Below are 60,948 nucleotides of genomic sequence, written 5' to 3' on the forward strand. Positions count from 1 at the left end.
GTCCTTCACAAACTTCTCCAACGTGAGTCTCCTCCACGGAGTGCAGACCTTCAGGAGCAAACTGCTCCAGCGTGAGTCCCCCACGGGGTCACAAGTCCTGTCAGCAAACCTGCTCTGGCGTGGGCTCCTCTCTCCACGGGTCCACAGGTCCTGCCAGGAGCTTGCTCCAGCGCGGGCTTCCCACAGGGCCACAGCCTCCTTCAGGTGCCTCCACCTGCTCTGGCGTGGGGTCCTCCACAGGCTGCAGGTGGAATCTCTACACCCCTTCATCCTTCCTCCATGGCCTGCAGGGGGACAGCCTGCTTCACCATGGTCTTCACCAAGGGCTGCAGGGGAATCTTGCTCCGGCACCTGGAGCACCTCCTCCCCCTCCTTCTGCACTGACCTCGGTGTCTGCAGATGTTCTTACATCTTCTCACTCCTCTCTCCAGCTGCAAAAGCGCTCTCTAACTGTTTTTCTTTTTCTTAAATATGTTATCACAGAGGCGCTGATTGGCTTGGCCTTGGCCAGCGGTGGGTCCGTCTTGGAGCTGGCTGGCATTGGCTCTGTCGGACACAGGGGAAGCTTCTAGCAGCTTCTCACAGGAGCCACCCCTGTAGCCCCCCGCCCCCCGCTATCAAAACCTTGCCACACAAACCCAACACAATGGTGAAGCAGGCTCTCCCCCTGCAGCCCGTGGAGGATGATGGTGGAGCAGATACCCACCTGCAGCCCATGGAGGACACCATGCTGGAGCAGGTGGATGCCTGAAGGAGGCTGTGACCCCATGGTAAGCCTGCGCTGGAGCAGGCTCCTGGCAGGACCTGTGGACCTGTGGAGAGAGGAGCCCACGCCAGAGCTGGTTTGCTGACAGGACTTGTGACCCCGTGGGGGACCCACACTGGAGCAGTCTGGTCCTGAAGGTCTGCACCCTGTGGGACAGACCCACGCTGGAGCAGTTTGCGGTAAGGACTCATGTTGGAGAAGTCAGTGGAGGACTGTCTCCCATGGGAGGGACCCCAGGCTGGAGCAGGGGCAGAGTGTGAGGAGTCCTCCCCCTGAGGAGGAAGGAGCTGCAGAGACAATGTGTGATGAACTGACCACAACCCCCATTCCCCGTCCCCTGTGCCACTGGGGGGAGCAGGGAGAGAAATCAGGAGTGAAGTTAAGCTCAGGAAGAAGGGAGGGGTAGAGGGAAGGTGTTCTTAAGATTTGGCTTTATTTCTCATTACCTGACTTGGATTTGATTGGTAATAAATTAAATTAATTTTCCTGACTTGAGTCTGTTTTGCCCATGACAGTAATTGGTGAGTGATCTCTCCCTGTCCTTATCTCGCCCCATGAACCTTTAGTTGTATTTTCTCTCCCCTGTGCAACTGAGGAGGGGAGAGATAGAGCGGCTTTGGGGGGCACCTGGCCTCCAGCCAGGGTCAACCCACTACAGCTGCAAATGTCTTGAACTATTGTATTATTATTGTTATTGTTACTATTATTTAACTACTTTGGTAATTATTGTTTCATTTCTACACAAAGATAATAAAACACTTGAAAAGCATTAGACAAATTGCTAAATTTGACATATGGTTAGAGTAGGTAAATCATCTGCTTAACGCCAGTGTGCAGCTTTGGTTTCTTTGAATGCTCTAGGTCCCTGAGTTGTTTGGGTTTTACTTTTATGATGGGTGAGCTTCATTAAAGTATGCAGTTCATTAAAGTATGCTTCTCCCAGTAAAATACATCCTCAGAGAGGAGACTCGCTAATGAACAGGTGTGGCATTCTGGCCCTTTATTTCTGTATGGCCAGGATTTTGCTGGCTGCAGACTCTTCTTGGTAAACTGATGTACTTCATTTTAGGCTGCCATTGCCAGTCTGGATTGCAATAGGATCACTTCCATAGAGGAGAATCGTATTGTATGTATGTGGAAAATACAGATCTACATGCAGAGTAAGGTATTCTTGAAAGCGAGAAGAAGTTCCCAAACAGCGTATAAAAGCAGCAGTGGAGAGCCTCATAATGGTGGAGCTTGAAAAGACATGGACGATGCAAAACGCGATGATGCCAGTGACCAAGCAAGCCCAGGAAGGCAGACCCTTCCTCAAACAAGCCACCGCAGAGGAGTTCCTGGGCAGATTGCCTGCTGCCCAAGAGAGGAGCCTGGTTGCTCCATTAACACTGTATTTACTGCAATGAGACTATCCACACATTCAAAAGAGACCAACCCAGAAGGATTAGCCTTATATTCAAGTCTAGCGTATATTCAAGACTGAGTTTAAAAGCAGCCTTGGAAAATTTCCTCCTTTAGGGACCTCTGGCCTCAGCTAAGTCACTGTCAGGTAGATTCTTAAGTTATGTAGGTGTCCGAAGATCGCGAAAAGCTCATAGGAGTTTTGGAAGTGTGCAAGCTTCCGAATCCCATTGAAGGTAGACTCCGAAACTACTTACCTTACTGAAAATCCTGTTACATTCCCAACTGCATCTTTAGCATTTATGTATCATTGGTTGTCTATCCCACTTGTGCTTCAGTTTCAGCATCTGTAAAGTGGAACTCACAACACTTTTATACTGTCTAAAGAAGTTTAATGAGAGCCAATGAAGAACGTTACAAGCAAATCATGTGGGTTTTTTATAACTGGTTAATTATTTTTTCTGGAAACAGGATTGTTCTTCATGAATAAATATGACTGCCGTCAGCATTTCTTAAAGATGCCTGAAATCTAGCGAGTGGCTGCATTTCTGCCTACTTCTCAAAATAAAAGGTTACACACCTTCTCCCATTAAGAAATGATTCAGAAAAAAAATCATGCGATAGGTGAATGGGCAATAAGGTAAACGCAGCTATGGTAATTTAGAGTATAGGCTGAAATCCTCTGTGGTTAGTCAATGTATTGAGTATTACTCATTATGTTAAATATTAAACCTGGCAGCTACTCATATCCATACACTCCAAACACAGATCCCAGGTATGAAGGCTTATTCTGACAAGTCTTCCTACATATTCATTATTCACGCTTTAGCCTTTCATTGTTCTTTTATTCATACATTCGTCATTATTTCAATTTTGGGTAAGCAAAAAAATTGCTTTAGAATAGATCATTAAAATAAAAATACTCATAAATCATTAATATTGTATCAAGTTTCGAAAGAAAAATCAGGAAATCATTGTTGTAAAATATTATTTATTCCATTGTCGGATTAAAAAAAACCCCTCTAATTTAGATAAAGCTTCCCCTTCCTGCTCTTGTCAAGGCTAACTCTGCTAAGTTACACGTCAATTTTGGAAATGGCTCCAGCAGTAAAACCATCGGCCTCTGGCAAGAGGAGAGCTCAAGCCTGCCGAGAGCTCCTCAGGAACCCGGCGCCGGCCCGGCTCTCTGACGTGAGCAAAGCTTCCCCCAGCTCCCACGGCGCAGCCGCCCTGCGACCTCACTGCAAGGTGGGGTGACGTAAAACAACCCCGCGTAGTTTTCCCAGGAAAGCGGGCCGGGGGGCCGGCAGTACTCACCGCCTCCGAACCCGAGGCGGAGAAGCCGTTAACCTGTTCAAACCAGATGGCACCGCCCAATAAAATCTGCTTGTACGTTCTCATTGGGTTGGTGACCGGCTTCCCCCGCACCACCACGCTGTCCCGGATAGTCAAAGACGACTGGGGACGCGATGGAGTCTTCCGTCAGAAAACGGGAACAGCCCAGGTCTGTGACGCCCGATGAGGCGATTGTAACTAATCACAAAGAGGTCCTCGGAAAGGCGGTACAGGCGGTTTTGCGGCCGCCGTGCGGTGCTGGAAGGCGGGGGGGGGGGGGGGGGGGGGCACACATCGCTCCCCGCGGGACCCCCCCCACCGGCACCCGGCGGGACCCCCCGCCCCTGCCCCGGCCGCGCCAAGCCACGCCCACCCAGAGGCCGACACGCGGCGCGTGGGGCGTGGCCTTATCTCCTCGCCCCGCCCCGCCCCACCCGTGGCCCCGAGGCGGGCAGCAGGAAACTCCCGCCGCTGCCTTACAAGGCCAGACGCCCCACTCTCTCCGCCCCGCGGCCCTGGAATGCGGTGAGCGCACCGCGCCGCACCAACTCTCCGCTCCGCCGGAGGGGTGTGGGACGGGACAGAGGGCAATCCCGGGACCTTGGCCTCATCCTCCGGAGGAGGGTAGAGACCCCTGAGAGGAAGCGCGAAACGGACAATCACCGTCGGGACGTCCCTTTGCACGGTTTGTGCCGCCTCGCCGCCGAAACGACGAGCCTCGTCGCCGTCCCCCCCGCCTCTCCGCGCGGATGGTCTCGCCCACGCCTTCCTTCCTTTGCGCCGGCACCCGCTCGCTCTCCGGAAGTGCCGTTGCCGCCGCAGCCGCTCCCAGCCGCTCTCGTACGAAGGCCCTCTCCCGCAGCCGCCAGGTGAGGCGGGGCCGCCCCCAGCGCTGAGGGTGGGGGGCGCTCAGCGACCGCCCGTGGGGCCTGGAGCCGGGGAGGGGGGGGGTAGGTGAGGGGTGCGGCGGGCCGGGGACAGCGCGCGGGGCGGGGCCGCCTGAGGGAGCCGGGTCGGCGCCGAGCCGGGGGTCGCTTGAGGCGCCGGGAGCCCCCCTCGGCCCTCGCCTCGGTGCTGCCAGGCCCGGTTGGAGCCGTGCGTGGCGCGGGCCCCGCGGCTCGCCCTCAGCGGGGCGCTGGCAGCAGCCCGTGCCCGTCGGCGGGGAGCCGCCCCGCGCGGCCGGGGCTGGAGGGGGACACACGGCCTGGGTGGCGGCCCGCCCTGCGAGCCGGGCGGTGGGCCGTTACCGCGGGCAGGGGCGGCAGCGCCCCTTGGCACCAGCACCCTGTCGGAAGGGATCAGCTGCCTTCCGGCCGCGTCGACCCCCGCCAGCCGTTTCCTCGCCATTGTTAGCGCAGGGGAAGGGCTAGTCTGAAGGCTCCTGCGGTTGGCAGAGGTTGAGGTAGCAGGAGAGGTCGTGAATCTATCGTTTTCTGCTCACGTTTTGAAATAACGATGGCACCAACAAACCTATTGCGGACAGTTCATAGTGGCTTACACTTTCTAACTTACAGACAGAGGCTTCGTTGAGTCACAGAAACTAGACTTTGAGGCAGGTTTGACAAGTGTTTAAGAAAAGTTATTAATGAGAAGTATATTAAGATGACTTTCAAGACTAGATGAGATTGCATAGGATTGTTTGGTTGTTTTTTTCTTTTGTGTAATCTGTTTTTTATTGAGCTTTGCTACAGATCTGCTGGAGTGCCTTGGTCTTAGCATCGCTTCCTGCTAACCACCCAGACTGTGAGGGATGAGTGATGGTACCTGATGCTGTAACTGATTACCTGGACAGAATTTGGGATTTAGCTTTGAGGTTGACTTTTAAATTTGATGATTTAAGAGAAGCTGACCATTATATCTCAGTTTAATAAAGTTCCCAAATAATTGACAGTGTTAAAATAAAATATTCAGTACTAAGTTTTATGTAGAGACTTTCTTGAGTGTGTTTTTTTTTTTGTGTTGTGGTTCACTTTGTTGTTGGGTTTTTTCTACTTTTGAGCGATAGACACACCATTACTATAAAACCACTGTTGAAACACGATGCTGTTGTGTGACGTGTAACTTTTGGTCACTGCCTCTGAACAGATCCAACTTGCACGGCTGTTAGCAAGTTGTAAACTTTCATATCTTATTGTCTGGCTCAGGCTCTTTAGTTGCTCGGTTTTGTCTCCTCCTAGGGCTTATCTTTCTCACAGAGGTAAGGAGCATAAGATGACTTTCTGTGCTTCTGTAGTTTGATATCCGTTGCTGTTGCTGGACTAAGCGAATGAATGTACATGTACAAGCAGCAGAGCAGCACAGTGCTATTTGCTAATTTTTTAATACCTGAAAATCTTCCTGAATAAAGGTTATGTTTTCAGAGATATCTTATGGTATGTCTTACAGGCAAGATCTCACACTAGAAGTTTCTTGAACAGTTTCCAAAAGAAGGCCCAAACCATTCAGTGCATCATAGTAGTAAACAACAGAGACTAAACCTGCCTGTCATGACTTTTACTATCTAATGTGAAATATTTCAACTTTTAACTACTGAAATGTTTCCAATTTCAGCTTATACTTGGCCTATTTCAATTATAAAAGCATGATTTTTTTTTTTAAAATAAATGATCTGGTGGATTTATCAGGTGAAATCCTATTTTCTCAAACATTAGTGGGTCCAGTGCTTGACTCAAATGAGGTTAGTTCTTACTCAGTACATCATTCACTGTTGTATACACAGAGATAACAGTAGATGTAAACACCTGGAACTTTTTCATCCTAAATTGATCTCTTTGGCTAACTGGATTGATGTCCTTGTTTTCTTGAACATGCTCCAATTTACCCCCCCTCTTTCTAATAGTTTCCCAGAGCTGAGTGCAGTGTTTCAGGCATAGCTGCACCCAACTTGTGCCGAAAGGCACAACAATCTTGAGACCTAACGTTTCTCCGTGTGCAGGCTGACCGGTCTCTTGAAGTGAGAGTTGTGCCTTCTGTATGCTGTATGGCTGCCTCCTGAGCCTGGTTGAGAGAGACTTAGAAAATAGTGATGCAAGCATTGACAAATTTTTTTCATCTTTTCTTGTATGATATTCTGATATGGCAATCTTCTGAGCAGAATTAAAAAGAAAGAGGCTCTTTTCCCACCATGTGTAGCTACAGGTGGCAGTAGTCTGCTTTTGTTACCTCCTCTTGATGAGGATTACATTGTACATGAGAGAATTGCAGGTAGTGGCTTGCTGGGAGCACTGCCTTACAGCACGTGCGAAGTAAATTTTTTAGTTTACTTTGAATAGGCCATATCCTGAAAACTCCGACTTATTTCAGAGAACAGTTATTAACAGATACTGTTTGACTCTATTTTGGGTAGTAGAACTTTTCATTGATAATTTGGAGTTTAACTTACGTGAGGGTTCTTACTCAGGTAAGAAAAGGCTGAAGTTATGCACAACCCTTGACTGCAGCTTGAAAGCAAACTACCTTTGTCAGCTGTCTTCATAAATATCTAGATGTCAGGAGTTCATATTTATTTGTTGAAGTGTTGTTGGAGGCCAAACATCTCAGATAGCTTGTGGTTGGTGAATGCAATGAAGAGAACTTCAGTGTTGTTGAATGATGCACACTTGCATTTCATAGGCTATTTTTAGTTAGGGACGTAATGGTTTGTTTTATACGTCAGGAGAATGTTGTGTATGCATGTAGGATTTAAAAGTGTGGAATTAGCAGGTGAAATCAGTAATGCTCTCTGTAGACAGACTGAGAAGGACATAACCATGGAATATCCTTTTATGATCCAGATGCTTGGTACAGCATGTCATGTATCTGATACAAAGCAAGGTAAAATGTCTTTCCTTTAATTCAAAAAACCTAATTGCTTTTTGCCTGAATATTGGATTTTGATTGACCATGTAAGGGAGTTACTTTGCCTAATTTTACTCCCCCCTTTTTTTAAGGATGTATCCAAGTTAGTGACTTTAGTCTTGCTTTTCAGGAGTGTAACAGAAAATACAGTAACTTTGAGCAAACTGTCTGAGAAACCGTTTGAACTGTGCTGTGACTCTGATTAGAATTGCAAAGCTGACCAGATAAATTTTAAGTTATAAAATTAATACTTAGTGTAAATTTCAAAGTGTCAGTGTTCTTGTGACTACAGGTGAAGCTTAAATTTGTCCTCTTTCAGGATGCTTACTGCAGGTGATTCCTGTAAAATTAAAAATCAAGGATGTAAGGAATCTGGTTTGCATAACATTTAGTTTGGGCATAATAAAGGATTATAGCAACATGGATTGCTTGCATTAGATAAAACTAAATCATAAAGATATAGAAAACTTTTAGAAACAGCATTGCTTTGACCCAATAGCAGTGTTGGTGTCTTTGTGCTTGTGTGTCAGTGAATGACTCAGCTGTTCACCTTTGTACTGTCAACCATAGTTGAACACTAAATGTATCTTCCCAGCTAAACAGAAACAGTTAACTCAAAAGCCTCACTTCTACTCTGATTATATTAGTGTTATAACGTGTAAACTACCACATCTAGGTCTTCATTTGACAGCTCAGAGGAAACAATGAAATTAGTATATTTGTGATACATGAAACTATATGAAGATTCTATGAGAACATATAAATATTTTAAAAGGTTGATAAATCCAAAGATTGTTCTTTTAAATTTTAGAACTATTATGTCATAAATTTAAAAAAAGAGTATGTTTTCATTTGCATATGTATTGTGTTCCTCTGAGCAAGAGAACAGCAATGTAGTGCTTTTCAAGCAAGTCGGTGTCCTTTTTCTAACACACGCAATCCTCTAGTTGACTTTGGTGAAAGAACTGTATGTAGTAGGAGTTCTTTGGTAGATCTCTCCCCAAGCACCATTCAACAATCTTCACAAAAGCGTGAGGTTCTTGTCAGGGTCATTCTGTGTCCTGAGACCTACTGCTCTTCTAACAGCAGCTGTTCTAACAAAATGCTATTCAGAGCCTAAAATACTCCCCCCCGCCCCCGCAATGTTAGTTTAGCATACTGCTTGATTTATTTAACTACTACATACTGTGCTAGATTAGCAGCCCTTTTCCTTCTATGTGGTAGGTCAACAGTGCCTCCTAAACTGCTAAGTATGTAGTCATCTTAATTGGTAGAAGGTGGAGATAGGGTACTGAATCAGCAATACAAGCACTGGATGAGATTTGTTTGAAGAACTATTATCTGCTTTGTTTTTTTAATGTAGCCTGCTATTAGCCTACAGTGCCAGTCCCTGAATCCGGACAGACATTATGCTTAATAGCAAGTGAAGTCCAAGTGAAAGAAAACAGAGCAGGTGATACTGAAATAAATGTGTACTTTGGGGTATTTGCTCATAACATGGAATGGGTAAAGGAACATCAAATTCCACCTCCGAGGACTTGTAATCTGATTTAATAAGGCTAAATTTTGGATATGTTTCTGTCTCCCTAGAACCAACAGCCAACATGTCTAGCAAAAGGGCAAAGACGAAGACCACCAAGAAGCGCCCTCAGCGTGCCACTTCCAATGTATTTGCAATGTTTGATCAGTCGCAAATTCAGGAATTCAAGGAGGCCTTCAACATGATTGACCAGAACAGGGATGGCTTCATTGACAAAGAGGACTTGCATGATATGCTCGCCTCCCTTGGTAATGTCACTTTTCTGTTTATGTTTGCCAAACAAATTTGTGCTGTTATAATTAAAATAATTGAGTTTGGGATGGCTTATGAGAGATGTCTTAGTTTGTATTACGCTATTCAGATTACTTGTTCTTTTAGTTTGAAAGCTAAACCAAATATGAATCCCTTTATTTGTAGGAAAGAATCCAACGGATGAATACCTAGATGCCATGATGAATGAGGCTCCAGGCCCCATAAACTTCACTATGTTCCTCACAATGTTTGGTGAGAAGTTAAATGGCACCGATCCGGAAGACGTAATCAGGAATGCTTTTGCTTGCTTTGATGAAGAAGCAACAGGTATGTGGGTACAATAACAGTGTACATGTATTACTTCTGCTTAATTTTCTAACAAATACTTGTATTTGTACAAGTGGTGATGAATTTAACTCCAAAAGTTCTGATTCCTGCAAACTAAAAATCATGCCATGTTATCTTCAGCAGCTGAAATTACCTTTTCAAACACTATAAAACTTAAAATCCCAAACTTCTGGCACCTGTATTGTTCGAGGCAGGAGAAAGGAAAAAAAGATGATGTTTGGGAACCAGGATCTTGCATTTTTCCTAACTTAAAATTCACCTTTAGGGCAACTTTTTGTAAGGGGAATCCTCATCATCAAAGCTGTTGTGCTTTTATGAAGAACTTATTTTCTGTGAGCAACTTGTATCTACCTTTCCTCTGTTAAGCTGTGCTTAAAGGAGAAGAAAATCAATACAAGAAAAACCTTGTGTGACTCAGAAGAGTGCTGATAGAATCACAAGTTATATAAGGCTGCTTGTTTACTAAACAATGCCAAAATTTTATTTTTTTCAACCAGTCTAGTAAATCTGAGTGTTATCACCAATCTGAGTGTTATCTTAATCTTTGAAATATTTCAAACTTCCCTGTGTTTCTTGCACTTGTTAAACATTGGTAGTCAAGTTCCATAATTTATTTTTTATTAGTGGTTTTCATTACGAATGTTCAAGACAAAGGGATCCCCTTTGTGTAAAATGTACAGTTCTTAGAAGGCTCTCAGTGCTACTGGGGAGTATAGCCCTGCTGTTGGGAAGAAGGTCCAATACGTATCACTGACAAATTTGTATGTTCTTGGAAACAACACAGGCAAATCGTAAAATGGCTTTTAGTTGAAGTATTGAGACTGTGCAAATTAACTAAGAGGCTTGACTTGATTGAATGTTTCTTATTATTTGGTAATTATGTTAATACACTCTAATGGCTTTGTTTTCATGTGGCAACAAAGACTGTAGGTCTCTTATTGAAACAAAGAATTCAAAGGAAGAAATTATCATCCATCTGTTAGCAGATAAATGTAAAAACTCCTTTTTCTTACCTCATCTTACATTGTGCTCTAGGGTTCATCCAGGAAGACTACCTCCGAGAGCTGCTGACGACAATGGGGGACAGGTTCACAGATGAAGAGGTAGATGAGCTGTACAGGGAGGCACCCATCGACAAAAAGGGGAATTTCAACTACATTGAATTCACGCGCATCCTGAAACATGGAGCAAAAGACAAGGATGACTGAGCAAGGCTCCTGATATCTGCAGATAATATCTACTTTACATTTATGTTTATTTTTGATGGTTTCTTCCTGATAGAACTTGTTGCATGCATTTAGCTTTACAGCTTTTGCCTTTCTCAATGTATTTATCTATTCCAGGCCATTTAGGCCTGTATAATCAGACTGGAAGGTGGGGGAAAATATTGTGAGGAAAAAGATACTACGGGGTCAAAGATCCCTGAACTTGATAGTCCAGGAAAATTATCTCACTGTTTCTGGTTTAGCTGGATTTTTACATTTTTGTAATAAATGCCATTTTGAAATAAAGATTGCTATATAGCTAAAATACCTCAAATTTGTGTGGTGGTTCTTGAGGATAGTTTGGCTTTAGCTTTGTGAGTATGTTAACTTGACAAAGAATACTCAGTATGCATACTTTTTTATTTATTTTATTCCTGGGTGGTTTCTTCCACTTCTGGGCTTAATTAAAATTAGGTTTTGGCCATTCTTTTCCCAATTTTGGATTTTATCTGCTGACTGGATTTTATCTGCTGACTGGAACTTTAGCCTAATTTTTCTCTTTCTCATATCCAGACTACGTTCTTTGCTATACTACTTCAGACTGCCACTCTGCTCCTTTTCTCAAAAGTTTGCTTTTAAACCATCTCGGGGCTTTTCAGTAGAGTTGCTGAGGTTATTTTTTCCATAGATTGCCTGCAAGGTTCTAGCAACAGCTAATCTTTTTTGGAAGATAGTTTACAAGTATGTATGGAAGTTGTCACCTATAGTGCCCATGTGACAAAGACAACAGGGTGGACATCTGGGAAACAGTGTCTTCTTGTAATGTTGCTAGGTAACATTAAGCTGAAGAACAGTGACACTGCCACTTCTTTAGACTGATCTGTCACATCTGTGCAATTCAACATTGTGTGCATGCAAGCAGCCTGCCCTAAGGAGGGATGTTATACTATCTTAATCATTTTTTCCCTTTGAATATCTAAACAGTGTAAGATTCAGAGGATTATTTTTGTTACGAACACTAGGTCCCCAAATCATTCTTCTCCTGATCCTGTTTTCTCAGTAAATTTTAGGCATTTATTTTATTTTAGCAGCAGACAAGCCAGCTGGATTTTTCTGGAAATAAGTTTTAAAGAAGTGATTTTTAAATCATAAATGAGTTATATGAAAGAGAATCTGGTATCCTCCTTGAGAGGAAATTGTCCACTTCAAAATCTTCTGTACTGCCTCAGTTTTTTATGAGCCAGCTGAAACATGGCACGTAGCTGCTTTATTCCTTGTCACACTGTGTGGGTGCTATGTTCTTGGCTGTTTTCTCTGAATTAGGGGCTCGGAACTGTATTAATGTAACAATACCTACTCAGGATGACACATTGAGAAAACTTCTAGGGATGTTCAGGTATAACTAATGATGACTTTGCACTTTCAGGTCTCCCCAGTATCTGTATCGTAGTGTAGGAGGCCAGTTAACCTGCAAGTGGGCACAAACCCCTTAACAGCTGGAAGGCTACACGATCTACAGACCCAGCCAAGAGACCATATAAGACCATCAGATGTGTTTAGTAGCTAGGCAGCAAGGAATGGCCAGACAGCTGCGGCTGCATGCCAAGGGCTGTAGAGATGTCATCAGTAATCCACTTCCAAAAATAACTTTGGTCACTGGAACAGCTTAAGATTCTGATGACTTAGACTTTGCATTTTGCAGTCAAAATCTTGGAAACTAATCTCTTTTCCCCTGGGGCTTGTATAGAATGGTCTCCAAGCTCCACACCAGACTAAGCTTATGATGAAAACCTATTTTCATAGGCTGATGCTTACATCTGCAGTGATATATAATGCCCTGTGAAGCACTATTGAAAAGTAGTGATTTATTTTACATGACCCATTTACCCTGCTCTAAGGCTGCATCCGCAAAGGTCACATTGAAGCCAAAGTGCTGAGCTACTGCAGCTGCATGAGAAACCTCTGCAGAGGACAACATCTGTGTGAGCTGCTGCCAGTACAAGCTTGCCTGCTGCCTCCTACCCACATGCCCTCCCCCCCACCGACTGTTGCTGGAGATACTGGTAATATGCAACATTTTAACCACTCAGGATATGCTTGTTTCTGCTCTTTACGCTGCATTTCAGCAAATAAAACCATCTTTTATCACACAGTGATCAGATGACTGAAGCATTTCACAAGATGAGGTCAGCTTAATAAACTAGCTCAGCAACTAACTGATGTCACAGAGGTGGTGTCCGGATGCTCTGAAGTAAGGCTCTGTTTCACCACTGACCTAAGAAGTATCTTTAGATGGCTTGTTTCTAGGATCACTATCATTTGCTGAGGAATGAAATGTAACACAGGCACAGGACATCAGTAACCGTAACACTATAGGCCTTTGTGTCCTGCCCAGTCCATTTGTTCCAAAAGCTGGAAAATACCTGAAATCTTGTCATCACATGTTTCTCACGTCTGTGGCCTTTTCTTAGCAGGAGTGTTACTAACCAATTATTTGGTATGTTCCTGGGGAACTTCAAACAGCAACAAATAGCTCTTTTACCACACTGAAAGGCATTCAGACAATGTAAGCCCAAATAACAGGTGAGTAACAAAGTAAAGTCAGGAATATTTTTGATATCAGCAGTTAATCCGCCATTGGTATTGCCCGTGTACCTATGCTCCTATTTTTCAAACTCTACTGTCATTTTTAGATAACCTCCTCCTTCGGAAAAATGATTTAGGATGACAGTGGCTCAGAAATAGTATTACAGAAGCCAGGAACAATACAGATGCAAAAAGAAATCAGCAAATCCTTTTCAAAACACAGCTTAAAAATAAGTTATCATGAAATATTGAAAAGCAAAACTGGAAAAAATGAATTCCACACAGCTCATATTTGTTGCACTCTGAGCAGCAGCTCCATAGAGAGATCACTGTTTTCCTAAACTTTTGATATATTAGATAAGAAACTTTTAATCTTAAAAAAAAAAGAGAAAAAAGAAAAAAGAAAAAAAGAAGCCAATTCTCCCACTTTTCTCTGCAGCCTGTGTGCCTGTACACATATCATCCCCTGGGACCACTCATTTCAAGTAGGAGCAAACTTGGGTGCTGTGAGCGAGGCACACAGGCTGCTGCAGTAGCATGTCCTTCGGGAATCCCTGCATTAGACCTTTAAAAAAATAACTTGTGTTGCAAATTTCAACAATATAGACACAAATGCTGCCAAGGAATCTTTCCCAGACCAAACATGTGATATTCCCTAGAGAACGGATCATACATAATAGATGTTGCATTCCAGGGCTTAAGGGGTCATGCAGTTTGTATGAATGTACTAAATCCGAGGGAAGATGTTTACGTGTTTCTCAGAAGCATGTAATTAACAGGAGAGCAGGAAATCGAACTCCCTCCTGGAAAATCCCACCCGCTTGCTGCATGCAGACTCCTCTGCTACACTGCCATGATTCGATCCCTTAGTAAACCAGCCTTGCACTTCAATAAAACTTGGAAGTCAGTTAGTTACAAACAAATACTACAAGACTAGGCAGGTAAAAACAAACTTTAATACATGTGCCTAAAGGAGCAGATGGTGTGTGACAGCAGCATTGATTTTAGCACTCTTGTCACTGCTCCATTTTGCAAGGTTTACTGAATCCTTAATTTGTAGTTTCCTCATTTTGACTATTTCAGGGTATCAGTGAGTACAACCTCACCAAATACTGAACTACGTTTTGTTTTTTTTCCTTATGAATGTCATGGGCATAGCTCCTTGGGAGTTAAAAGACAGCATTTCACAATAATTTCCAGACTCCGTCTGGCATAGTCAAGTGAGTGGGTGTAAAATGAGGCCTGCAGGCCCTGTCTTAGTATTTGCTAAAATAGAGCTGGCGTCATACATGAGTAACTTGAGCCTTGACTTAGCATTGTATCTAACAGACACTGGAGTTTTTTCCCCTCTATCGAATTCTTCTTCCTTAATTGTGAGCTAACCATCTCTAACGCAATAGGTTTTATACTGGCAACATGTTACCAGCCCACAAGAAGCATGTTGATTTTGAAATTTCTCCACCAGGCAACCAAACTCGCACAGGCATCAGCTAATAACAAAACCAGTAACAGCTTACTTTTTATGCCAAACACCTGACTAAATACCCAGAAAACGAGTGTATGTTTTACAATACCATTTTAGGCCTTCAGCCAAGCATTGAGCACATTTAGTCTTCTTCCTTATTTGTACATACACGTTGTCAGATGATAGATACAAAGGCTAATGTAACATGTGAGGAGAGGGCACACGTGTATGTCTTTAGGTTTAGCAGAATTAATTACATGTGTTTGGAAGTCTGGAGGCCTCACTTTCTTCTTACTAAGAATACCTTATCAACATTTATTTTTGCATTTCACTTATAAACATTGTGGTATCATGCTGTCTGGCAATACTTGTGTTTAAAGCTATGTAAAAAGGGGAGAAAAACCCACGAAGATTTAGCTAAAATTATTGCAACTTACCAGCCCAGATAAAAAACAAGTGCTGGACATACAGCACAAGTGGCAGTACAGTGACTTCTTTATCATAGAGAACAGGTAGCAAGGGACAAAAACCTAGCAGAAATCAACAGCACAAGACATACTTTTCCAACTTTTTTTTTTTTTTTTTAATTTATGTTCTTATATAGAAAGGACTTTGGACTTGGGATTGCAAAGAGCACCTTGTCTGCTGAGTCCGGTCCCTTGATACTCTATCCAACACATTTCAGTAACCATTCATACAGTGAATGAGCGGCAGATTAAAATAATTGGAGTTTTTTTTTCATCTTTTCCTGTTTTACAACACTTCAGAGACTGACTTTATTTTATTTATGTTCCATTATATTTCTCTGCTTTGTCCTTGGCCCTGACATATCATTGTCATAAGATGCTCTAGAGAACTTATGTTCTCACCTTTTCCTCGGTTACGCACACTAGAAGTTATCAGAAAGTCAAAACAGAGCTCCTTCTCATTTTCAATATGGAAAAAGAATATAACTGTCTTCTATAGGCTCCAGTACCTTCTCTAAGAGCCTTTATTTTTTGTGCTTTAGCATCTACATTGTGGCAGGGGCCACCTGGGAAAGCAGTAACTTACCATTTTTATTCATGAGGTCTTTGAATGAAAACAGGGACTTCCAGGGACTATCCCCAGCTGGTTAGAAGTCTTGCTCTGAGGCCCTCCAAGAAACCCAAATGAAGACATATGTTCAGAATCTGTTCTTTCACTCACGACTTTCTCAAATATTTTCCCTTTGGATCACAGCGCTGGAGCTATTTTTGGAGAAATTCCAGAACAATTCTGTGATGCTCCCAGCATCACAAAAAGAATGACAGTCACTGACTGATACAGCACTGCACTTGGGATAGCTTGACAGAGACAACAGATGCTAGCTGGAATCAGGGAAGGGGTGGAAAGGCAGAAGGATGAGCCAAAATACTAGGTGAAGCCACTGACAGTCAAAATGCTTTTGTTAAATGACTGCTTAGACCTAGAAATGACTTAGAACTAAATTTGGAAATAATTTATTGTGCTGCCAATACTTAACCTCTGCAATAGCATTTGCTACTTTTGTTGAACAGTGATAATATGCTCAGAAAATTCTCTTATCTGGCAAAACCATCCAGCTTTCACAGATTTTTAATTCTTAATTCAATGTGAAAATCACAAACGTGTTTTCATCTAACCTCCTTTTCTATACTCGTTTGTTTCCTATGCATAGCCTCAGTCTTACTTCTATGATGACCAAGGGCATGGAATAGCTTCTGTACAAGAAAAATTACCTAGGCAGGACTCTTTGCCACAGCTGAAGGAACATGCTAGAGCAAAAGTAACAGGAAAGAGGTGGACACACAATTCAGCCTTAGCATTTCTTCCAACAGAAAGTCTAGAGCATTGAATAAAAATAGGAATAGGTAGGTTCAAAATTAGTAAGGTGAAGTTCTTCACATAACAAATAGCAGCCTTGCAAAGGAATCCAAAAAACATCTGCAAATCATATTGTGGATGCTTAATTTACATCATATTAGGCAAGCTCATGAAAGAAGTTCATCCTGGGTTACTAAATACCACATTTGGCTCAGAGTGGTTTGCCCCTCCCTGAGTTAAAAACAGTGAGGTTGGGAGAGGATTCTGGGAGGATATCACAGGCTTCCCTGATTCTTACTCTTCCCTCAATACCTGCACATGGCCATTGCTGCTGCTCTCCCCTTAAGAATAGGTTAAAAGCAGCTAGTGCTCGCTCTCCTCCAAAAAGAAGAGGAAGGATGGAGAAAGAGATTTTCAAAAAACCTGATGATTCCAAGTTTCAGGAAAAAAATTCAAACAAACAACAAAACAATAAAACCCTCCAGGGACCTGGTAGGCAGACCTCACAGCATTTATTATTTGTTGAAAGCATCCAAGGAGCCAGTAGACACATGCCAGTGGTGCTCCACCTAGAAATGCAAGAAGCAGGAATAGGACACAACTGCTGAGCTTCCCCTTTTCCCCACTCTATGGGCCAACTCCGACTTGCTGAAAAATCAGGGTAAGATTTGGACACTCTCATTTAACCCCAGCTTCATGGTTCTCACCTTCTTAGGAGGCAGCAAGATCTGCACATTGAGCAAAACTCCAACCTGGGCAATCCTGACAGGCTTGCTCTGCTCCTTGCTGTTGCGTATGGCCACACACAGATGCTGGGAGTGATCCTGGTAATATTTGTGTCCTTGCAGTGAGCAAGCAGCACAACATGACTGCAAACAAGTAGATCAGTCCCCTGGCCCCCACCCGTTCAGTGCAGTCACCTTTGTGGAGCAGACAGTGCAGACACAGTCCGTGGGAAGGGCAGCTCTCCAAGGGATGGCCGAGACTTTGCTCCCTGCTTTCCATGGCCAGACTACACAGCTCTTTATAGCTAGGGCACGCTGGACTAGGCAGAATTCTACTGTGAGCTGATGCAGCTGTTCCTGTTACATGAATTAGATTCATAAAGAAACATCATCTGACAGATACTGATTCTGCTTCATTAAGCAACCAAGTTAATCACAAATATTTGCACTGTCATCAGAACTCAGCAGAGGTGGGGAAATGGAGAGAACTAAATGAAAGGAGGGAAAAGGTTTACTGTAAATTGCTTGCTATCTGTAGCAGCCTTAGAACTTAAGTATGAAACAGAAGATTTTGAAAGCTTTTAGACAATCCAAAGAAATCAAGCCTAGAAAAACATTGCAACAGCAAAGTATTTGAGTATTTTAGATGGAAAGGATAGGAAATGTATACATTTGCCTTAAAAGGGTTTTTTTCTTAAACAAGACTGACATAAATGAGAAAGAAGGTGGGAGTAATGAAGGGAAAAGGAGTAGAAAGAAGAAAAAGGAAGGAGTTGAAAGCTCAACATTTAATGAAAAAATCATGTTTTCAGAATGGATAACTTAATTCCTATTCTGTGTGGTTTATGCAGGAAATTATGCGGTACTGAGAAATAAACATTTTTTGGCATACGTTCTTGGATACGGTAGTGCAAGCATTTTTCCCCAGCCCACAAAACAAACGCTGTGCAAAACTAAAGCTCATCACTAGGCGGCACTATTTCGTGGGACAGTACGACATGAGCATCCTTCCAACGCACAGCCTGAAAACTCCCCGGCCCCAAACGCTCTCGCAGGGCCCGGCCTGCACACAGGACGGCAGGGAGGGCACACTCTCTGCTGAGCAGTTGTAGAAATGCTTCACTCTGGACACGCTTTGCACTATGTGGTGGCAAAAAGTTGGATGAATCACTTAGCAGCAGAGCTACTTCAACCTCTGGCTTCCCAGAACATGCTCTCCCTAGGATGTGCCTGGACTGTTCTTCTAGAAGAGCCTGAAGGCCATCTTCAAGACCAGACCTGCTGTCCCATCAGATAGCGATCTGCAAGCACAGCTCTCCCTGCAGTCAGAGCGCAGAGGAGCCTGCGTACCCAACCAACAGCCTGTGGCTTCATTGTACTCGCAGAAACAGTCTGTAAGGCAACAAGGATTGGGATTACAGCCACACTCTTCTCCAGCAAGAGCCAGGGATGCACAGTCACAGGGAACTGAGCACTGTTCAGGGCTGCAGGCAGCTCACAGGTACCATCCTCAAGCAGCATCCTCTCCAGAGGGAGATTTAAACAGCACAAACAAAGTCCTGTTCACCTGAGAGATCACCACAACAGATCTTCTTAATTTAGAGCTGAAGCACAAGCTAATACATTCATAAAAAAGACCTTTACTCTTTTTTTAACATTTATGTCATTGGGTAAAAAAATATTCTCCAGATATTATGAGAGGCAAAAAAAAAATCCCATTTTTCCCCTTTACATTTCTTCAGTGGTATCATGAATGCTGGAAACAAGCAGAATTGAATAATTTCTAAAAGCATTACATAGATTTACACGGCATGGAATACGGTCTGCATTTAACAACTGTTTCTCATTCCATTTTGATGTGACAAATTGGAGACAAAAGCTTTAAGACAGACAGACAATTTTGTCACTAAGAACTGATCTCACACTGGGCAAGTAATATTACCTATTCTCACATCTTTGAAAGTTAAACACTGGGAACAACATACACGGTAACAAGTTTCATGTAACACCTTTTTACTAGAATGAAAAGCAATACAATGCAGAGTAGCACGTTTGCAGCAGCATCTCAATTTAAAGTAACTGATGAAAGGATTTTAAATTAAGATATCAAATAACTATTTTCATAATTAAATTTCAACACACAATTCAGTTGTTGAAGATTATCATGGAGTATTTTAATAACTCTATTACTACCTTGGTGTTTCTACTGCTTTTCTGCCCACTCACACTTTGCATATAATTATCCTGAAACTATGAGCCATATCTAGTTAAGAAGATTTTTCCCCAATAGTTTTTTCTCTGAGCATGCTCTTGATTCATCAATTATTTTTTTCCATTGTATTTTGAGACAAATTTTAGCAGAGCAATATTAAAATTCATCAAGAAAGTATTCTTATAACCTGGACAGGCTGAATTCTCGCACCTGATGAAATAACTCTTCTGGTTTGAGGAGAGGGCAGGGAAAGAAAGTTGGGCCTTTTAGCAATTAAAGTGTCTCACTTCAAACTTAGGATTGCAACATCTAGAGTATATATTAACTTCAGTATGTACAGTGCCTAAATGTAATTCATTTACATTTGTAAATATAATTCATATTTTCAGCAAAAGCCCATCCATCTATTTTTTTTTCTGTCCTTAAGAGTTATTATTTACCAAGGTAATGATTGTATAGCAACAAAACTGATAACAGGCAGGAAAGCAGTGAAAAGAATGATCAACTGACAGCACAGCTTTCCCATGTGACAATATTTTGCAATCCTTATGTGTACTCAACAACAGCTTCTTGAAGCCTAAGTGTTTTATACGGGACTTCAATATTCAAAATGTGAATAAACATTCTATTCGGAAAAATTTAAAAACTGCAGAAGGGTCTGGGTCATGGGCTAAACACAAACTGCTTCTGAAGCCATTTCAGACTCTATCCTCAGGGAAGCACTAAAATGAGCTTGTACCTCAACTCCTTTGAGTTCCCACATTAGTAAATGAAGAAAGAAAGAAAGAAAAGAAAAAAATAGTGTTATCCTTTGCACTACTTTCATGAAGAAAACACAAGCAGGAATAAATCCTCCAAGGGGTCTTATAATCTATGGCTGCAGGAGGTGTTAACTCTTGCTCATGCGGGAGTACTCATTTAGCAGACAAAGATGCAAACCAGAATTTTTCTGATCCATTAAGTGAAACACGAGGAAGACTGAATGTAAGGATAACACCTTACACTGGTTAATCCAGGCAGTATGTTACCAAATGATCAGGCTTCATTTACCTCACTGCTATGACACCGCGAACCTGTTAACTCCGCGGTCGCCGGTAGAGGCTTCAGAAACACGGACCGAAGCTCCATCTTCAGTAAGATGACACATAAAAAATAAGCACACGGGAAGAGCTGGCTGACCCGAAGAAGGCTTCCAGAACTACCTTTCCACATCTCAAACCCAGAGCGCGAAGCGAGACGTCCCGCCACCAGGGAGGGGTGCCGGTGCCCGGCTGAACGCGGCGGCCCCCCAGCCCGGAGCTGCCCCGCGTATCCCCTGACCTCCGACACGCGTTTTTAAGGCAGTTCGGATTTATCCTTCCCCATCAGCTTTCTAGTCTCCTCCGCCCACCAACCCCAGCCTCAGGGCTCGCCCCCGGAGCGGCAGCCGCCAGAAGAACTCCCTCCATCCCTTCCCCGCTGCCCGGCACCTGCAGGCGGCGCCCAGGGCCGCGTACCGGCGGCGACTTCCCCCGGGCTGCGCCAACGCTGCCGGAGCCGGAGGGGGGAGAAGCTGTGGTGGGGACGTCCTGAGCCAGCCACCTCCCGGGGGGAAGGAGGGCGCTGCCATCGTTAGTGGAAAGACCTCGCTGCCGTTTCGCTGCCCTCCGCCGCTTAGCCCCGGCGCCACCCGCTGTCGACCCGCCGCTCGCCCCCACCCGAGGTCGATGGTTTCTCCGGGAAGCGCCGGGGTTGCTGCCGCCGCTTCCTCCCTTCCGCTTCTGTCTCGTACCGGGTCGTCGCAGCGATCGTTGGGGTGAGGTTGGGAGGGTCCGGGTGCCGCTGGTGGGGAGGTGTTTGGAGGCGGGAGCGGGCAGTGGAGAGAGTGACCGTTGGGAGACGCGTTCGAACCAGTGACCGTTGGCGGCAGCCGTTGGGGCAGCTGGTGCCGAGGAGAAGCGATGGCGCCGGGCCGTCCCCCCTCCGCCCTTGCCGCCAGTCGGGGCTGAGGCTGCGGCAGCACGGACGTGGCTGCCGCAGCCTCAGCCCCAACTGGCGGTGAGGGGACCCCCTCCCCCGGCGCCATCGCCGATGGCGTCGTGTCTTCATGAGGAGAGCAAGAGCTTTTCGACGCTGTGCGCCCTTGAAGCTTAGGGCAGGATGCCGTTTTTGAAGAGAGATCAGCCTTCCTCCGGGGCCAACAACTTAAGAATAATTATTTTTTTTAAATATCTCCTCAGTGGAGAGCTGAGCGTTGTCGCCGAGCTTGATTCTACCCACACGTCCAAGCTTAGTGCAAGGGGTGGCTGCCAGGTTGTTTTCAGGTCACAGCCTTCTGTGGTTAAAGCTGAAAGGGGTTGCATGTAGGTTTTCCCCCTCTGTCCCTCCCACCTACGCTAAAGGACAAATGCAGTCTCCCTTGGTTCATTTTATAAAATCTTTAAGCGTGCTCTGTAGCACTGCACAATGGAAACCTTAGCAGGCTTAGCCACAGGTAAATTAAATGACAGTGGTAGCAATGAAATGGACCAAAGCGTGGCTGTTGCTCTGCCTCGTTCAGACCCAAACTCAGTTAGCCTGAGAGTTATAGGTGAAGATACCTTTTTCTGAGCAGTTTTTCTTGGGAGACAAGCAAAAGCAGTGTGAGTTGATTGCTTTCCCTTTTTGCTTAAAGAAGTAGGAAGCGCAAGTCAGCTTTCAGGTATGGTAGACCTGTAGAATATTTCAGGTAAAATTAAATGCATAAAAGTAAATGGAGGTCAGGCAGAACTTACTGGTGTGAGCAGAAATATAGCTTGCACAGTTTTCTCCTATTTTTAGGGTGTTTTAAATAATGGAAGGCAAGGCAAAGACAGAGACCCATCATTATACAAACTAGCAACTACTTAACCACTGTCAAGTATAGGTTCTTCAGAGTTTGTTCAGGTGAACTGAGTTGTGTTTCTCCTTTCCCCTACTACCTAATATTGCACACAGTTACCATATATCCATATCCATACAGAGCTCTTTCACAGGCTTTGCTCTTTTAGACTTGAGACCAGTGTGAGTTCCCTTCTTGCAGATGCATGTATGAAGAAGGGATCCCAGACAAAAGCTGTCCCTTTGAAGACTGAAATTCAAGTTTAATTTGTGTCTTCTTTTAGTGACTTTTTTATTTAGGAGTCTGTCTTTCATTTGTTTGTATTTTCTGCTTCTCTTTTTCCCTTCTTGATTAGGGAAATATGTTCTGATGAGAGGAAATGGAAGTGTGAACTTTAATGTTAAACCCTAGTACAGGGGGTTTTTAAGTCCTAACTCTGATCCTGTTGTATTTACTTCTCTCCCTAGTGTCCAAAATTCAACATGTCTAGCAAAAAGGCAAAGACAAAGACCACCAAGAAGCGCCCTCAGCGTGCCACTTCCAATGTATTTGCAATGTTTGATCAGTCGCAAATTCAGGAATTCAAGGAGGCCTTCAACATGATTGACCAGAACAGGGATGGCTTCATTGACAAAGAGGACTTGCATGATATGCTCGCCTCCCTTGGTAATGTCACTTTTCTGTTTATGTTTGCCAAACAAATTTGTGCTGTTATAATTAAAATAATTGAGTTTGGGATGGCTTATGAGAGATGTCTTAGTTTGTATTACGCTATTCAGATTACTTGTTCTTTTAGTTTGAAAGCTAAACCAAATATGAATCCCTTTATTTGTAGGAAAGAATCCAACGGATGAATACCTAGATGCCATGATGAATGAGGCTCCAGGCCCCATAAACTTCACTATGTTCCTCACAATGTTTGGTGAGAAGTTAAATGGCACCGATCCGGAAGACGTAATCAGGAATGCTTTTGCTTGCTTTGATGAAGAAGCAACAGGTATGTGGGTGAAACTCAGCTGCTTGGCAGGGGCGGGGGAGAACTTTTATGGTTTTTGTTAGGGTTTCTAAATAGTATGCTGATTTTTGCACCTTTATAAATGAAGTATGGCACAGTAATCCTTCTAGATGGCATATTCTACCAAGTAATGAGAATTTGACTTATCACTGAGTGAAAGTAAAAACTGTCAGGCTGTTATGTGTGAGTGCTGAGGACTAGTAGTCATGTTCTTCTGTGAGGCTTTGAAGAAGAGTGTTTTAACTGGGCAGCATATAGGTTCCTCAAAGTGCAAAGTAAGATGCATTTGCTCTAAGATCGGGAATTCAGATTGGTACTATGTGATTTTCTGTGGCATTGAAAAGGTAATGGATGTGAAATCTGTAATGCAACTGAGTTTGTTCTCCCCCTGCAGTAGATCTGAGATGCATCTGAATTCTTCAGTATTTTTAATATTTCAAGACAGGCTGTCCAGGCTCTTTTGAATCCTCATCTTGCATAGTGTGTGTTATGGCTCTGATGACAAATGCCCTGTGTCATGCCCTTACCTGCAGCTCACTTTGTTTTCAGGCTGCAGGAAGGGCTGTAGCCTTAATGATCTCAAGATAAAAACCCATGTGAGGTCTAGAAGACAGAAATGACAGATTGGACTGGCTTGTGTAGCAAGATGGGGGAAAAGAGGAAAAGCAGAGCTCAGTTTTACTATATCAGACTTTCAAGGTTGCGCCTGTAATCTTGGGGTTAGAGTTTAAGCTTTTATTTATTTGTTCACGTAGGCCAAGATTCCGGAGACGTGTGTAGCAATCAGGGACGAATCCTTAGGGCAATTCTGCAGAATTACAGAATATCAGCATTTTGACATGTTGTGAACACTTCTTACTAGTGCATGCTGAAATTATGTAGCCTCTGTACTAGAGATGTCACTGCACCTATAACTTTCCTCACAACTGTCCACTGCAATATTTCACTCTAACCTGTGGATATGTGTTCTGAACCTTTCAAAGGATATTATTCCATTTCAAACAGCTATTTTCAGTCTGTGTATTTTTAGCACCTTTTGCCTTTTCAAAGAGATCCCTTTCCTGCTGAGGTGTAGGTAAACAGGCTTTCTGTTGGTAAGGCCTTTTCAAATGTTAATTGACTTCCTCCCTCTCAAGGGAAATCTCTTTACCATCTCCTACAGGAGGAAGTTTTGTTAGTAGGTTAATTATTTTCTCTCCACAGGTAGTCTGACTCACTGTGCTGCAGGGGTTTTTGTGTGCTCCAAAACAAGAGCCTGTGAATTAGGACATAAAGAAAATGATTGTGCTACCAGTTCTTTTGAACAGTAACCTTCTACGTCTATGTAAACAATACGTTACTAGTTCAGGCCCCCATGTACTGATAAGATTGATTTTATTATCTTTCAAGTCTGTGTGGTAAATGTTTTAATCTAGTCCTAGGATGATTTGAGGATAACGGTTCCACAGTCTCTTTTGTGTCTTATGCCATCCTCAGATTTTAACCAGGAAACATGTTAGATAGTTATGCCATTTTATTGATTTTTAATTCATAATGATCAAAATGCAGTCTTCAAAATAGCGTGTAATGTATTTGTAGAACCCATGTTATGTGGGGTTTTTTTGTTGTTAGATTTAGCTTCTGATCAGTTTGTTCCTTTTAAAAATTAACAGAAGCATTTTTCTTTTTTTTTTTCCCACTTAATAATCTCCACGTGTGTGTGTTTTATGGGCCTGATCTTCTAACTCTACATCAGTGTAGTTCTTTTGAAAGAGAATAATACAAAGCAGATCCTCTTAATGAGGATAAGGTAGTTGTTGGTTTTTACTTACATTTCCTATATGGCCAATCTAGTTGGTATATTGCTTCAGCATTGCTATCATGTGTAGTACTATGAAATTAGTATAAATGTTGTATCTGTCTGCATTTGGTGTATCTTTTGTCTGCTCTTTGATCCTGCATCATCATCTGTTTTGTGCTGTCTGCCACAGGCTGAATCTTAAATCTTCCTTCATTAATTTGTTGCTCCCCATCTACGTTGAAGCTGTGTGTGAGGGAGAGTGGGAGTAGTGTTTGCTCTACAATTCAGTGCTGCTAAAACTTTTAGTGTATTCCTAGTCTGGCAACGTAGTTCAGTGTTTAAACACCTAGCTGTTCAGGCAGAAGCAATGAAGTCCTTGAGGCTAAACTTGTAGCACCAAAGGCCTTGCATTCTTTGAATGCTAACCCTTATGTCATCTCTCATCACAGCTTGGTCTATGTAGGACTACAGAAATAGAGAGCCTAATCTGTTTAGCTGATTTTTCCCCTCCTTTACACACATCTACAAAGAGACAAGTCCAAAATTTGACCCAATTAAGATGGGCCTGGCTAACTGAACATTCTCCCCCTTTTTAAAGTAGAACATTGCTGTTAGCCTTTTTCATTTGGAGTCAGTAGCCAAGGGCTTCTCTGCACTGGGATATGAAGTTGGCTTAATTAGCATATGTTTTAACATGTTTTTTTTCCCCTTTCCTGCAGCATACACCACCCCCACCCCGGTGATAATTTGTCATGCTCATTGACTGCCTTTTGGTCCTCTGATTACCTGTTTGGTTTTGTCTCTCTAATGAACTGTTTGCTTGAATTATTTAACTCTCTTTCCAAAGCAGACCTTTTTTTTTTTTTTTTTTTAAATCACATTCTAATTGAATCTGCATCAGTTGATGTGGGTGTTTACTTATGATTTCCAGCTGTTCTGCACAGTTTTTGTTTTGTTTTTAACATACTGCTAACCTCCTCTGTTCCCTTATAGATATTTCTCCAAGTAAAGTTCATTAACCAATTCCTTTCTCAAATGAAGCAACTATTGTGCATTTAAAGGCATGTTGGTCTTACTTCAACATTAAGCAGTTTCTGCATTCTTATGTCTACCATTTGTTATACGCATTCCTTTTTTAATCTCTAAACTTTCCTGGAATTATTTGGCAACTGGTGGTTCTGCCCACCTATTGAAATTGAATTAACGGAACATACTTAGCAACTGCTCATTTTTGTATCTTTGTTGATTCCCTCAAAATTCTTCTGCTAAAATTTTAGCATAAAATAAATAACTTTGGATATCCTTTTTTTTACTAGCTTCTCCGCCTCTACCTCTCCAGAGTAAACATTCTTCCTCTCTCATGAGTTAACTTGCTCAATCCTGCCTGAAAGTCTTTTCTGTTATAAACTCTTTCCCTGGACACTTGCCAGCAGTTCACTGTATCCACGTAAACTGCCTCCAGCAATGGTATTGTGCAGCAGTGAAGAGCCAACCAGTGGTTATTTAGTCCCCAGAGGAAACTAGTTTATAAAGGAGATGCAAATGTATTTAATTAAGTCAAGAAAAATACAATTCAATTAAGAGAACAACTTGTGTAATGAAGACTAGCAGTGACAGGAACTTGTTTTTCCATTTTGAGTTGTTGAAGATCAGTAGATGGAAATAGGTATTATTAGATCACAGCAGATCAGGCCCTCTTTTCAAAAATCTGTATGACATGCATCAACACCACCCCCGCCTCTTTCCCCTTTGCATTCACGGAATTTCCTTAGACTTCAGTTAAGAAAGTATTTTGGGCTCTTGCTGCAAATGCTGTATTAGTTAATTGCATGTCTGTTGGTATGTCTGTCTTACTGCTTTTGAAGGCTCGGCTAAGAAACAGCTTCCCTTTTGTGTTTCTCTCTATACAACACATTCTAGGGTTCATCCAGGAAGACTACCTCCGAGAGCTGCTGACGACAATGGGGGACAGGTTCACAGATGAAGAGGTAGATGAGCTGTACAGGGAGGCACCCATCGACAAAAAGGGGAATTTCAATTACACTGAATTCACGCGCATCCTGAAACATGGAGCAAAAGACAAAGATGACTGAGCAAGGCTCCTGATACCTGCAGATAGCTTGCTTTTTCCCCACCCCCCCATCGAGTAATTTTATTTCTTAGGATCTGTTTTTTTCTTTTTTTCATGTTGGGACCTTTTGCATACCTTTTTAACATTCCAGCTTTTCCCTCTGTGGACTCTGGGGCTGCTCAGGCACACCTCCACCTGTGTAATAAGACTGGAAATGGGCAGGGAGAGAGGACAGCTTACAGTGATAGAGGTTTAGGGACAAAGATCTGTGAGCATGGAGGCCCAGGTAAAACTATCAGTGCTACTCATCCTAGCTAGATTAATTTTACATTTTTAATGATAACTTTGAAATAAAACACTGCTATATTAAGTACATCATTAAAATTTTCATGCTAGAAGTGGACTGTTTAATCATATCTGTAAATATTTTTGCATCTGTATGCAGTCGTGTTGCTACCTATTTTTGCCTTAAAAATGAAGCATAAGTCACTTAAGCATAGTGATGTTTGTACTTAAGCACCTGAGTACTTCACTTACTACTGTGAGCATATATAATGAAGAAATTTCCATCCTTCAAATTTTAGTACATTGTAAATTAATGATATCTGTCCAAGACTTGCACATTAAAAATTTTAAATCTTATGGATGTAATTGAGGAGGTATTTTACCACCTTAGTACCTCCATTTCTTGACATTGAGTACAATATTAATACTGCTTTTTAGTAACTTATATGGTAAATCCTAGTGTTTTCTTAAAAAAAGATACCGCATACAAGCAGGATGTTTGAGTGATGCCTCTTGCCAGATGGGCAGGACTGACAGAATTCATTGCATTTCATTGCAACCATTCTTTTCTTTCTTTCCTCTTCCCATCGTTTTTCAAAGCACCATGAGAATGGAGCTGGATGAAGACAGAAGGTGTGCTGTCTCTGTCTTTTTTGTTTTCTGTCTCACAATGTTATTCTTGCTTTCCAAATGAAACAATACACAATATATTTTTAAGAGCTTCTGCTGAGAGTGGTGCTTTGGGTGTGTGAGGAGGAGGCATTCCTTTATGTTCCATTTCTCATAATTATATCCTCTCATCCCTGTGGTATAGAATGCATAGCAGATTTGCTACAGTATTCTGACGCAACTTTGCCACAATCTGAATACTTGTGGTTCTGGTTTTTTGGTCTTGAGAGAAAGAGTGCTCAGAGTTGCCTCTGTCACTTCTAGGAATTACATTGTTGTCCTGTAATAATTTAGGTTACAAAATTAAGAAATGTCATTTGGCTGAGAGCGTTTTGCCGTTTCTTGGTCTGCTGCTATTGCAAATGGAACTTTTAATGAATTTCGTTAGAGGACAGTGATTATTTGTGTTAGAAATACACTGTTCTTTGATGAATAACCCACCAGGACTGTCATCTTTTGAGAAAGACAATGCCATAAAAACTGTTCACTGGTACATGTAAGAAAAAGCTCTGAAGCTTCTGTTCTACCTCAGTCCCAGCTGGCTCTGCAAAAGAATGGGAATGGTGCGGACACATGAAGGACCACAGGAAGCTAGCTAGTCTGCAAGAAAAGTATGGAAGATGCTGAAAAACTGGGGGGGGGGGGGGGGGGGAGGGATTCCGCACTGCAGGAATGTCTGCGGTCACCGCCTGCCCTCCCTTTGAAGGGGGCGGGGGGGAACTCGAGGCCACTATCTAGAACCATCAGTAGGTGGCATTGCAGCTCCTGGCACTAACTTGGCTGAAGGGCAAATGGCTCACAACACTTTTTTGGGGGTTGTTTTTGTGTTTGGTTTTTTTCTCTCAGTCCCGAAGAGCAGCTCGTTTAGTGCAGTATAGGGAGGAGAACGCGGTCAGTTCCCACAGAAGCTCCGCTCCTACCACAGCAACGACTAATGCCCTCGGCATTTTTCTAATTGCAGCTTTCATATGCACTGAGTTTTGGTTCTTTAATCAAATTTATTCCTTACGAAAGAAAGTGAAAAGAGGTATGTGCAAGCCGTTGTTACAGTCATGTATGTACCAGCCCACATGGTGTGTGTTTGAGAAAACTAGTTGTCGAAAGGATCTAAGGGCACCTTTGTAACGCAAACCAGGTACACCGCTCCTGCATTTCTCAGGATCTCAGTAAGCGCTCTTGTTGTTTTTTAAGATCAGCTTTGAAAAACTGCCTCAAATTCAAATGTATAAGTTTGCATAACTTTGTTTACATATGAAAGACTAAAACCTGTGATATAAACTACACCGTTGAGGCTCAGAGTGAGGCAGCTGGTATTTATAGCAATAAATGCCAATTGTTAAACCCCAGTTCTTGCTGATGGGCCAGGGCTATGTTGCTGTATAGCAACGCCTATATGTCATTTGGTCTCGTGATGATGAACTGTAATTCAGTAATGCTTTTTTTCTCAGCCTTGCCTTTGGGAGAATCTTTGGGTTACCCTCTCAAGTTTAATGGCATTTAATGCTCTGATAAAAACGGACTTTCGGTGGGTAATTCAGAGGCCTGGGATTTCTCTTTTAAACCTCTGCTCACCTCTGATGTAGGAGGTGCCTTAAAGTCTGTCTGTCTGCAACTAGTAATGCCAGTTTATAGACTAACTGCAGTTCTCGGTCCTGGCAAAATCAGTCTGGGTAACAGCCATGCAGAATCTTCAAGTGTTCTCACTGAAGTGGGTCAGCAGAACATGAAGGTGTTGGTGGTGGGATGTCTTTCTCCTTTTATTTTTTTAATTTCTTCTATTAATTCCGTTGTTTTGTAGCTGGGTCACTTGACTGGAGGGCTGGAACAATGTGGCCTTGAATCCTCTCAGCTAGAAGAGAGAATTAAAAGTAGGTCTGCAACATTCAGGCTGAATGTTAAACCACTGAACAATTGAATAAGGGAGGGTGGAACCATCACAAGCAGCTGTATTTCTTATTGTGCTATTTTTTTATTTTCCTTTTTTTGGCAAATGAAGGAGCTTAGGCAATGATGCCAGCAGAAGGGATTAAAGAGATCAGTTCTACCTGAAGACTTTTTCCTCCTCGTCAAGGTGAAGTTCCCAAAAGCTATGATTCACAAGTGGGGCTGGTATGCTTGTTTCCTGTGGTTGCGGAGGCAACAGAGTTGAACCCTAAATGAGTTTTAGCTTATAAACCGTTTCCTCTCCAGGACTGTTGTAAACGTTTTCCTCTCCAGGGCTGTTTGTGAGAAGCGGTGCCTCACCAGGCAACTGTCTCGCACATCCTGTATCTGGCCTAACACCCCCCACGTACGCTCCCCGTCAGTGTAGGCAATAACGCGTAAAGGTTGTCACTGCCCTCGCTCTGCTGTAGCGTTGTGTGCTGAAAGCTGCTGTGGCTCAGCACCTGCTTATCCTTGAGCAGCTCCACCATCTCTGTCCTGGGGACAGTCATTGTGTGAGCTGTGCTGTCCCTACTTGTGAATTACAGCCCTAACTCCTGCAGAAAAGAGCAGTGGTGACTCCTTACCTGCTCTTCAGTATTTCTTCTTGATGAGATTCAGCAGATTCTTACTCAGTACGTTTGTTTTAATAGTTACTACTTCTAGTGCTTAACTCCCCTAGATGGAGAGAGAGCAGCGTCTGGCAGTCTGGCAGGCGTGCCTCACTGTAAATAGTACAAATGATGTCAAGCATTCTTCCCTGCCATCCAGGTACTAAGGAGCAGGTATTTAATACAACATCCAAATGTCAAATAGAACGATGCTTGGTCTAAAAAACCTGAGTCTTAAGAGAATTCATACCACCAGGGTGGTAGCATCTAAATACTGGGCACTTGGTATGACCTTTGTGGACTGTTTCCTAGCGGCAGGCATGGGTTATATCACTATTCAAATAACCTTAGCTAACTGCTGACTCGTCTTTAGTTCCACTCTAAGAATCTCATCACTCAAGTATAAAAATTTAGCACTCATTAGCTGTAAAAGGCAAACCTAACTGGAGTTGCTATGTAATCATCATGAGATCAGAAGTGTCACATAAACTGAGTATTTAAAAATACAAAAAAGGGTTCACACAGCTTTAATAGGAATGCATACCAGTCCCAGCAGGCTTCTTTCAGTGCATAGATAAGAGTTGCAAATTAAAGATACTTGCAGCTGGAAACTTCCTTTCCAAATAACAGCAGGTCACTGTGACATTGGAAATGGTTGCAAAAAGATACAGTGAGACCACAATCATTGCATACTCCCCCCCCCCCCCCCCCCCCGATTTCCTTGAGAAATCTGCTCAGCTCTATGCCCCACAGCCCTAGCGAGCTTCAAAGCTATAGGGCTGCAGTCAGGTAAAAGGGGAGTTGACAAATTTCACGTTAGCGAGATAAGCTGGTGAACTTTGTGATACGTTTTTGGAAGAGAATTAAACAGAACAAAATTACTTGTAGTTACTCCTTGCCTGTTTCTCCTACTGATTTAGGTGATGAGTTATTGTATATTTATTAGAACCTGAGATGTATGTTGTGCAAAACACAAGTTACAATACTGTTACTGCTATCCTGTTGGCAAACAGGGAAACTTGGCCATGAATCTAAAACCCCTTCTACTTCGCCTGCCCTCCTCTGCTAATTAAAAAATATAAAAAGGTAGCAACGTTATTTTCAATTGTCAGAAGACATTTCTTTCAGACTTTGATTTTTTTAAACTAATTTAACATAATCTTAAAATGTAACTAATAACTAGTTTCTCTGCTGTAACAAGTATAGGTACGCAAACCGCAACTGTCTTGCCAGTGTTTGCTATTGGTGCTTTTTAGCACATCCATCTATTGCAGGGCCTCTTTGCCTAGGTGAGGCAGAGGACAGGAGCGCTGTTACAGCTGTATTTGGGGATGTCCTACCACATGCAGACCTAAGAGGAAGGAGGAGACATCAAACTTGTACAAAAGGATGAGTAAGGAATACACTGCAAAACCGCAGAACTCCGATTCACTTACTGGAAGGTGACTATGGGCTACTTGAACCCCAACAGAGAAGGACAAACTGTTGCCATGAAGTGCCAGTTACAACTGTGCAATTAGCAGAAACCCTACCTGGTAGCAGCTACAGCAGAATTTGGAGGCAAGTTGCAATGTTGGAAGTACTTGGGTTTACTCTGTTCCTGTTGCAATGCATGCAGCCTGCTGCCCCTGATATTTTCTGCCCCAAGCTCTGGGCACAGAATTTGGGTAACTGAGTAGCCATCTAAACTAGTGAAAATTAAAATACCAGAAAGGGGAGAGAAGCCAGGGGCTGAGGCATTGTAAGTACTTCCTGATGCAGCTGATCAGAGATGACTCTCTAGTTGAGCTCCCAGTAGTCGTTCTTCTCCAGAAGCTGGACACCAATGCCTAGTCAGCTCTTTAGGTAGCCCCTTCCTTTGGCAACCCACAGCAGCTCTTCCAGGGTTCTGTTTTATATTTGATGTTTCACTCTCTCTCTCTCTCTCTTCCCCCTGCTTCTGTCCTTTATGCAAGGACTTAAATGCCTTCCACGTGTCAGGGGCCTGCATCTACTCCTTCTGTTACAAGCTTTACACATGCCTAAGGGTTGAGGCCCTCAAGCAAGAAAGGCATTCCCTTCCCAACTTTGTGTACCACACCTTGGGCCTCACCTTGAGATAAGATTCAAAGCAGCTAACAAGCTGTAAGGCAGGCTTTGCAAATTTTGAAGAGTAAAAATTCAAGCGCTTCCAGGATTAAGGAGTAATTCGGTGGCAGCTTTGAAAATGCTGGCAGTATCTAGCTGGGATGTCAGTACCTCAGACATTGCAGGCTCTTGGCCGAAAGCGCAAATCAGATTCTCGTGTACACCTCCGGATGCACAGCAATAGGGCAACACATGACAAAGCTGCCATCCGAGGGCAGTAGGTAAGTGTGCTAGGAGAACAGGAGACTGTTCTGGCTGATGTTCTTCCTAGTGATGCCTGGAAGATCTTACCCTATGCCAGGTTTTTGGGGCTGGTAATTACACCTCTTCCACCACTGATCTCAAGTATTGCTATGAAAGAACAAATATCAAAGGGGTGCTGGCTGCTTATTTTCACAGCTACCTTCTAGACTAGAAGGGTACTTTACACCTATGTGACTGATTCTGGATTATTCTTACCTGTGACAGATTTAGCGCTCGCACACACCCTTTGCAGGAATGTTTTTGTTACCTACTGGTGGTTTTCAAAGTGACTATAAAAGCAAGGAAAGCATTTGGGAGATGATGCTGTTATGAACAGGTTAGGGTGTGTTTATTTTAGTTATTTCTTCTTCCAATGCCTCCATGCCTCCCTTAAGCCTATTCACAGGCTTTCCTTCTACAGGGAAATTGTACTGAATTCAGTGAGGCTCGGTTAAAAAGGCCATTTCAGCAACATTATGCAAGTTTCCAATATTTATCTTTACATACCAATACGTAATTCTGGCTCATTTCCTGACTCTGCTGGTTTTAGGGGGGAAGTTTTACAATTCTTTTTTAAAGGTACAGTTTGCTTGAGTTTCTGCCTCTATAAACAAAATTACTTCAATGCCTTTCCTATACAGTTTGTCCCATTTAATCTCTGTAGCAGTTGAAATTTTAATTTGGTGAATCTCCTTGCATTTATCTGCTCTATGCAGCTGATGTCAGACACCTGTGATATCTGGGCATGTTCTTACACAGTCCACAAAGGTTTGTTTCAAGCTTTTGTTCCCAGAAGCTATGGAGAAAAGGACTGTATAAAATCTGTTTAGAACAGAAGTTGTTTGGGGGGTAGAGGGGCGAGAAGTCTTAACCCTGGAAATAAAAGCAATGTGGCATGAAGGTATTTGTAATATGGGTTCCTTTTAATGAATCTTAGCCACTTAGTTGACTGAAGACATTGAATTAGTCTTTCCCTAAAGTAAGTAATTAACTTTCAACACAGAAAATTAAATTGCTTAAGATTATTACACAGCTATCTGAACAATACTTCTACTGTCTTGTTGCTTTTATTGCTTTTTTGCCCCTGGCATTTTGTATGTAATCATCCAGACACCATGAGACATATTGATTAAATAAATTGGGGCCCTTTGCACAGTACAATCTTGTTTTATATAACCTTATACAATATGTTGTTACTGTAGCCAAGTAATAAATAAGAGCAGAGTTAAGATAGAAACTTCAGGCAAAGCCAGTCTGTCCTGTAATCCACAGTCAGATGTAGTTTGGACTCCTGAAATAAGCTGCGTCTTTATTGGGAGAGAGAGAGAGAGTCCTGAGTTGACTCTAGTAGTTTGCTATGAGGCTGAGCATATTTCCTCTTACTACACTGAAAAAAGCTGGTTGAAGAGCAACTTCCGTGCCAATGCTCACAGTGCTCCCAGAGCTCCAGACAGGTGAGTAGGTCTCACCTCTCTCTGTGTTTGTACAGTGTCTAGCAAAACAGAGGTTTGGGGGGGGGGGGTGTGTGTGTGAAAATCTAACGTCTTAAGGTATTTCCATTATAAAAGTAATAAGCACTTTTTCAGTAGAGGTGACAAAAGCTGTGTTTGAACAGCTTCCACCAGACCCTCTGTAATTCATCAGAACATCGTTTCCACCTCGCTTTGGCTAGGCTGATTTAGCAGCTTTCTGTTAGCAGTGTTCTAGATAACAAGTGGCAACCAAAATATTCCAAGGCTGCCTCATCCTTTCTTATCCCACAGCCTAATGACAAAAGGAGACAATTGGACCTTGTTTGCTAACTACATGCTGTGCTTTATCTTGCATTTTGGCCTATGTTGTCATCAAGTTGCTAATCATCATTCTGTGACACAGTCTGCGCAGCTCCTCCGTGCTGCTCTTGGCTCTGTTACACAGGCACGGTATCACAAAAAAGCAAACGCAAGCGTTGGCACCTGCTGATAACTGTTGTTTAGAGGGAAATTGGAACGCCAGATCCCCAAGCCACTAAATAAATGCTATTATATATCATCTGGGCACCATATGGTCTGCGTGCTTCTGACTGTAGCGGACCGACAATCTTCCAAGCAGTCAGGTGAGAGAGCCGCCTTCCAGCCTCAGTAGCTATATCTGCTTTAGCAGCAGCAAGGCTTCCACATCGGTGCGTTGTGAAGAGAATCAGGGAAAGCCTCTCATAAAGCACCAGAAGGACTTTGTTTCCTTGTGGAAGTGCTGAAGTTTCTGCTGACCCTTTCAGGCATGGATGCATAAGTAATCTAGCTGTTTAACGTCAGTTGTGCTGCACAGCCTACAGGTCTGCACTCTGGTGTATCTGCAGCTCTAATGCCCCGTTAGAGACCTCATGTTGTATTCGGGTGTCCGAAACTGCGACTTAAATGAGTTCATCTCATCTTATGCAGCATTTATTATGTTCTGCTACTGCAGCTGCAAAAGAAGCCTGGTTTATGCTGGGGTCTTGCTTTGGCACCATGCTCGAATGGACAGAACCAATGTGTGTGTGTAGCTGGAGGTGACTGGGTTAAATGTGTCAGCAGGCTAAGACCTTCCAGACAGAGAAAGAGGAAATGAGGTCTGAATCAATTCCCGGAGTAGCACAAATTAGTGAGCTACTGAGAGCCCTCAGAGAGGTTCCCAGAGCCTCACACTTAACCCAGGTAATTACAGCCGCAGGTGGCTATGTAAGCATGAATCACATAGGTGAAAGTAGTGCCGAAGCCTCAGCAAGACTGGTTTTAGATGCCTAGGAACTGAGTCCAACTACATTTTCTTGACCTTTCTGCCAAGACACCCGCAATCCTTGCACTAACGGCTAGCCCAAGTACAGCATGTTATTGCCATTTAAAACATCTGGGACTGGGACAAGCTGTATTGGCCAAATCCTAGCCTACATCCATACAAGTAAATCCAGTACTCATACAAGTTTGACAGGCAAATTTTGGCTCTGTGCCCGCAACTCACTTCTTAACAAGTGAAGATCTGTTTCCATCCTAAAGTGCTTGAAAGGAACTTCTGTTTTTGAGAGCATGAGATAACTAAAGTAACAAATGACTTAATCATCTACCAATGTCCCGTAAGCCTGGACACACAGGTTTTGCAAAAGAACTGAAAACTTCCAGGTTTCAATCCATAGTGAACTGACGCTTTGAACTCTTAACAGTGTGAAATGTACTTTTCCTGTCCTAATTGCTTACATGCCTAATTGTCTGGAGTGTCCTTTTTTATTTTCTTTCTGGAATACTCATAACAGCTAACGTTCTGGGCTGAGCTGAACAGCTTCACTGTTACTTCCAACCTAAAGCCACATGGACTCTACAAGATGATGATGTCTTTGTGCCTAACTCATGTGATGGGGTGAGTTCAGCAACCATACGCTGAATGTGTTTAGCAAGGATGGACAGACTTAAGTACAAGCACAGTGGCATCTCACGCAAAATCAGGACTGACGAGATTTGTGCCTTTTGCATTCTAGTTCAGAATCTTGAGCTTACAAACAGCAAGTAGAGACCAGGGTACAATTTCCTTTTGAGCCTGAGAAGGATCCAGGCTCTTACACCAGAAGCTGTTCTAAAATGAAACCTTTTACTACTCTTCCTGTTGAAACTGCACTCTTAAAAGAGGGTAGGATTCATGGGAGGACAAGGGAAGACAGAAAGACACAATATATGTGCCTGGCTTTGTACTCAGAAGTTCCTGAAGAACATCACATTGGGCTTCTTCAGTGTGAGGCCCAACAAAATTTGTGCATTGAGTTCAAAGCAAAGAATTCCTCAGAGGTGGCCAGGCCTGCCTTCTCCCGTAGGAAGTGTCCTTATTGAACTGTAAAAGTGGGTTCAGAATTATTTTCTTTTTCTACTTCCTTTTTTACTTTGTACCTACTCTTAATATTGGCATTTCCTCTTGTCCAAGAGGAATTAAGAGGTTTCCCTTCTTGTATGATGGTTGACATCAGTCTCATTTTTACACACAAAATGTTATCTTTTTATTGTATATAGTACTTGTGAACTGCAGATGCAAACTAGGTGGTGTGACTTCATAATCTGCATTATTCATTATGGCAATTCCTAACACAGAGTTTCAGTTATTAAGGATTATATGTCCTACTCCAAGGAATAAATTATTCTCATTTGGTGTATGAATAGATGTTATGACTCTGTGGACAAAAAATTATATTAATGTAAAGGAACTCTTAACGGGTCTTCTTCTTAAGGATAAAATCTCAAGGTGGCAGCATGATCTCTGGCTATCCAGAGGTCATTGCAAATAAGCACCAGTTAAATGGGGCTACCTAGAGGGTGGATGGGAATGCAAAAATTGATGTGTTAATATCAAATTATCCCAGGCATAAATAATTTAATTTTTAATTTCTTTTTAACACAGGGCAACTATTCTATCTGGATTTAATGGAGAGGCATGGTTAAGGTGCTGGTTTCCTGATTTTCTGTTGATTAGGTTTGGATACTGTGTTCTGCAAAGACATAAGTAACAGAAAGAGGCTGTCTACACTCTCTACTTCCACTTGGGTCTAGACTTCTAGCTGGTGAATTTTTTTAGGTTTTGAGAACACACAGGCAATAGGGGCTTGACTGAAAGAATATAATAGAATATTTCAGTTGCAAGGGACCTACAACAATTATCTATCCAGCTGCCCCTCATCTACAGTCTCCTCCACTATACATCCAGTGGAGTGTAAGTGTAACTTCCATCACAGCTATAATTAATTGCTGATGAGACTGAGGAGTGTGCAGGCAAGGGATGAACTCTGCTGCGTAACTCAGGAAGCAACTGCACATCAAAAATTCCCCCAGGTGGGGAAAAGTCACAGGGCAAATCTGGACCTGCCATTCCCAAGAAAAAACTGTAATGTACAGATCTTATGCATTCTCTCTCTTGACCTGCTCCCTCTTCAAACAGTTCTTAAATATTCAAGAGGATAGCCAAAGCCCTATACAGCAGGTACAGCCTAGGCCTAAAACATGTGGAAAACTGTGGAAGAGCTCCTCAGGTTCCTAGAATGGTCTTCAGTGCCAAAGCACCTGAAGCAATGTTTCAAGCTTTAAGCCCAATTCAGAGGATTAGCATTTGACAAGCCTAAATAACCTTAAAAGATGGTGTGGGGGGGTGGTGGTCATAGGAACACATCAAGTCTGTGCTACTCCTTATGCTTGTTTCTGCTCAGGTTCCTGCCTGACCTCACCCTCAGACATCAGTCTTGCCAATTTTTAGCTCCCTCACAGCAGAGCTGTTATGCCACAGCCCAAGCACGCCAACACACATGACTCCATGTCTTTAAATCACGCTGCGTTTCCATGCATGGGTGTTCCCTGCCTTCAGCTCCTGAGCCAGAGCACCTCTCCTAGGATTAATTTGCGAGAAGGAGACCTTCAATACAGTCTCATTGTATTACCTTACTTACCATAGCAGAGAATGACAGGATAATGGTCAAGCACTGGTTGCAAGGGGAAGGGGGTGTACAAGTGCCTGCACAAGCGAAGTCATGCATTCACCCTGTTCCGTTTTTTCCAGATGTGGTGTTTAGGGTTTGTAACATCACAGTAAGTTGTGTAGCTCTGCCAATGTTTTCACAGCGTACTGTGGGAGAATTCATCTGTCCCTACCCCAGATCCTGGCAGAAGTAGCATGGGTATGGCAAGCCATGAAAGTGAACTAGTTCTGGCTCCACATCTGTGGTTCCACTGGTGGCAAGGCATTGACCCAGTGTTTCATTCTCTGATGTATGCCTAAGTTACGCAACAAGCCTGCTTGTTTGCAAGTCTCCTTTTAAATTGTCTGGAATCAGTACTCTGAGCCTGTTCCACACTCCAGATAAGTCCATTTTCAGCTGTCTGACCCAGGCAGCCCTTTGCATATCTGTTGTGACCCAAGACATCCTGCTTTTAGGTTTGGTGCTATGCAAGTCAGCACATTTCCCTTCTCCTGGCACGTTTCTGTACAAGCCTGCCTCTTCTCAGCTTTCTAAGCCAATTTCAGCGATGTCAGCCTGTGCTACATTCCACGCCTTTCTAGTCCCAGTTTCTATCTATCTAAGCTTTGTGAATTGACACAACGGCACAAGATCACCTGTCCACAGCTCCTGATCCACTCCAAGCAGTCAGAATATACCCAACTGAAATACTTCTTCGTACAAGCTGATATGATTGCAGAGGAGAAAGAATTAGGACCAAACATCACAAGCCTGATACGACCTTTCCGGGCTGTCACGGAAGCAAAGTCACGTTGCTAGAAGGGAATCACTATAGACTAAGGGAAGCAGGTATCCTAATGAGGAAGATGCCTGCATAACTAGCCTATAAGGAATAATTAGTACACGAGGTGGTATCAAGTTCATAAAAACTATCAATCAGGTGAAAGGAAAGCATTAGTAATACTGTTATTAATTACCTACTGCCAAAGATTAATAAAGGCGAAAATTAGTATCAACTGTATTTGGTGAAAAACCTAGAAAGAGGAAACAAAGGTGCTTTCATGATTTCCTCGCTGAAAAGGGAGCTTTTGAAATTCCACAGGAAGCAGTCGGACTGTCAACATGAAAGGAGCGATTGATCAGAGAGTGCAGAGGGGCTCCTGCCACAGAGCGAGCTCAGGAAATCTGTGTGATGGGCAATAATAGTGATGACGGAGAGCCCAGACCAAATGTCAAAGGGGGTTTCTTAAGTGATGGGAAGGCGTAAAAGCCTACTGGTACGAGTCAGAAGGTAGCTAACTAGTAGTAGTAGAAGCTGGTGGGAGGTATTTTGAAGGAAGGAGAGAATTTAGATTAATACAAAGATCAAAATTCTTTGCATGTGGCTCAGGAAAAAGGCCAAATGGGGAAGACAAGCTGAATAGAGAGATGAAAGCTACTGGTATTGAAAGGAGAACCAGGATTATTAGTGTCTTCTGATAGCAGTGGACAGCAGAAATTAGTGACCTGCTGAGAGCTGTAGGATAGTGTGACATCAGTGTATCTGACAGATGAGGAAAGCTATTATCCATGTCTTTTCTACTTCAGAATCCCAAATTACTTTGTGCTGTGATACTTTGAGGTGTGGAGAAAGTTCCTGGTCTTGAAAGGAGATACAGATAGGCCCAATATAAGTGTTCACATTCATAATGACTAGAGGATAAAGGTTAGCAAGGGATGGAACAAGATGGTGAAATCTGGCTGAAATAGGAACAATATGTTCAAAAAGGCACTGGCTGGTCATTTGCTGAGTGGTGAGATGATGGAAAAACACACAGAACAAAGGAGCACTGGATAGGTCAGCCCAGGAGCAGTTTTGGGAGACAAGCAAGAAAATTACTCCCAGAGAGGGACAGAACTGTGTAATCAGATTGAGACAAAAGAAAAAACCAAAGGAAAATTCAGATCAAACCACATGTCAATTCTGCTGATTTGCTTCATTGAGAAGTTTATTTAACATTTCATGTGGAAATCAAGAGTTTGCATTTATTCCAATTCTCTGCGGTCAATTTTAAAAATGTAACCCCGGAACTCTGACAGCCATTTTAAAGCATAAGTAGGAAACTTCCCAGAAATCAGAAGTTTTGCTATACAAATGGCTGGCACTATCCATTCAGATACATACACAACTGACATGCCCAAAAAATAAATTAATATGACACCACCGAGTTAAAATTTCATCATCCTCTGTGCCCCCTTGAAAACAGGTGTGTAAAACAAGACTCCTCTTTTCCCTGTAATGAGCACTGTCCTTTGTGTGCTGCCCCCAGGACAGAGGGTGGGGGCTGGAAAAGCTAAAGGCAAAGGTTTGTGGGGAAGGGGGGGGGCGTGTTATCAACTGAAGGGTGCCAGCAGATGAGGAGAGAGAGGGATGGATAGAAGAACAGCCTGTGGAGCTCATGGTTTGGCACTGGAAGAGGCAACCGCCGCGATCAGCAGTGCTGTACAGGGCACGGGCCCTTGGGAGGGACCAGGGAAGCACAGCACGTGGGCTGTGGCCAGGGCAGGTGGGTCGGGAATGAGCTGCAAACTCCTGCAACTGGTGTGAGAGAAAATTGACTGATGGCAAACAACACAGAAGTGATTAGGAGCTTATACTATAACCCTGCTAGACTTCTCATCCTACCAGACTTACCTGGCAGGGACGGCACTGCCCTGTTTCTAATCTCCTCTAGCTTTGCCTCTTGAATTTTTGAAGCCCTTTGTCATCCTTACTCATGCAGATTCATTCTTACCCTGGAAGTGACCCTACAGATTTCAATCCAGATGTTAACCGTACAGACACGAATGTGTCATACAGAGCATTTAAAGGTAAAAGTCTGACCTACAAGTAATATACAGGATAAATATTTGCTACACAAAATAGTTTCCTGTGTATAGGTTTTGTTGTCAAAGGATGTGTTGCAACACCATTACATGACTAAGACCAGGACTTTGGGCTGGTTAGGACTGTTTTGCTATCTTGCATGGGCCTTCAGAGGCAGAGAGAGACACCTATACTACCAGTAAGGTCCTACAGCAGATGGCTGTCTATGGCCACTGAGTGAACTAGCAGAGCTCAGGAGAGGACAAATGCTACCAACAGAGAAGAAAATGCTAAAGGTGGTGGAGGGCCTAGGTGACAAGTAGATTCAGTGGAGACATCAGGGTAAAAATCTTCCCATATTCACAAAATATATAACAAAGTCCAGAAAACAGTAATACTGAGGTGGCACCCAGATGTGACTCAGGTACTGCTTGTCAGCATTCATGCACACAGGACCTGACACAGTGGGGCTTCAACAGAACAAGTCCTCCTCCCTCCTTGGTGGCTGACCAAATACTGGACCCGATGGGCTCTGCTGGCTCCTCGCTCCATTCCACAAGAATGAGGACTTACTCTGAGAGATGGGAAGTTATGAGGCAGCTATTGCTGCCCTTCAGAGAAGAGAAACAAGCTAAAAAGTCCCACAGGAGCTGAGACTAAAACTGATGAGTTTCTGGCTGGGTGCCCTCTGGAGGTCATAGCACTCTTTTTCTGATACAAAAGAAAAGCATTTGATTTACATAGATATATTTCTGGCAAGAACAGGAAAAAAGACATGCTATATGATGGATATGGTTTTGATTGCACTTTGAAAGTTTGTCTGACCGGAACAGTAGCAGCAAAAGAGTTTGCTATTTAAGCTACCCCCTCCAAACTTAAAATAAGGCTTTTCTGCTTAGCCAAATACTAAAATGCCATTTCACTATAGTTCAGTTACCTCCCAAAACTGCTCTCTCTTTACTAAGAAAACTTTTGACTTGCACATTAAAACAATTATGGGTGAAAATAATCTTGATCAATCACTCACAGATCATCTCCTCCTGTTTATTCAGATGTTAAGCCAGTATCTTTTCCTTTTCTCATTACAACCATCACTTTAACAGCAGACTTGCATTTAATGTTACAGGAGCCCTTTAATGATGACTGATGAATGTGAACAGAGAGAGAGAAGTTATTTTTGCAAGTAATTATTGCACAGCACTATTGCTGCAGCAAGCACTCTGTGTGCAGCAAAAGCCATACAGCTGAAATTATTTGCAGATCTCCATTTTAAACTCTAGCTTCATGTACTTGAGACATCCCATTTGTGGTCTGAGTCCAAAGGAGAAATATTTCTCTTTCTTTTGTTCAAAAATTATTTCTATCTCAAACTGGAAGTATTTTGTTGCTGCCAGTGTTCCTGCTATTCTTTAATCTATGGACGTTGTGGATGACAGGCTAAACCAGAGCCATTAGAATACTACTTGTTTTGGTGCCGCTTTCTGATCATTAGAAAAAGAGCTGGAAAAATGGGGACCCAAATACTGGACCTGGGCTGTTCCCATTTGGTCAGGATATGAGCAAAGAGTTTTCCCGTTTTATTTGCATACTCATACTGAGGTTTGGGTTTCTTAGTCACTCTCTTATACAGGCACTATGAAAAACATGTGACTTAGCAAATCACTCTGACTCACTAAATCTCTTCAGTTCAAGGCCTCATCTATGATATATTTGACCAATCTCACTGGAGTCCTATTTCATGGCATAACCAAAATCTCCTCTTTCATTATAAGTCATGACCATGGCAATAGTCCAACTGCAATATTTGGCAAACTGGATCTCCTGATAAAATTAACATGATCTTATAATTATGAGTATATATTTGCATTTCCAAACCAGAGAAAATAACGCACAAGGTAAATATTAATGTTGCTGGATGCATTATACAGCAAAGGCCGAGGTACTGAACACAGAACTTGCTTCTCTTTCCACAGACACCTAGTTTAACACCTTAGACTACCAAGGTAATCTTTAATGCATCAAGCATTCCTGGGCAAAACTTCTTTAATATACTACACTGCCATTCTACTAAAGTAGCATTCCGAACCTAGGGAAACACTTCATCCACAACCTTTATTTAAAAGTTTTCCATCAAAATCCTCTTGGTGTCAGGCAGCTAATAATCTTTTCAAGCAGACTAAGGCTCTTTAATAAAACCAAAGTTTTTCACATAGAACTGGAAATTAAACCAGCCACATCCAATCTAGTACCTGAGGAGCACATCTGATTAAACAGGGGTCTATAGTTTGTGAGTCCCACTTTCTGATCTGAGAACATCCTGTACCCATTATGTCAGGACATACTAAATCATAAGTCCTCTTCTGTGTGAAGCCTGAGCTGCCCCTCAGTGCTGCCTCACCAGCCTGCTGGCACAGCCCTCACAGTGCCAAAACCACCGTCCCTTCCATAGTCAGGTGATGCATGGCAGTCACAAGCCCTGAAGGCTGCTGCCTCGAATACTGGGGAAGACCCAAGTACTGAACAGGGAACTGAAGGCAACCGAGGTCTTCAATCTGTTGCAATGCATGGGACTGCACTCATCTCACAAACTGAACTACTGACAAGGTTGCTTTCACTGGTGGAGCTGGGTATGCCAGGGAACACACATCTCAAATGGGGTGCTGCTGGATTTGTTGCTTTGGCTGCTCTGGTAGAACCTCCTACATCACCATTGCACACAAAGCATCTCACTAGGGAAAGTAAGACCTTTCACACTCACTAAGCCAAACACTCACAGAATCACAGAATGGTAGGGGTTGGAAGAGACCTCTGGAGATCATCTAGTCCAACCCCCCTGTTAAAGCAGGATCACCTAGAGCAGGTTGCACAGGATGGCATCCAGGCGGGTTTTGAATATCTCCAGAGAAGGAGACTCTCTGGGCAGCCTGTGCCAGTGCTCGGTTACCCTCACAGTGACAAAGTTTTTCCTCATATGCAGATGGAATTTCCTGTGTTCCAGTTTGTGCCCATTGCCCCTTGTCCTGTCACTGGGCACCACTGAAAAGAGTCTGGCCCCATCCTCTTGACATCCACCCTTTAGATATTTATGAGCATTGATGAGATCCCCTCTCAGTCTTCTCTTCTCCAGGCTAAACAGACCCAGCCCTCTCAGCCTTTCCTCACAGAAGAGATGCTCCAGTCCCCTCATCATCTTTGTAGCTCTAATGTAGGGCTCAATGTAGGTCCACAGAGCAGAGCCATGCCTGTAAGACCGGTCTTGCTCACACGGAGTCAACAGTTCAGGCCCCTGTTATTCTCTCTCCCCTCTGGCAGGTGAAGAAAATTCTCCTTGTTGAGATGCCATTATGCTTTGCCCTTCTCAGAGAGGAGGAACCACCAAGACAACCGCTACTTCTGGTGGAAGAGAGCTCAGTGTGCCAGATGAAGGGGAAGCCCTGCCTAGGTAGGTTTCTCCCAGACCTGCTCCCTCCACCAGGATGACCCTCCTTCAGCCAGCCTGCGTGTGAGGTCTCCCCACATGGCTGCCCCAGCTCTAGCCAAGCCACAGACCTCTCCTCAGTTCTGCAGAGCAGGGTTGGCACGCTGCTTGTAAGGTGCTTGTTTGCATGCAAAAGGCATGGTGTTCATCCGTGACAGTTTCAGCCCCTGCTCCCTAAACATCTTCCCCAGAAACACCCAACCTCACTGCTTACTCCCAGGAAAACCGCCCCTGCTGAGAGGCAGTGGTACTGAGACCCTTCCCAAAGACCACAACTGCAGACATGACCCCAACCTGCACACAGCACAAATCGAGGAAGCCATGGGGCCCTTTGCAGGTTTAACTGAAAGCTGCGTTGGCTTTGCCTTGCTGCTGAGACGACTGATGTACTAGAGCAGCTTGGCTGTGCAGTCCCACTGCTCAAGGGTGCCATCAGAAGGAAGGCATGGATATGGGCACTGGTTGCAAGCCTTCATGCTAGAAACTGTGATAGATTAATATTCATAAACTTGCAAGGAGCAGTATGCAGTGGCTCTCCAAAAGAGTGACTTAACTAATTTATTTTTACATGTAATTATGTATCCTAATCCTGCCCTAACTCTACTCTGCTGTTGCTGAGACAGCGGAAAAAACCTTCAAACTCAAATCATTGTCAGGCCTACACATGAACCATGATTCTTTTCAAAACCACTGTGCACAAAAGACAAGTAGAGAAAGCATGCAATTTCAGCATAAACTGAAATAAGCACTGAAAAGAGAACTGTAGAAAAATATGTTGTACTTGCTATGGTTTAGGCCACATCCTCATTTCACATCCTGATTTAATTCAGTACAAGTCTGAAACGATGCCACTAAATCCACTTCACATTTACCCCAGGTAACTGAGCAAATGAAGACCCGGAATGAAATTAAACTTGATGTTAAATTAACAGTTAGGCTTAGTAGCACAGATGAAAGTATAATCCTGAAAACTGTTCTTTCCCTTCCTTCACATCATGTTGTATTTTAACTATAGCCAGCCACTGAAACTATTGCAGAGTTGGGCAGTTCCTTAATTACAGGAACTTAGTTTTCACAGGCATCAAAGGTTTGAGCTTTGAATCTGCAGGGGTTACTTATTTAGTAGCAGACTGAATATAAGCAGCTGGGTTTGCTCTAGAGAGCTCCGCTCAGCCCTTGGATCTACCAACTTATACTGCTCTATGCAGTAAGTGAGTACAGCCTGGTGGTTTTCTCCAAAAAGGTTGCTCAGCTTCCCGCTGCCTACCAAGAATGAAATAAAGCAATTGCTTTACTGGTCTGGTATCCATGCTGCAAAGCCTATGTATTTTCCTGGCTTCCAGAGTCTATGAAAGTGCTCCTAAGAGCAAAAAAACCCTGAGTGTTAAATGCTTCCTTTTGGAGGTGAAGGGGTAGGTGCTGTTCTCTCAAGCTTATTACATCTTTAGATGAAATGCAGTCACTGAGTCTTTTTTCTAGTCACATTTTCAAATGGGTCAAGAAGCATCTAGGAATAAGTGTTTTTTTCTTAGGAACAAAAACCTAAAAATATACAAATAGTTATTTAGATCTGTTTATTCCCTAAGAAACTGAGATACTTTCATGAATGCTTCAAGGGACATTTTACTTTTTCTGGTTTTCATTCTAAAATGGCAATATTGGGACACATATAACTAATCCCTTCCTGCATCAGTAACTCCAACCTAAACAACATATACAGATGAAAAGTTCCATCATCAAGTGCTGCTAGACGACTAAGGCCACTACAAGCACTACCGATTTCTGCAAAAGCTGCTTTCTAACCCTGCAGGTAGGTACACTTACGATTTCACATCATCAAATCCATCCTAGCGGCTCATGGCTTGGATGGTGTACTCTTTGCTGGGTAAAAAGCTGGCTGGCCAGGCCCAAAGAGTTGTGGTGAATGGAGTTAAATCCAGTTGGTGGCCGGTCACAAGTGGTGTTCCCCAGAGCTCAGTACTGGGGCCAGTTCTGTTTAATCTCCTTATCAATGATCTGGACGAGGGCAATCAAGTGCACCTTCAGTCAGTTTGCAGACATCACCAAGTTGGGCAGGAGCGCTGATCTGCTGCAGGGCAGGAAGGCTCTACAGAGGGATCTGGCCAGGCTGGATCAATGGGCCAAGGCCAACTGCATGAGGTTCAACAAGGCTCAGTGCCGGGTCCTGCACTTGGGTCACAACAACCCCAGGCAACACTACAGGCTTGAGGAAGAGTGGCTGGAAAGCTGCCCATTGGAAAAGGACCTGGGGGTGTTGGTCGGCAGCCGGCTGAATATGAGCCAGCAGTGTGCCCAGGTAGCCAAGAAGGCCAACAGCATCCTGGCTTGTATCAGGAATAGTGTGGCCAGCAGGACTAGGGAAGTGATCATCCCCCTGTCCTCAGCACTGGTGAGGCTGCACCTCGGGTACTGTGTTCAGTGTTGGGACCTCACTACAAGAAAGACATTGAGGTGCTGGAGCATGTCAAAAGAAGAGCAATGAAGCTGGTGAAGGGTCTAGACACCAAGTCTTCTGAGGAGCAGCTGGGGGACCTGGGGTTGTTTAGCCTGGAGAAAAGGAGGCTGAGAGGAGACCTTATTGCTCTCTACAGCTCCCTGAAAGGAGGTTGTAGCCAGGTGGATGTCGGTCTCTTCTCCCAAGTAACAGGTGATAAGATGAGAGGAAATGGCCTCCAGTTGCACCAGGGGAGGTTTAGATTGGATGTTAGGGAAAAAGGGTTGTCAAGCCTTGGAACAGGCTGCCCAGGGAACTGGTTGAGTCACCATGCCTGGAGGTATTTAAAAGATGTGTAGATGTGGTGCTTAGGGACATGGTTTAGTGGTGGACTTGGCAGTGCTAGGTTAACAGTTGGATTTGATGATCTTCAAGGTCTTTTCCAACCTAAATGATTCCATGATTCTATGATCCCTAAGCTATACATAGTGCTCGCAATAGCCAAACCAAGACTTGTTTTCCCTGTATGTTTAGCACTTCTCATATTAGCTTAGTGGTTAGAGTATTTACAGCTACCATGGAAGATCTTGTTTCAGGCCCTCAAACTGGACTTTAACCCAGGGGTCTGCAACTGTGTAACAGGCTGTTCTTGGGTAAGTTAGGTAAGCTGTTTAAACAACTTTATAAAGTTTTGTATAAATAACTACACAGCCATTAAAGCAAAGATATGAACCACATGCAGTGACAACGCAGCTGAGTGAGAGAGGAAGTCATTCTCTCTCTCTGACTTGATAAATATTTAGTTACAAGAGACTGGAAGAGCTCTCTTACAGAGCACGCAGGAATTCGGGAGCTGGAACATTCCCTTGGGATGTGTGTCACTTCATGACTAAGCAGCATATGCTTGTTCTAACTAATGACTGGCATTACCTTTGAATGACTTGCCAGACTTAAAGATCACAGCTTTAAAAAAAAAAAAAGTTTCCACAGTGTGGTGGGGAAAGAGCTCCAGGAGAGGATGATGACAGAGAGAGAAAGATTACAACCCTAAGCCTTAAGGAGGACTTGAACAGTCCTCGTGATACTGAAAATCACAGCTGTTCCCATTCAGCCGCCTGTTTGCACAGCCAGCTGAATGGAGTGACTTGGGAAAACAGCAATCCTTCCAAAGTAGGTTTTAAATGCAAGGGCAAGACGGCAAGACTAGCTACCTACTCACAGGTGGAGTGACCCAATGTTCTGAATTTAAACTGAAAACATATATATATTAGACTGAAGACAAGGAACATGTCTCAACAGTCACCCAGACAAACATGTGAAAGTGAATCCTTGACAGAGTTACCTAAGTGGTGGAGGGGAAAAATAAAACTCCCTAGAATCTTACAGTGTTTAAATTCAAGCAGAGGAAACCAGCAAGATGGTCTGAAAACATAAAAGTTTCTAACCACCACCTTTTTTTTCCTTCTTTCCTTTTCTCTCTCCTGCCATGTTGGCTATAAACTCCAGAAACAGTGAATTCTTCCTCTGGAAAATATAAAAATTAATTTTGCACAATTTTAATTCTACTAAATCATGGCCTTTTCAATATGATCTCTAGGTCCCAGATCAAGGAGAAAATGACGTGCCGCACAAAGGCATGTTTGACCCAGACCTCTGGATCACTGATTTTTATCAAATGACCTGTGGGTGACAGTTGATCACAAGGCACCCAAAGTGGTTCTAAGCACAATGTAAACAGCTTTCTGTAAACAAACACATGCGGATACAAATAAACATGAGGGGGAAGGGGGGGATAACAATGGTCAGTTTAGAAGTATTTTTAATTTGGTTGTAAAGGAGTAAACCATTCCAGCAACGTTACACAAAACGCATGTCCCACCAGGGTGAGATCTGACATGACTCAGCATTCCCTATTCTGTTACTTCCATGTGGGACAGCCGGGCAGGAGCTGGTGTACATGCTGTCCAGCTTCCCACTTGGTATGAATGAAGGAACAGGATGTAGAGTGCAAGCATATCACTGCGCGCATTCATTCCTTAAAGTAAATTCAGTCCAAGCCTTCCTTGGACAGTCAGTGTTCAGGATTAAGCCAGGGCTGACTGCCCAGTCAAACAAATGCCATTTACACAGCTAGACTTTGCACTTCAGTGAATGCAGGGATGACCAGCACTAAGAACTCAGGTCACTGGTCCCAAAATACTTTTAAAATTGCATAATCACTCTTTCTAATAGGATAACTAGATCTAACCGAAACTGTCCTCATTTAATCCGCTGTTTTGAAAACAAATGATACTGGCACCAAGGAAGAAACATTGCAGATCCAGGTTTTAATTACTTTAGCGGGGCAGTTCCACCTCAGGATCCTGATGTATGGCTGAATTATGACACTTCACAGGGTGCTGCAGGAGCACAGTACGTGGCTGCTTTCAGCTTATCAAAAGGAGACAGAATGATTTAGCTTAAACCTTTTTCCTGGAGGTTCATGCAAACACATTTTACCTTAGGCTCCCTATAGCCTAGCAGCACATACACAGTGGCAGTTACCACAACACAGTTGACACGCAGTAAGTCTCTGAGCAAAGAAATTCAAATGTGTCGCCTTTACCCAGATCTCCAGTCCCAGTTTCACAGAACAGGTCTCAGAAAAGCTAATATAATTATTTTCAGTAAAAATTTTCCCTTTTTATCCTCTCCTCCTACCTTTTTCATTTTTTTTCCCCCTCAAATGGTGAAATAAAAGTTCATGAAGGAAGTAGTCATCTGTTGCAAACTGGTGCATGATCATTATAGCCTTATCGTAATTCTTTAGCACTGACCTTATACGTCTGGCTGTGCCTGTGAAGGCATTCTGCTAATTACAGAAAAAGGGAGTGATTCTTAACAAACCTGAACTTTGGCAGCTAATTCACTATCTTAGTAGCAGATACTGAAAAAGCTGCGTTACAATTAAGTTCCAGAAGTATCTCAGTATCACTGAGAGGTGAAGCTACACAGAGCAAGGGAAGACTGCAATCAATGTCAAGGTCTCCCCACAGTTAGAGAAAATACAAGAACCTAATTCTTCTGCTTCAGAGGATAAAAATTGTGAGTAATAATTTCACTAGTATCAAAGTTAAAATCATGATAAAATACTATCAGATTTGGAACAGATCCAATATATTCTCAGTGCTCATTATGCAGGACACATATGTCACCACTTAGGCCCTGAGTAAGAACATACAGTACCTAACTATAGGCACTGTAATGTTAACATTTGGATCCAACTCCCCCCTAAGAGACTCCATCCTCCATTCTTAAATGGGGATCATGACTTGCCCACAATAACATGGCAAATAAGGGCTCACAAAGAACCAGTGCATCACATTGTTCCCATTCCATGAATGCAGCCAGACCAGAAGTGCTCAAAAGCTGCCGTGGAAGACAACAGCAGCTGTTTCTGCAACTTTTGTTCTTCTGAAAATCAAGATTACTCATGGCATTAAGAGCTGCAGGATCAAAGATTGCTACAACTCTTCACTGAAATCTAAGGCTGAGCCCCCAGGCCTGGTAACCTGCCAGAAGAGTCTCTACCTTTAAACTGACTTGGTTATATTTTCTACTTCTGGATCAGCATTGCTCTCATCCAGGCCCAGATTCCTTGTGTAAACCCTTCCCTTAGCCACAGTGCTTCCTGACCTAGCTATCACAGAGCTTTGAACTGCAGCCTTATATATCCAAGACTCCCCTCTCCCGTTCAGTAATCTACCTATATTTTCTCAGAACTCCTCCTCAGTGCTGTAATTCTGGTTTGACACCTCCAGATACTCTCACACACACAAAAGAAAAAAAAAAAGCCAAAACACATGGTACTTTGGCTCAGTAAAGGAATTTCTCAACCAGTTGCTTTATTAACAAGTGCTGCAGAATACCCGAGTTTGATAAAGCTTGGCCTTGCCTCCACAGCAGTCCAAGTTTTGTCAGTGTTTCAAGACACGCAAAGTTCTTCCTGCTTCCTCTCTCTCTCCAAGTGCCCCTGTTCACAGAGACTCCAGCTCTGCCTCCTACCTGTCTCTTCAGCCAAGCAGGCTCCCCCTCTGTTTGTTACGCACTCCTGCTGAGAAGTGGCAGGTCAGCCATGCTGGTTCCCTTCTGTAAAAACAAAGCAAAAAAAAATATTTAAAAAAAAAAAAAATCCAGAGCCCTCCATTTCAAGGGCCTAGTCCAGCAGTTCTTAGATTGAACCAAAAATTGTTCTACCATGGCTGTTCTTTAAGATGTCTAAACATTTTTTCTGGGAAGACAGCTCATCATTCAAAATGGATGTCCTAATGCAGTCTCCATTTGGAGAGTGCAAAATTCTCCAGTAGAATGATGACAGAAATCTGCCAGATTATGGTGCTGATGCAGAAAATGTAAATCTTTAGAAAGTATATAAAGATAATTTTATAAAGTATCTATGGTACTTTTTTACCCCAGTGCATATTTGGAGACAGAGATGTGTTATACAGATTTCATTCTCTGGCAGCAAAAAGGAAATCCCAGGACATAAGTTTACATCACTCATAATCATGAGTGAAGAAGTGCTAATTAATGAATTGTACTCACTGGACAGGCAGCTTTCAAGGGTCCTGTTTTCATGCCCATAAATCAGATTTTGTTAGAAAGCAAACTGACTGGTGACAGTTGCAGCAAAATCCAAGAGGTTTTTTCCTAAGATACATTCTTGTGAAGTCTGTGCAATGCCTGATGCATGCCTCTTACTTTTCATTACAAATAAATCAGTACCTCTAATAATTTCGGTACAGACCATGAAGAGCTGAATTAAAGTTGAACAGAAATGTAAGCTTTCAGGATCTAAAGGACAAACTGAGGTTATCACTTCAGATGCTTTAAAAGATGAATGTACAATTTGACCTGAACCAAACTTCAAAGTTAGTAAAGGCCAAGTGAAGATAAGAAGAAAAATGAAAAAGATTTCAGCAATTACTTAGCACTGATATTTCACTAGTAGAGAAACAACATGTACTTAGGTTAGAAGAAGCCTCTGCATCTTTGATAAATAACCTGATACTTAAAAAAAACCCCAAAACAAAAGCCAACAAACCCCAAAACTGTGAAATAAAATATTACTTTACATTCTAAGTCATTCTTTTCATGGTGCAGTATAAATAGCAGTAACGATTATGTTTCTTATGACACAGACGTTCTTCAAATAAATAATAGCAAGAAGGAAAATAGTAGCAAGGGGGGAAAAGAGGGAAAAAGGGGGAAAAATTCTTTTTCCACCCTACCACTAACCTAGAGACCTGCTAAGCTATATAAACATGGGGTGGGGAGAGGGGGAGAGGCAATTTCTTTCCCAAATCCATACAATTCACAATTATCCTTGTGGATCCACTTACATCCATCTCTGCAGAATTTTACTACTTCAAAATAGCATAATAATTCCTAAAAGGAGAATTACCCCAGTTCTTCATGAAAGGCTATAGAATTCTGAGGTCTCCCAAGCCTATCGTTCACTGTAACAGCTAGAAAAGCTTGGAAAATACAGCTGAAGACATAAGCAGCACATGGGAATCCTTGCCAAAACTCCCTTCCTATCAGCTTACCACCTCCCACTCCTTCCTCTTGCTGCAATCTTTACATCTGCACTGGGTTTTCAGATAATTATTCTACAAGCGGCTAAAAATGACTTGTAGGTTAGACACTGGCAGCAGCATGGTCAAAATACTTGATTCAGTGGTTTTGGCCCAAGAAAGGCTCTACCACAAAGAGCTGCCCCACTCTCCTTGCCACGTTCAAGAGAAAATTAACTTGCAAATCTGCTGGCAGATTACTAATGACAAAGAACTATTTCCAACTGATCATTATTTAATATGAAATGAGCTCACGATCTCAGGATGGTTCTGGCTGTCAGGTGGCATTACATCATTCATCCTTACTGTTGACACTGGGGCTTTTGGCTCACATTCGGCAGACAGCACCTGCCTTGCTAGAATTCAGATATGTAATTCATTACTAGTTCAGCTCCCCTCATATACTAATCAGGGAAGCCACAGCTCAGATAAGGATAGGCTTTTGTTTTGTTTTGGCTAAGGCACCCATATCTGACTCGGAGGACGACTAGATAGCACAACCATAAAAAAAAAAAAAAGTTCCAGTCTTGTCTCTGCAGCAGGTTCTACATTCACTACCACCTGCAAAACCATTCCAGTAAACCATAGCTTGGCCACATTAGTGAAGGTCCACCAGCAGAGAGGTCACCGACTTACAACTGATAATGGGTAGTGAACTCAGAATCACATGCACACCCATCCAAACTAAAACTCCCCATGTTCATTTCCTAGGGCAAGTAAAACCTGTGCCCATAAATCCTCTGAGGCATTCAGATACATTTTGGTCTCTGATATACTTTTCTTTGTAGCCAGTCTGCAAACCACACAGCCCAAAATCAGAGACTCCCATCACTCCCTGCTCCTGTCTTAAAGACCATCTGCACACCATCTCCTCCCTCTATTCCTCAGAGGCTGGGTATTGCTTTATGGTTTATTTTTCAGCCTTTAACCCTTTGTTAAGGGCCAAGCAGCAAGCAGAGGTGTCACCTTTAATACATGCTCTGTCTACCCAATGAGGCACTTTTTTGTGTGACCCTACACAACGACTTGTATGTCTGGAGGGAACATACTGAGCACCATTTCATTGCTACAGTACAACTTCAGAGCTGCCTGGTTGGCTGGACTGCCATCCTGCTGGACTGCAATGCCCAGAAAATATTAAGCATATACAATAACTTTACATGAAGGCAAAGGATGCATACCAGAACAGCACGGAGTAACCTTGTGAGTATGGCCATGTTTGTGGCAATGCAAATGGCGCCACGTTAACTGGAGAGAACCTCTTCCCCAATATTTGCCCAGCATTAAGAGCTATACTGGTTCTACGGATACAGAAAGACTACTGCTGGTTCCTTCAGTATCAGTTTTGGGCATCAGGTCCCTTGATTCTTAATTCCCCTATTCTAATGACAGCTATCCACATACTTAAGATGTATTTTGAGTGTTTTGTAAATTATTAAGTGCAAGTATTGCAATTTGACACTGCAAATACCAGACAAAGCCTAGAATCAGGTTAAAATCTGAGGTCTAGACACTACTGGTTATGTTGTATCTTTGTGGCTGGACATAATTTTTTTCAAGCTGTAACTGCTGTGATCACTGCTATTGACAAAACAGGATCATCAAGTCTACAGGCTTTGATAGCCACAAAAGCACAAGTTAGTAAACTGGGAGTCAGATATCAGAACCTGTTCTGTCCTCAAAGTAAGTATGTGGAAATTGTGACATCACTGAACTAAGTAAGGACATCTAAAATAACCCTCTTAGGTTTTGTGAAGCAACATAAGCAGCTGAATGTCCTAACTTCCTTGCAAATATTCACTCCTGTTGATTTTAAAATACAACAAAATTATCTCCTTGGCACTCTCAAGAGAAGGGTGATTTCCTCCATTCTCAGCGCTAAAGCAAGAGGCAAAACCACACAGCTCCTGGAGCTTCTGCATTGCCAGCACCAGAGTTTCACAGATAATATCGGATTTGCGTATTACAGTTTTGTTTAGTGTTTCATAACCATATCATCTTTGATTTGCAAGTCTTTACATAGGCAGTTCTGTGCTTTGAATTTATAGGAACAGCCACTGCTTCAAGCAGTTTAAGAGAGAACTGATTTCCATCACTTATTCAAAATTAAAAAGAAATACTCCCAACAACATATTTGAAGGCATCATTCCATTATCAGCAATTGAAATAAAAGCCTTGTCATCAGTTACCCATTGTTTAAATTCCACTGTTGATCTACTGTAATGAAAAAGAAGAGGAAGACAACTGAACATATTACAGACGACACTGTTTTGGACCCTAGAAATTGAACTCTGACTAGGGCACAATTCAGACAAGCCATGCTATCAATTTAATATCTTCGCACAAAACTAACTTCACTAAGACAAACATTTGTTTTAGTGTAGTAGATGTTTTTTTTTCTAGTTTGGTTGGTTATGAGGTTCGTTTTTTGGGGTTTTTTTTGAGAGAAATCAAGCAGATATCAGATTTGGTGTTAATCAGTCACTCATCATCTGTGCCATCACCGAAGTTAGGCTTGTGGGTTTGTAACTGTAAGCAGCCCAACTTTGGCTTTACAAACACAAGTCATCCATCAAATCTTTAAAAGACCCAAAGAGTTTCACAGGGAGTTAAGTGCTCTTCAAGTTTCCCTGCAACTTTGTGCCTCATGTTTGTATTATCCCACTTCAACTAAGATACAATCTCTGACTGCCTTTTCTCTTGTGCTTGGGGCATTCAAAATTCCCCCCTTGTGGGTTTGTCACTGTCTAAGAACATAACTGAACTCCTGTCAAAGCCTTTCCTTCTGTGGAGAGATTCAGGCCTTTACCCACTCCACTGTCATCAAGAACAAAGCATCTTTAGGACTTTTGCATTCCGTAAAATTCATGTGAAACCAGCTTACAACTCCTAAAGTTACTGAGGAACCCAGGCAGACGACAAAGGCAACATAATTGTGTAAACCTCCTTTCCTTAGGAATCCCAGCTGAAATTCCTGACCTGGTTCTTCTATAGTGTTATGACTGCAACATTTCAAGGTTCATTCAGTGCCACTGGGTACCCTTTACTACCTGCTCCTTAGAGAAGTACTCGTTTGTTCCTAACAGGAAACTTCATGCCAAAGCAGCACCTGGCAGCACCAACCCCTGCCCTGCCCCTCTGAAGCCTTTGCCCTGTTTTGTGACCAAGTCTTAGGAGTACAGCTTCCCTGAGATAGGCCACAGAGACAGAGCACACTCAGTTTTTGGTTTCATCTCTATTCACCTTCCATGAAGCTCATGGTTCATGCTGCTTGCTTAGCTTTGAACAGGAGCAGTACATGATATTAAAGAACGGACGACCAGCCAACCCAGAAGCAGCTCTGGCTGATCACATCTGTGAGGACATGTTTTCCCTATCCCTCTGCCCCACTTTTATTGAAATCCCTGAGTTCCAATGGCATTAGATGATGTTTCAAAACAGCATTAGGCACACTCAAGGCCCATCCAAACAAAAAAAACATACTGCCGTGATTTACAATGCATCAGGCAGTCACTCGCCTAACTAGCTCCCCTGAGAGCTCTTTTGAAGTGTACATGAGTCAACAGACTGACAGCAAAGCACAATATGCCATCACCAGGCATTCATGGGAAGCCTCACTGTTTCTTCTGCAGCATGTCTCATTCTCCTGTCTCCAGTATACCTCTTTTATATCTTCCTCTGGCTCTGTCAAAGCAAGTTACACTTTATTAATTTGCTGATCAGGTCCACTCATATTGCAGACATTAAATTAATGAGAAGTGCAGCATCTATGAATGCTAGCAGAAACTAGAAGTTATAGCACTTGCCTCACTTAAGTCCATGGAAGTTCTTCCATAAATCTGAACTAGGCCAAAGTCTCGCTTCCAAACTCTAAGACCATCTAAACACTAAGCATGGCTGCTTGAGTAATACTGAGACCCCCATTCAAAACAGCTTACTTGTCCACGTAGTCTGCCATCCCAGGTGGTCTTGTATTTAACTCCACCAACACCTGCTTGCCTTTCTGCTGCCTTAAGCTACTTCTGACATCGGGCCACCAACTGGCCTTATCTTATTTGTACTGAATTTTACACTTTTGAAGTATAATGGACATTTCTGACAGGGTCTCTGTATTTCTGAAACACTGGTTAACAAGCTGGCCGCTTCAGGGAAAGAGTATTGCTGAAAATAATTATCAGCATGACTTTCTTAGTTGTCATGTACAACACTGTTATGTGGACATGAAAGTCTGAAGCTGGCTTTGAGAGTGAAAAGTATGGCTATATTAGTGTGGTGTTTCATCAACACTAAGCCTTACATCTCAATCAGTGAAGCAGGAATGCCACACTGACAAGATCATACTGTTACCAGTGCTCAAAATTAATTTAGCATGACACTTGTCACTTGGACAGGACTTAAATTTTGGCCAGTCTACAGAGAACTTTTACAGAGGCATCTCATTTCCCAGCAGATGTTGGCACAACACGCACACCAGAACGATCATTTCTGCTAGGCATTCCATTCACTAAGCCTTCCAAAAATAATAGTTACCAAATTTGCAAAATAGTATCTTCCATCTGCACATGTATTATTATTAGTGTATTAAGACAGCAAGGAACATTGATTCTTGGCAATGGCATTTTATCAGAATCGTATAACAAACAGCATTGTGTGCATATTTGCAAACACACAGATATACAGATGTATGCAAACAGTGCTTAATGCTCTCTGCTTTGTGTTTTAAGATTTACACCAACAGTGAAGGTGAGGACAGTTACTACACTGTATATATATATGTTCGTAAGTACATACATATTTGTAAACCCAGTATAGAACAGAACATGTCTGAAGTGCTCTGTATATTAACAGGATCCAGCAAAAAAGATTAGATAAATGCACTCTGTGTTGTTATTCTTTTCCTCTTAGATTACCCATGAAATTAAATTTTGTTTTATTAGCAATGTTCATGCTTTCATACCAAGACTATAGATGCGTTAACTGTATACAATTCCACTTCTAAAACCCAAACAATTTGAGAAATCATGTTTTGGAAAATGACACTTACTACCACCAGATTAATTACCAAGCAATGAGTACTGTCTCTTACATAATCTGTCTCTCTCAAATACGAGGTTCAGCGTCTAGGTCAAAGAATCAGGAAAGTTAAAAAAAAAAAAAAAGGGCTAAATTTATTTCAGGATTTCCAACTTCTGTAACTGGAACACAGATTGTTAGCCTTTGCATTGTATAAACTCCCCTTTTTCCCCAAAAATCTTCCAAACTCTCAGTGAGGGCCGCTTTGGCCCCAGATTTCATGTTTGTTTCAGTATTGTACATCACATACAATGCAGTGTCTATCCAGTTACCACTGTTGACTAAAAGGCTCTTTATTCTAGGAGAAATGAGATTCACCAAAAGCAGCTATTGCTCTACTGCCCTCCTGACCAGCACTGCTCATGGCAATGTGGCTCCTGCTAGCCACATGACATCATCATGCACAGCTGGGCACTTCTATATTTTAGCATGTTGGGCATGTTATGTTAACCATGAATAGGTATAGGTTAACAATTCAACCTGAGTGCTTTGTGTCTACTAGAGTTTACTGCAGGTATACATGATTTATCTAGTATTAAACCTGGCAGGTTTTATTTTCCTAGAGAAATGAGTAAGAACACATTGGTTCGGTATCAATTACTTTTAATTAACAAGTAAAAAAACAAATACGGGATTTTTGAAACTTTCAACATTTTAATTTCACATTTAAGGCTAAAAGGTTCTATCTTCAAAGGGGAAGCTACTCAATCTTCAACTAACACGATTTAAGAATAGAAATACTAGCCTGGACCTAACTACATGCAGCTTGCTTAGATTTGTGACTGCAAGCACACTTGCAAGAGATTGAAGCAGATGTCAATCATCTGCCTTAACTGCACACAGGTAAGAGACAATTAACACCTTGTAAAGTTGCAAACAATTCAACACAAAGACTGAAAGTCATTCCAACTTGCTGTAGCCTTCTGTTACACTTTTCAGGACTAACCAGTTAATCAAACAGCTCCACACCTGAGGTTTATCTTGAACAGCTGAAGTCAGATCCTCAGCCATTTGAAGATCCTGCGTAAGACTGTTAGCATCCAGCTGATTCAACTCCAGCTCCTCGGGAGACCAGTGACCTTACTTAGACTTGTCAGGTTTTGCTACACCTCATAATGGGTGCAGAGGTAGGGGAGGTATAAGAGATTCTGATATTTACTCCTAATAGGATGTGTAGCTCTTACTATGCCTCTTAAATGCCAGGGAAGGAAAAAAGAGACAGATTTTAGCGTTTTAATAGGTAACAGAACAACATATGATTAACAGCTATTTAAAGACTCGTGTTTGCTCCACAAGGATACAGTTTGTTCATCTAGTTACATTTCTGCCTTAAGTGTCCCCTTCTTATCAAGACATGAAATCTCCACACTATAAATTTAGTATTCAATCCAAGGTTGCTTTCAGTCAGGCTGCTAATGTACTCTCCACTGAGGATCCAGCGTCTCCTAATGCATTACCACAATTTCCCTGAGCTCCCAGGGCAGTTATCACCCACTTCTCTGAAAGAACAATGTCGCTCTGCCTACTGCAGGACAAAGAACAATTATCACCTAGCTAATTATGCAGGCCACAGAGCACCCATGAAGTACTGAGAATGTCCCCGTGATTTCTGGCATTTGAGATGACTATATTTAAAGACTCCCGAAGACGATCAAAATCATGAAGATTATCACAAAAATAATTGTGTGAAGGACAGTTTGAGCATTTACTCTCTAAGAACATCCGAATGCCCAAATCTTACAAATGGTTTGAATACATCAGTTTTAGGGACTGCCTGCCACGATGCCATTCACTTTACAGTAAGTTAAGGCTTCTCACACAATTTAAAGTGAGGTGTTGCCACAGGTCCCATACTGTGCCCAAAACGGACATGCATAGGGTCATTGTGTTTTGAGATCCATGAACCCTCATGATCATTTTCTGACATTGTGAAAGATTACTTGGTGATGGGCTGCCTTAGGCCTTCACAAAACAAGCTATTTGTCTCAAGCTGCTTATGGACTGCCCAGAATATCCACATCTTTAAGTGCCATGTTCCAAAAAATCCAATCCTGAGATGCTCCTGGGTTACAGTTTATCCTTCACCAACTTACCATGGTTTAAAAAAAAAAAACAAACCTGAAAATTACAATTCTGTAGGCTACATCATTCTACTTCAGCATCCACAAGGAATATCCTGACATAGGCAAAATAACTTTATATAAAAAGCTCTGTCTCACTTTTCTCATGGTGTCTAGGTTCCTTTTTTTTTTTTTTTTTAACTATATGGGCTATTTCTTTCAGTGAGCAGTAGCCCTTTCCCTTCATCAGACTGGATCCTATACATCCAAAAAGAACGAAAAAGGCGGCTGTCCTAGTAAGTGCTTGATACTCACGCGTAGGAAGAACACGCTACACAGAGAGCAGGAAGCCTCATGCAGACTCAGAAACGTCAGCATTACTGAACACAGATAACATGCATTCCTGTTTCTCTCCCCTGGTCATTCCTCCTTTATCTGCAAACCTTCAGAATTCGGGTTTTAAAATCAAGCACTGACACCTGACTTATTTTAACGGGCAACATGGTCTAGTGGAGGGTGTCCCCGCCCGTGGCAGGGGGGTTGGAACTAGATGATCTTTGAGGTCCTTTCCAACCCAAACCATTCTATGATTATTTTCGCCAGTACAAAAGTACTGAGGTTGAGAGAGCAGAAGTCCCCACCCAATTGCTGTGATCCTCCCCAGAAAACAACAAAACCATGATGAAACCTTTCCTTAGGCTGTAGCGCTCTCATCGTTTCCTAACAGTCACACTGTGATGGGCCACATGCAGGTTTAGTGATCTTCCTTGGTGCCCTAAATTGTAACTGCAGACAGGCACAGTCCCAAATCACCACTGCCTTCGGAAGACTAGTGCCTCAGGGTATGTCCAGGATTTTATAGGAAGGTAGGCAACACCCATTACCCGTCACTTTAAAAACCTTACACACCTTTTACAGCA

The 60,948-nt window shown here is 42.7% G+C and overlaps 3 protein-coding genes and 1 long non-coding RNA gene across 9 annotated transcripts; 2 read left to right on the forward strand and 2 right to left on the reverse strand.

Moving 5' to 3' along the window:
• The first annotated feature begins 4,011 nt into the window (after positions 1 to 4,011).
• On the forward strand, positions 4,012 to 11,018 carry MYL12B (myosin light chain 12B). Of its 2 annotated transcripts, none has more exons than XM_075744326.1 (4): positions 4,012 to 4,371; positions 8,930 to 9,127; positions 9,297 to 9,458; positions 10,515 to 11,018. In XM_075744326.1, exons 2-4 carry the CDS (start codon positions 8,944 to 8,946, stop codon positions 10,685 to 10,687), a joined length of 519 nt encoding a protein of 172 aa, XP_075600441.1. In that variant the 5' UTR covers positions 4,012 to 4,371; positions 8,930 to 8,943; the 3' UTR covers positions 10,688 to 11,018. The 2 variants fall into 2 exon arrangements, with proteins under 2 accessions (XP_075600441.1, XP_010297871.2); XM_010299569.2 differs by lacking the exon at positions 4,012 to 4,371 and adding an exon at positions 7,147 to 7,315.
• LOC142600394 (uncharacterized) lies at positions 7,569 to 10,593 on the reverse strand. Its single transcript, XR_012833858.1, has 2 exons — positions 10,493 to 10,593; positions 7,569 to 7,679 (listed from the first exon to the last, which is right to left on the reverse strand). It is a non-coding gene; the product is annotated as an uncharacterized LOC142600394 (long non-coding RNA).
• Positions 11,019 to 14,156: 3,138 nt separating the features above from the next.
• LOC142600393 (uncharacterized) lies at positions 14,157 to 55,294 on the reverse strand. Of its 5 annotated transcripts, XM_075744328.1 has the most exons (4): positions 20,966 to 21,603; positions 20,547 to 20,624; positions 16,475 to 18,851; positions 14,174 to 15,964 (listed from the first exon to the last, which is right to left on the reverse strand). In XM_075744328.1, the coding sequence occupies exons 1-2, from the start codon at positions 21,559 to 21,561 to the stop codon at positions 20,600 to 20,602; spliced, it is 621 nt and encodes a 206-aa protein (XP_075600443.1). In that variant the 5' UTR covers positions 21,562 to 21,603; the 3' UTR covers positions 14,174 to 15,964; positions 16,475 to 18,851; positions 20,547 to 20,599. The 5 variants fall into 5 exon arrangements, 4 of the variants coding, with proteins under 4 accessions (XP_075600445.1, XP_075600442.1, XP_075600443.1 ...); XM_075744330.1 differs by having other exon boundaries at positions 14,157 to 17,641; XM_075744327.1 differs by having other exon boundaries at positions 14,172 to 18,851.
• Positions 21,161 to 27,843, forward strand: LOC104635449 (myosin regulatory light chain 2, smooth muscle minor isoform). Its single transcript, XM_075744331.1, has 4 exons — positions 21,161 to 21,291; positions 22,803 to 23,001; positions 23,171 to 23,332; positions 27,051 to 27,843. The coding sequence occupies exons 2-4, from the start codon at positions 22,818 to 22,820 to the stop codon at positions 27,221 to 27,223; spliced, it is 519 nt and encodes a 172-aa protein (XP_075600446.1). The 5' UTR covers positions 21,161 to 21,291; positions 22,803 to 22,817; the 3' UTR covers positions 27,224 to 27,843.
• Positions 55,295 to 60,948: the final 5,654 nt, after the last annotated feature.

Source organism: Balearica regulorum, chromosome 2, assembly GCF_011004875.1.
Source record: "Balearica regulorum gibbericeps isolate bBalReg1 chromosome 2, bBalReg1.pri, whole genome shotgun sequence".
Classification (NCBI taxonomy): Eukaryota; Metazoa; Chordata; class Aves; order Gruiformes; family Gruidae; genus Balearica; species Balearica regulorum.

Coding starts and splice junctions, on each gene's coding strand:
- MYL12B (XM_010299569.2), top strand. CDS start 7,162: ATGTTGTGTATGCATGTAGGATTTAAAAGTGTGGAATTAGCAGGTGAA. Junction 7,316..8,929: donor TGTATCTGATACAAAGCAAG/GTAAAATGTCTT, acceptor CTGTCTCCCTAG/AACCAACAGCCAACATGTCT. Junction 9,128..9,296: donor TGATATGCTCGCCTCCCTTG/GTAATGTCACTT, acceptor CTTTATTTGTAG/GAAAGAATCCAACGGATGAA.
- LOC142600393 (XM_075744330.1), bottom strand. CDS start 21,561: ATGGCGCCGGGGGAGGGGGTCCCCTCACCGCCAGTTGGGGCTGAGGCT. Junction 20,625..20,965: donor GCCCTGGGCGCCGCCTGCAG/GTGCCGGGCAGC, acceptor ATCTTACTGAAG/ATGGAGCTTCGGTCCGTGTT.
- LOC104635449 (XM_075744331.1), top strand. CDS start 22,818: ATGTCTAGCAAAAAGGCAAAGACAAAGACCACCAAGAAGCGCCCTCAG. Junction 23,002..23,170: donor TGATATGCTCGCCTCCCTTG/GTAATGTCACTT, acceptor CTTTATTTGTAG/GAAAGAATCCAACGGATGAA. Junction 23,333..27,050: donor CTTTGATGAAGAAGCAACAG/GTATGTGGGTGA, acceptor AACACATTCTAG/GGTTCATCCAGGAAGACTAC.